Source organism: Melopsittacus undulatus, chromosome 3, assembly GCF_012275295.1.
Source record: "Melopsittacus undulatus isolate bMelUnd1 chromosome 3, bMelUnd1.mat.Z, whole genome shotgun sequence".
NCBI classification, from domain to species: domain Eukaryota; kingdom Metazoa; phylum Chordata; class Aves; order Psittaciformes; family Psittaculidae; genus Melopsittacus; species Melopsittacus undulatus.
The window spans coordinates 66128475-66200516 of NC_047529.1; the positions used below are offsets into that span (position 1 = coordinate 66128475).

The window sequence follows — 72042 nt, forward strand, 5'->3', positions numbered from 1 at the left end:
CGGGCCAACAGAAAAGGGGTAAATGCCAGCCATGGTGGAAGCCACCTGACACAGGAGGCATACAAAAAGTTCACAGCAACAAATAAACATCCAGCTAAAGGGAAGGAATACAAAAGACTTCTTTAAATGAGAAACTAACGAAACCGCAGCAACTACATGCAAACTACGAGCAGGCAGCGATAAGCTAACGTCCGTCAGGGCACAGAGAATAACTGAGGCCATCTTGGTTAAGGGTAATACCTTCCCACTCCCGGCAATAAAGGAGGCGGCCGGCCTCACGGGACTTCCGCCCTGAACCAACGTGTCTCCCTTCTTCCGCTTCTCTCGTTTCGTGGAGTAGGAATGTCTGTCACCGAGCTGTCGGCGCTTCACAGTACCGCTCACTGCCGTGAGTGCCGCGGGCGGGGAGCCTGGCCTCTGGTGATGGGTGCCCGCTCCCGTGAGGTGAGGGGAGCCCTGCCCGGCTGCGCCTCCCCGCCGCGTCCTGGCTGCCACCGCTCGGAGAGGGAGACCTGAGGCTTCGGCCTTTCCCTGGCCCGGGTTAAGCTGCTATTTATGCCGGCCTATGGGAAGTTAGTAACCTTTAGAGATGTGGGGTGTCTCAGCCAGGTGAGAGTTCGAAGTGTTCTGTAGAGACTCTGTTTGCCTCAGCTGAGCAGTAGCGTGCTGTGGCCTCGGTGCTGGTGACAAAGTCTTCCTCTGCCTTGTATCTAGATGGCTCATGGCTGCCCTAAGAGTGGTCCCAGGTGTTGCCTGGCTGAGTTGCTACGGATGGTGGAGTTTCCCCGTGGTTTAGGCATGTATGCAGGAGAGCATGGCAATAATCCTCAAACCAGCCTGCTGTGGGCACTAGGATGTGTCTTCCCAAATCAAGAGCACGCTACTGTTTAAAGGAAGGCTGTGCAAGAATACTGCAGTATTTAAAAACATCTGACTTCAGGTAACACTGGATTCTGTAAGTTCCTTTGTCTCACAATTAATTAACACTTAAAGGCATCAGAGACTGGTTATAACTGTCCCTAGCAATGACCTGGTCGTTCTGCCTGAGGCTCACAAAAACAACCTTTGAAAGATGTATGCTATCTTTTCTTGCCAGTTTTATTCTGTTCTTGAAAGAGCATTAAAAGAAAGGGATTACATTCATGAACATGAAAGCAAGACAGCTTTTCCTTGAGGGCGCTGCTTCCCTTTAGCTGAAACATCAGTTTAATAATGCCATACTGAGAACGTTTTTTGTTTGTCGGAGTGTATTGGTTTTTATTTTTCTTTTAATAAAATACCGTTCTCAAATGCCTTAAGTAGCAAAAGGCTCTGTGATTTCTTGCGTGATTTCTGTAGGCAAGATGAGGGAAGTGACTTTGGTTGTGGGGAGTTTGTTGTTTTCAGCTGTGCCTTGACAAATCAACCATAATCCAGACGTGGGTTTAAGAACTAGGGGCAAAATGCAGCAAATTGGTACTCATTTTAATACAGATCTTTGTGTGTTTCTCAATCTGTTGGGGTTTTGGGTGGTGGTTGTTTTTTGGGGTTTATTTTTGGTTGATTATTTTGTGTTGGGTTTTTGGTTTTTTTTTCGGGGGGGGTGTTTTTTTGTTTTGCTTTTTTGGGGGGGGTTGGGTTTGTTTTTGGTTGTTTTTTTCTTTTTCAGAACTTCGTTAAGGTTAACAGTATTCAAGGCTTTTGTGGCTGATTGCTTCTACTGGCAGTCATGCACAGCAGCTGATCTTTAAAGGTCCTATGCCTCTGTAAAGTCTGTTCAGTATGTGGGTGTCTTCACTCGTGTGACACCTGAAAAGGGATAGGATCCTCTGAATTTTCCACAGTTTAGGACCCTCATGGAAGCGAAAGTCACAGGTTATTTATAGCACTCACAGAAGGAATTCAGCAGCTCACTGCAGCAAAAGGGTAGTAGTTAGGTGGTCCCCGAAGTATGTGGATCAGAGTTCTTCTGGTCAGATGCTGCACATCCTGCTTGTAATACAGGTGGGTAGGTAAGGGAAACCAGGGGAAGGAGTTGTGGAAAAAGGGGAAGGAATCATGGAAAAGGGGACAGAGGAAAAGTGGAAATGTGCAGAGATGCGCTGTGTTGGAAACCTTGTTAAAGAAAGCAAAGCATGGATGGTGTTTGATCTGTTAAATGTGTGGGTTAGCTCACTTGAGATACGATGAAGAAGCTTTATATGCTTGTGAGCACAGTTCTTTTTGCAGCATGTATGATTCAGTGTACCAGAAGGGACAGCCTCAGCTGAGGGTCCCCTTGAGAAGGATTGTAGCCATCAAGAGAGGATGTGGGAATTCTGTTTACATATAGTCTTTGACTTACAGATTTGTATTATGTTTAGGCTGTTGAGTGAAAAACTGACAGTTGTGGCTGAAAACAACTTTTTACTCCATGTTTTTTGGCAAGAATGTCACAATTCTGATTCCAGAAACCACATCGTTTGATGGCAGAAGAATTGTGTAGGTTTAAATAATACTAACAGTTTTCCATTGAAATAAGTGAATTAAGGAATTTAAATTATGAAAAATTTGTAAAAAGAAAATAAATTGTTGTTCATTACTAAAATGCTGGAGTTGTGAAATCCTGAGTCAGTAAAAGCTTTTCAGCTTTTAAAATGTTGATTTTGTGACTTATTTTGTAAAAAATATATTTGGGCCCCTCTGTGCTTCTTTTAAATAAGTTGTCTGGTACAAGTTAGTGGTGTTTATAAGTTCTTGTCTGATGTGGTGTTGCAGTAGTTTCAGTGCAACATGTAAATATGCAGCTAATGACAAGTATATAACTTTATGATCTGTAGCAGACCCACTGGATAACTGTGAATCCTCTTTTAAAAGAGAGATGGTGAAGTTGCCATGAGTGTCCTTGTACTGATGACTCGCTGAATCTTCATTCTGTCACTCCTTTCTCTTTTATAAGTGTATTTTTTCTTTATTTGTAGTTTTGTGGTTGTGATGTGTGATGGTGGTGGTATGGTTTAGTTGGGTTTTTGGTGGTGGTTTTTGTTTTGTTTGTTTGGTTGGTTTTTTTAGAACAGCATCTCCCAAATGAGCTTCAGAACCCAGAGTTTACTTTCCCTTCCTATCTCTTCCCTCTTTGTGATGACAAGATCAGTTAAAGCTTTACCTCTTAACTTCTCAAGAACCTGCTTTGCTCCTCTTAGGGACACAACCAACCCCTGAGAGCAGTCTGACCTGCAGCCAGCTGCTGTTAATGAGCTGAGAAGGAGGCAGGTGAGTTGCAAGTAAAGTGGCTTGATGTATGTATGTGCAGGGTCTGCCAGCTGAGCAGGGAAGCAGGTCAGGGAGCTGATCCAGGTCTGTTATCACTCTTTGGCTGAGATATCTTTTTTGAGGTAAATATTCTGCTGTGAGAATATACTTAAAAAGGCAAAATAATAAAAAAGGTTAGTGATTGTAATATTTCTGTGAAGGCTTAAAATAATCAAACTGCATTGCCAAATCAAGATTATTTGTACTGGATTTTGTACAAAAGCCTTACTTGATATGCTTACGGACTTGGTTTATTCTGAAAATATATTAATCATGACTCTTGGCTATGTTACTAAGTTTAAAAAACAGGTCTTCAATTTTACGCACTCTTTATATATGTGACAGTTACTAGAACAGTTTAACAGGAGCCCTAGTATTTATTCTCTGACTCCCTTGCATCGGAGGGAATGTCACCAAAGCACTCAGGGCTTCTAGACTATCATTCTTAATTGGAGTGCTAAATCAAAGTGGAAGTAATCATCTAGAATTGGAGTATAATGTCAAGAAGATTGAAAGCACAGCCTAGTAATTTTAACCTCTACTTTGAAAAGGTGAGAATTAGTTTGCCTTTGTCTTAAGAAATTATGACCTGCCTCAAGAGAAATTTTTAGTGGGGAAGGGATGCCTTAATATCTTTGTAAGCCAAAGGACAGGAATGAATATTGACTGCAATTGCATTGAAAGACTATTGGTAATTCATATGTTTGTTTTTTTTTTTTTTTTACAAAGCTAAAATGTACAAGCCTAAACCTGGTCTTGTGATTCAAAAGGACTGAAAATAGAGGATGTTTCTTAAAATGTATCTCGGAGGCCCAAGTTGCTGGATTAGCAGTGTACCATTCTGGGCATTTGTAGTACTAGCTCAGCAATTTCCCTGGCAGGAAGAGCAACATCTTGTTCAGAAAGCTGTGTGAAGCTTTCTGGCAAATGCAGACCAAGAATGAAAATATGTAATTAGCTCAGTTTGGTAAATTACTTAGCATTATTTAACATTGGTATTTCAAATAATTTATATTAATGAGAAGTTACTAAACAGCTGTCCTACTTTGTTTTCCATATATGCTGGCCTTCACTTAGCTATTCCTTGGCTTCTTGATGGTCCTCTGAATTAGGGTTTTTTTGTTTTTTTCTGTGAAAAGATTAAGCGCATGCTTGCTGAAAGCTGGGATTTTTGAATTTATAAAAGTCTGTCCCCATTGTTGTCTCAGTTGTATTTCTACCAGATCTGCTGTCCTTGTATAATATCTGCTTGATTGTCTTGTCCAATGCAGTATCTTGGAGCATAGCTGCAGGGTATAATTAGAAGCAAAGGCAGGATTAATCTTTTAAGCTTCAAAGCCCAGTACTTAAAGCATGCATGGTTTGAATAGTACTTGCTTTGGTCTTAAGGCTTCAGTTTTGAACCTGCTAATCAGATGATTGTTCCTCTTATTTTTCTGCAGAAAAATACAGTGCTTCCTAACTTACAGTAGACCATCCTTTCTCTCTAATTTAATCATACAGTACAGGTTGCTTTGCATCTAAGCTCTGTCCTATCAATTCTCTGAATTTATTTTTATCTTGTTTTGTACCCTGGTGTTCCTTTTTCTTTTTTTTTAAAAAAAAAAAAAAAGATTATCACTTCATTTTATAATAATTCATTAGAGTTTCCTTCCACTTCAGTTTTCCTAGCTAGATTCTCCTTGCTGGTTGGAGTGAAATTTAGAAGCATCTCATAAATATGTAAGCTGCAAGTCAACCCAGCAAGACTGTTTGACTAACTCTTTATAGATACATTCCAAGAGCCTGCTGTGATTCTTTCTATTTTCTGAATAATCAGTCTGTCACATCCTAGTGGGAAAAAAAAAACACAAAACCCAGTAATTCTGTTCCAAATATTGTGACAAGTTTCATAAATATTTTTACTTATACTAAGAGCAATAAAGCTTTAGTCTTTGGATGTGGTTTTTTGCACCCAACTATTTCTGTTCTTTATTCTTACATTCATTTTAGCTTAACGTGAGAAAATAATCTTATGCATAGTAATTCAGTGGCAGCCATTAGAAACAGCTACAAAAAGTTTGAGATAAACTGAAAACATATTTTGTTCTTACTGAAAATTAAGATTTTTTTTTTTTTGGAGGAAAGAATGCATGTGCTTACATTAGCTAATATAAGCTCTTCTGATTTTGGCAGAGCACAACTGTCATATATTCCTCTTTCAAATACTTTGATAGCTTTCTCCTCTCACTGTTTTCTGCCCCAAAATAATATTGTATAAGTTTTCTTTGCTGTGAATGCTGTTCTTTTCAGTTCTAAGTTTGGTGGGTTTTTTGGCTGGGAAAGGGGCATGTAGGGGAGTTACCTTATAGGAATAGTGTTATTTAGCCTTATGCTGAGGAAGTTTTATGTATTGGATAGACTTCGTGTTTTTTAGTGGTTTCTCAGTGGCTATCAAGATGCAGTGCAGTTTACTTGAGCTATCTGGGCAGTATCAACATACAGAAGGTGAGAATACAGCACTGAGGTTTTTTTGGGGTCTGCTTTTGTGGGTACAGGTGGGGTGTTTGGTATTTTCACTCTGGGGTTTTGTCCAAACTCAGAAATCTCGGTTATCATTTAAACTCTGTGAATTTGTTAAAGACCTTTAAATTACAAAAGGAGTAGAATTTTTTCCCTTGTCTCTCCACCTTCCAGTTCAATTTTGGGGGCAAACTTCAGTCTGTTTGGGGTTTTTTGGGTGTTTGGGTATTTTTTTCCACTGAAGGTCATAACAACTTCATCCACATCCATGTCTGGTTTTGGCAGCAGAACTCACTGTTGTTCTTAACTGTGCTAAGTGTTTTGTTTTGCCTTTTTATTTGGACACAGAGATGCCACTTAAATTTTGTGGTTTGCATTTTCAATTACTTTCATAAAATTCTGCAATATGAGTTGGGCTTCACTAAGCAAGAACTATATGGTTCTGGTAAGCACCAGCATCCTTTCTGCAAAAAAAGGACAGGAAAAGTTGCTGTGACAGCTAAAAAGGAAAGTAACTCCAGTTTATAGTTCTAGGTAATAATATCCTGAGTTTGTTAATCTGTTTTAAATATAATAGTTCTACTTACTCATATCTCTCAGGTCACAGATACAGATGCATTCTACTCTTGGACTCTTGTAATATTTGCTTTGTAAGCTATGAAAGACCTTAATCAAACGTTGCCGGAGAGCATCAATTAGTATTGATACTATTAAGTTATCCTGGCTGCAGACAGTATGACTACAGCTTCTATGATCTTCAGTCATTTGCTCAGTGGTACAAGAAAACTTTTCATTGTGAACAGTCTAATACATGTTCTTCGGCTAAAAATGTCAAAAGACTCAAAGGCACAATCTGTATTGTCCCATAAGGCACAATTGTGTATGTTGCTGAAATGCTGGCAATTGAATGCTTAAACCATGATGCCTGCAAATCTAACATCTATATCTAAAGAGCTCTATAAGCAGCAGTCATTTTGGAATTGAAATATCGCATTTCAGTTAATGTGAACACTGGAAGTGTGCAAGCCTGCTTGTTCTGGTTCTTCAAATTCATTTTCCTTCTCCTATCACCTGACACAAGGGGACAGAGGGAGTTTTTTAGGTATCCTGGACAGAATGATGATGATGCTAAACTGTAGTTACAACTAAAACTTTATTTTCTTAACAGCATATATGCAGATAAGTGTAGCACAGAATTTACAGTTGGAATGGCACAGGATTTCTACAAGCAGAATCAATGTAGTACAATTTGTAAGTAATAACAGCATTTACAGTACAACTTAAGGTTTCTAATCGCCCGAGTCTTCTGCAGGTCGCATCAAATCTTAATACATGGTTTGCTGCATCAATGTAACAATCATAATCTACACTCAGTCAAAGAATAGGAGTCACTCCCTCATTCTTGGAAGGAAGCAGCTAACAGTGGAGGCACTGGGGCAAGGTCACAGGTCTCAGTGGCCAGCAGCAGTTTGGGTCCATGTTCCCCACTTAGAACCTGGTTGATTTTACAGGCAGTGCTCTGTGGGCTGTTGTGTGATGGGTTGTCAACAGCACCTGGCTGGCCGTGTGCCTGGGACCTTCAAGGCCAGCAAGAAAGGGAGTAATTGGTCTGATGCCCAGGAGCCTTGAGGAGAGCAGGGAGGGGAAGAAGAAATCTGTCTGGTTTGTCTGCTTGATTCACAGGACCTTCAGGGCTTGATAACAAGGGGAAGGGGAACAGATACATGACCTGTTTGATCACAGAGAATGGCCACTTGCCTTATGAAATGATGTTAGCTATGCTAACAACATTACCAGGAGCTGGTAGCCAGGGGTACCGGTCACATGTATATGCTTCTTTACTTTTCATCAACCTTTTGAGAATGTGAGATGCTAAATATGAGACCTTCTTAAGCAGTCTTTTTGTGTCTTTCTCACCACTTTTATTCAGCCTTCTACTTTAGTTGTTTTAGGAATCTTTACCTTGGATAGAAATAGGTAAGCATAATCCACAGGAGATCACCAAAGTGTTAGCATTTGTTCATCAGTTTGAGGGAAAACGGGCTTAATGGATTCCATTCTTCAATTATTAAAACGATGTGTTGAATCTGTCTAAAGCTGATACGTATCAAGACTGATCGTGTGTATTCTTTCTTGGTTTATGGATGGGAGGGTTTTTTTCTCTTCTGTACAACTATCCTCAACAGTCAAAAAAATCCTTCTTTGTTGGGGTACTATTGGGAAACAGTCATTTCACTTTTAATTCTGATCATGGAAAAGTGATATATTCCATTATAAAACTGTCAGTTGCTGTGGGGCCCTGGGATTATTATGGGATTGGACTGACCTGCCAACAAAATGTGGTAGCCAAAAGCCTGCCATGTACTGCATTTCACATGCTGGGCCACTTCATCTGTGTTCTGCAAAACAGTAATTTTTTCAAAAAATGTTGAAGAACATTCCCAAATAATGTCTTTAGGATCTCGGTACTTGCCAAATTATTAATAGTATTGTGTTCATGTATCTAGCAGGGTAGACAACTGAAGAAATAATATTGTCTGCTGAACTGAGGAATTCTAGTTTGAAAATTAGATCTTTTAAGGCACCTTCTTCTAGTATGAGATAAATTACCTCTTGAATGTGCATGTCTGGAGTCATTAGCTTAGAAAGCATATTTTTGATGCCTGACGGTGGCCGAAATGTAGTGTGCCTGGAGTGCCATATGCTTGTGGCAGTTACTCAGTTATGTCTGAAGTACAACTTTATGATGAGAATACATTTCTTAATTAATCCTGTATTTTAAATTACCTAATGTGTTCTTGTCCAACTTGAGGCTTTTCTGAGAGAACTGGTGGTGAAAGCCAAGGAGCCAGCTGAAGACTGGTACTTTACTAAGACCTTTTCAGGGCTTTTGAGCACTTTCTTGAAGACCTGACCTCTAAAGCTAATTCAGGAGGCTGTCAATGTTAGTAGCTTGGATGTACATAATCTCTGCTTCTCCAGGTGAAATAAGTCTCGTATGTTCAGGGCAGATTGTTGGCTAACTCTCTCTCCTGTGTTTCTTCTTTTTTTTTTTTTTTTTTGCTAAGGGAAACAGCTCTTGCAATACAGGAACTTCTTTTAATAAATACCAGTGTGATAATTAAGTTCTTCTCTGTTCCTAGGGACTGAATTTCCGCCAGCTGCCTTTCTCCATAGCTCAGTATTACAAACTTAGTAGGGTGCTGCTCCCTCAATCTATGAAGTTCCCTGAATATACTATCTCCCTGAATATGAGGGCTTTTTGCTTTTTTTGGCATAGCTTTTTTGCTGCTTATGACATTTAGATGAAATGCTGTAACAGTCTTGAGTGATTATGTATTATGGTGGTACATGACTCTTGCTAAACCAGTGTCCTGATTTTTCACTATCATCTCTTTGAAGAGACTGCCTGTGGTATATGTTAGATGAGGCTTGTGGAGGGAGGTAATTACCTTTTATTAGACTGGCTTATAATGGGGCAGAGTGCCACTCAAGCTTTTGGTCACACAGTGAGTGACCTCAGAGGGCTTATGTGCCCAGATGAACATCAGGTCCTGTTTCCATCATATTAGTCTAATAAAAGGTATTACCACTCCACAGAAACATTGCATGACTTGCAGCCTTCATGATCTAAGGACGCAGCAGCATGGCAGCCATTATTGAGGCTGACCAACATGCTTTTCTATGTGCTATTTGCAGTTTCCCCTCCTCCTGTTTGCCGTACGCACTTTTTCAGTCTAAGGTTTTATAATTAAGATGTGAAAGTCCCCCTTAGTGTAGTCTTTTAAGTAAATTGTGAAAAAATTTGTCTACTTTGAAATGGAAAATTTCACTTTGTAGTGCCTTTGGCATCTTTCAACATCACTTTAGTGTATGTTTTTTATAAATGAGGCCCAAGGTTGTAACTTCGGGAACCTAAAGGTCATGTTTCAGGTATAAGCATGTGTAATTTGTCACTATGTCATGTTGGTTTGCTTTAAAACTTAACTTGTGTTCATGAGCAATGCAATGCTTCATGGGATGACATTTATTGTTGCCCTTAAGTTACTAAGTGAAGGATACTAAAAACTTGGTTTCTGGTGGCTACTGTATGCAAAGTATACTTCCTGCTTGAGATAACTAAATTAAAAAGCAGTTTAATAAGGTGTCAGGATGTGTCAGCAATGATCTCTTCACTTGCATTGTTTTATCTCCTTAGATCTTCTCTATTTTCATGCATTTAGGTTTTACTTCATGATGAAGGAAGCATTTAATTGTTTTGAGGAGTTTACTGTTACTTACAAAATCCAAGTTTCCCTTCACCTTTTTTCTGTCAATTTTGAGTTTTAAGATCTACTGAAATATTTCCTTTAAATTTTTCAGGGAGTGGGAGCCTTCTGGAAGGACGTTATTGATCTTGGAAGTGACTAAGGCATCAACAGCTCTGTAATGCTAAAACATACAGCTTTAGATAGTTTAAAACTGACTGATTATGTCCAGCTTATATACCTTTGACACTGAGGAGTATACTGGTGTCTACCTGTAATTACCAGCTGAATGGACTTCAAAAACATATTTAGATTTAAATAGGAATTATCTAGTGGTGTTTTATGTTGATAATTCCTACTTATATCCAGTTATTTACTTATACCTGGTTATTTTGGGTGAAGTATTTAATGTCTTCTCTCATTAATGAGCATGTGTGATATTTCTATCATAAATAAATAAGTAAAATAGTATCAGTATGACCTGTCTGTTTAGACAGTGATCAGGAAGATGGAGCCAGCAAGGCTTGTTTGCCATGATGGCTTTTATACTGTTAAAAAGTCCTGTAGTACATCTGCTCCATTAGCAATAAAAAGTTGTGTGCTAGTACTGTAATGGCTAATGGCTTTCAAGTGTGCAAGTTCTTTTCTTTTTTTTTTTTTTTTTTTACTGCTGTCTAAGTAGTAACTGAGAAAACTTCTTGTTTAAGAGCAGAAAACATAGCCATAGTGCCTCAACATGTATAAACTTTCATAAACACTGTGAATTTACTCTTCTTCCAAAATGTGCAAACACTCCCCAAGTCTTCTAACAGTAATCTGAAGAAGCCAGATGTCAGTGTGCTTTCAATGTTATTGAAATTATGACACTTTAGTAACTAACAAAAAGTAGGGACGCATTTTATATCCCTCTAGCTTGTCCAAATACTGTGGGTTTTTTTTTATGGCTTTTGAAGATAAAGCATTAAATGAATTTTGGTCAGTTACCAACAGATTGTCTTCATGGGGCATCAGCACTCAAACTCTTCCTTCACCTCACAACTTCAAGGTATTTTTTGCTTTGAAAGTTACAGCATCCATAATTTTAGTAAAGAGGCATTTAATGTAATTAATGCCACATCATGGTTCTGAATTTTCTTATGATTAAAAAAATATCACTCTGATACATTGCTTGTTTTGATTATGACTTAACATCTAGAGTTAGGCTGATGTGGAAAGGTTTATTTTTTACTAACTATCAAGTGGTATGTGGTCTGTTCTCCATCCCTCCTTCCCCAAATATTGCATTACAGTCTTACAGTCAAACTCCAGGCCTGCTACAAAAGCAGTAAGTGAAACAGATGGTAAAAGTTCCTAAGTGTTCTTCTGCATTGATCTGTGTCATTAACATGGTATCTACTATAGGTTTCTCTTAGAATTTTATACTCTGTCAGATCCAGTCCAGGAAACACTCCCACCCTTGATATTGGAGTAATGTAAATGTGAGAGGAGTGGGTTTCATTCCCTTTGCAAAATACTCATATAAAATAATAATTATTTAAAGAAAAGGTCTTTTGACTACAAACCATGGATTTGCTCCATGGCTGTTTGAATGAATTAAATACTGCTATCAAAGTGCTTTAAATGAGGGAAAGCCCTTTCAGAAGCTTTTTTTAATACAGTAAACTTTGTAGTGCTTGAAGTCTCTTTAAATCTGTTTCAAGGCTCTTTCTGAATGGAACTTCTAGGAAATTTGTAATGGATGAGAACATACATGTACAGCATTTGCAGTGTTAGCAGATTTGGTCTTGCCAGTTGTCTTTCACAGGTCCCTCAAAAATAATTCACAATCCACACACTTGAGACAGTGGTTAAAAACAAATGGTCTCAAACACCTATAAAACTTCTCATGTTTTGTTTTGTTTGGTTGGTTCCCTTCTTCTCCTTTCCCCCAGTGTTCTTAGCCAGAAAGAAACCCCAAGAACTTGGCAGCACTATACTTCTTTAAAGTAACTGGTGCTGTTCAGCACACATTCAATCTGTCATGGCTGGAGCGACACTCAGTCTACACTTGAATTCATAGCTTATGGACAGATGTTACAATGAGTGTAGTAGCTAATTAGTATAATCAGTACTACTCAGTGCTTCCTAAGGGTGCAGAGAAAAAATTCCCTTCAGAGGTTTATCATTTTACCCTGAGCTCTAACTCCCTAGTTTTTTAGCTTGTTAATAATCATCATCACTTTTTGTGGTCTTAAAAAATGCTGCTTCAGGTAATAGTTTTTTACAGTGTGTGTGTGTTTTTTCTTATTACCAATGTGTGATGTAAATAATTTTATATGAAAGCAGTAAACAATGTATACAGCTGAAAAATACTAACTTTTGTGACTTTGCTGTAAGAGTGCTCTTGCTCCCTTGTACCAGTGTGGGTTTTGTGCATCTCAATGTTTTTTTGGATTTTTAACAATAATACTTAACTGCAGCAGTTCTATTGTGTTCTGATGTGTATATTTTCCAGGATCAGATCTTGAAAAAAAACATATTCTTCATGGCATTCTGAAATTATGCCTTAGTTACAGTAATTCTTATTAACAACCTATGGTAATTCTAAATTGCTGTACTTAATAGCATGTTTATTTTTAAGCATTTAAGTTAATATCATGCAGCATTTTAATGGCATTTGTTCAGTCTTGAGACAACCTAAAAATGGTAGAAAAATATTTTAGTAGTCTCACTATACTGTTAGCACAGTAATCTTAATACACAGAAATTGAGGAGTTAGCTTTTTTTATTAAACTCACTTGGAAAATATCAAAATGCTCACTTTCTGAAAGATACACTACATGAAGCATCAAGTACCATAGCAATACTTGATCTGAAATACTGAGAGAGAATGTTCTGTTACTTGAGTTTAGTCTTTTACATACTAGGTGTATGGGACTGTAACTTAGGAAGCAAGGGTAGAATGTACTTAAATGAAAATGCCATTTTATTTATTTTTATTCTTTGGATAGCTACCGGGGGTCATTCAGTTCCCTACTAAATTTTAAAGTGCCAGATCTGTGTTCTGAATTACTCTGAAAAGCTTTATTTATTGAAAACTCATGGTACAATTAAAGCATTGATTGAAATGGAGTTTGGAGCCTTCAGAGATGAGAGAGGTTTGAGTGACTAAATAAAAATAGTGTGCTTTGCTTAAAGAGTAGTAACATAACTTTGGCCTAGCATCCCATCCACCAGAGGACCATGTTCCTTTCCATGACAAATGCTAAACTGTTTCAATAATAACCTACAAAGGTTCCCATAAAAATACTAAACAACGAAGAGAACAAAACCAGTTGAGTTAAATAGAGTGATTATGGTCAAAATGTTAATGGAAAACTTTTCCTCTTGAAAAGGAATTTTGACAAATTCAGTGTATCAAATTTCTGAATGCAGAAATAAAAGTGCTAGAAAGCCTGTTCTTGATCCTTGTTGATGTGCTGTGGTATGGAATACCCCTTTGGCTAGTTTGGGTCAGGTGTCCTGTCTGCTTCCTTCCAGCTTCTTGTGCCCCTCCTCTCACAAGAGACTGAAAAGTCCTTGATCAGGGTAAGTGCTACTTAGCAACAACTAAAACATTGGTGTATTTTCAGCATTGTTCTCAGACTAAAGCCAAAACACAGCACTGCACCAGCTACTAGGAGGGAGAAAAATAACTGTTCCAGCTAACGCAGGACAGGCTGGAACTAGATGATCTTTAAGGCCTCTTCCAACCCAAACCATTTTATGATTCTAGGGCTGGCAGCAGTCCCTTATGATGACAGGAAGAAGGGTGAGAAAAGAGACCCTTTTTCTGTGTCTGTAGAGAATTCTTACATGTCTGCTGATTCTCAGCGTATTACTCCTTTTCACTTGGCAGGTTGAGTTGAAAAGTGAATCTTGAGGTTTTGGTGGTTTCTGTTTGTGTTGGAAGTGGAGTTTAAGCAGAAGCAGGCAGTGGTGAGAGGAAAGTGTTCAGTGAATGTAAGCTATTGTGGTCCAGCTGTTGCTCCAAATGAGTCATGAGACACATTCTAGTTCTTGCTGTTGAATATGAATGGAGTTCTGCCATGTACAAAAGTAAAGTCTTCGGAATGGCAGCTTGAGTTCAGTGTTGGTCTGAGGTGGGAATGTTGTTTTTTGTTTCAGCTCCATTTCTGATGCCAGTTCTTAGTGCAACTCCTCTCTTGCATGAAGCATAAATGTTCTAGTTAGATTTTTAAAAGGGGTTTTAGTATTCAGCATATGGATATACCAGAATGAACATATATTGTGGACTCTGAAACTTCCATCTGAGATGCTAATGAAATACATCTTCTGGAACAGAACAAAGACGTGATGTCAATAATGCTTTAAATCAACTGTAGTTCTTTTGGATGGTTCAGTAATACTTCAGACCTGTCAGGTAAAATCAAACAAACTTGAACCATGCACCTTTTGGTTTAAATGTGCCTTTCTAGAATATGCTTGCATGATTTAATCCCAGACATATGATTTTGCTGATGTCAGGTTACCCCACAGGCTCAACTGTAGAATGGTGATTTACTGAAGCTTTCTACTATGTATTAAGTTATTGTACTTTCTTCCACATTTTCTGATGTGCTGTAGTTAGGGCTACTGAGCAAAGCTGTCCTGTTTTGATTCCATGCTTTACCTACTTTGCTACAAAGCAAAAGACTGAAGAAGCCAATAGAAAGACCTCTGTGTTTTAACACCAAGAGAACAAAACAAAACCTTAAGAAAACATAGTGATCACCATCTGTATACTCCTGTAATTGGAGGTGGTTACATGGACAGTGTGATTGAGCACCTTAACAATGTTGAGATTGAGAAGCTTGATGCCAGTCCTGAAGAATTCAGAATGTAACTGATTTCACATCTCCACTGCAGGGTATGTGAAGCTACCACCATTTTATAAATTGAGTGAAAATTAGGTTAAGATTTGCACAGGGCAGTGGCATCATTAAATTATGAGGTTTTCACCCAGTTCCATGTTACAGCCAGTAGACATTGTTGTGTGACAGTGTGAAGTGTTTCTATTGTTTAAAAGAATTACCTCTCCTAAATCTCCTTAAACTTCTCCCCAATTGCAAGATTAACTGATTAACATTAACTGATGCTTTCTAAAAATAATCCAGTCCTGGCTGCTATCTTCAGTTTAAAGTTATGGAAAAAAAATTGCTTATTTGTTGACTATTCATATGGATGCACACAGGAGCACCCATGTTGTCTGTGGCTTCAAAAAATGCTGAAAAAGAACATTGCTTGGGTTGAAATTACATGATTTTGTGATAACAAAGAATCTTACTTTTGAGAATATAATTGGCTTTAGCAAAGACCTTCTCAGTTTTTTGATTGTTTTGCTCATACAGCTCAAGAGAGAATGTGCATCTGCATAGTACAAACACAGAGTTTCAAACAGAACTTACTCCATAGAAAGATACAACTGAAATGCAAAACAAGTCAGTCTTTTAAGAAAAAAATAGTCATAGGTGCCGCGGAATGGACTCAGAGATCAATATGATCAGACAAAAAGCCATTTATTGCAAAGCATTAACTCATTATATACTATTGCTTAAACACACCTACAGCAATTTGGCATATCATGATTGGATACTTGTCTTGAAGACCCTTAATGACTAACATATAATTGGTTAAGCACAGGTGTGAGAACTGGCAAGGCTTGCCAACAGTCCACAGTTCTCATAACTCAGTGAATTCCAGCTTCTTCTTATCTTGCTTGCTTAAGCTTCCTCGGGCCTCTCACGGCCTTGCTGTATCTTTCAGAGTTATTCAGAGCTCATGTACCAAATATCGATTCTCCTGTGAGAACACTGTCTCCACACATAGGCAGTGTACAAGACAATTTGTTTCACCACTTGCATTTCAGCTCCTGTCTGGCATAGTTAGTTCAACTGGGTGTATGTTATACTAAGGCTTACACTATACATTATTTCTAAAATGGAAGAAACAAAATTTTTTCAATAAAACTTGTGGGTTTTATGCAGTGAAGTACGTGGCTGACTTCAGTCACCTTCAGGAGGTTTTTTTAGTAGGTCTGAACTTTTGCTATCCTTAGCTTTTATTGGAATGATTCTAAATAACGGTATTTGCTGTGGCACAGCATATGGGGTGTGTTAATGCTTTATTTTTAGTATGCCTGTGTGTTCCTCCCTACAGCATGAGCTGGCTTTTCTTGTTCACATTCCTTGCAGTTCATCTGCCTATAAATGTTTGTAGAGTACATTGAATGATAATGCAAAGATACTGATGTGTTAAACCATTAACAATAAAAATCAAGCATAAAACTTTGTGGTGTATTTGGTTTGAACACATTCCACTACCACCCCAAATTCACCCTCTTGTTTTTTAACTAACATCGTATTTGGAAGTGTTTAATCTAAAGCCAGCATTTGTCACATTTGTTGAGAGCATCTTTGGGAGCAAGTCTGAAATTTTCCTGAAGAATGCCTAGTGTCTTGTGGAGAAGAAAGATCAAAAGATTACTTGTGATCTTTTGATGAGAGCAGGCACTGATAACTTTTTTCTGGGGAGAAATTGTGGAGTTTTTTCCAAGTCATTGTGAAATGAAGGAGCCTGAAAGAGGATATGTGCCTGTTAGACACAATTCAGCTAGTTATACTTTCTGAAAGGTGGGTGGTTTTCATCAGGTAAGCCTCATCCAAAACAAAACTATTATTTTGGGATGTTGTGGTATAAAACACTGTGTATTTGCAAAGCAGCAGAGGTTGCCACCTTTTCTTGCTTTACCTCAGTGGTTAACTGATGTAAAGGTGCTAACAAACGTAGTTACTTACAATTCACAAGCTGCATTTTTGTAGTGGGCTCCTCAGGATTATACAGCGTACTTTAGGAGTAATGCTTGCACTGGTCAAGCCTTGAACTTAAACTGCTGTTAAGCAGGATCTTGTGATCCCACACTGGAAAAAGGGAAAACAGGTGGTAGGGCTAGATATAATGGTTCTTTCCATTTTTACCAGTGCTTTGACAGCTTGCCCTAGGAAGCTTTCCCTTTAGAAAAGATATAGAATAACAAGTAGAACTGGCCAGGCATACACAATTTCTGTCAGCCTCTGACTCCTGCAGTATAAATCGTTGAGTTTAGGGGTTGGTCATTTACTCATTTATGCAGCAACAACAATTTTACTCTTCGTTTTTAAAAAAAAAAACCTTTTGTTGTCAGTATATGGCTTCATTCAGTAATACTGTAGTTAAATTAGGGGTGTCTGTTAAGGCCTATGAGTAACTTGGGAAAAAATAAAAAATCTTGAGTAAACAGTTGATTCATAGCAGTATCTCTGTATTCCTTGCCAGTTCCAGATCCCTATCTAAATAGTAGAGCAGCATACACCCATGGTTGTGTATGCAGCAATACTGTATTTAATGAACATTTTCTACCACAGTTCGCTTCCCCCAGAGTACAAAACATTTTGAGGTGAGACTTCTGTGCTGTGTTTGATTCAGTATAGTCAGCTTTGTACTTGTAAATGGACATACTGTTCTCATCTGCAGCTGCTTGGAGATGAGCAGAAACCACCGTATTACTAGTGCAAACTTAGATTACATGAAGAAAGAAGAAGTAGTTAGAACTGATGCTGCTTTATCTGGATGAGCAAGGCAGATACTAAGTCAGAACCCTTCAACACTCAAATAAGCATTGTACCCAGGTTTGGATTTTCTTTGGCAGAACAACTGGAAAAACGTGCCGCTTCTGGTATGTCAGTAGCCAAAATCTGGTAGGTTGATGAAGCTTTTTTTGTAAAAGTATTTTTACAAAATATTTTTTTTTAAAAAGGCTTTGTAAGAGTCTCTACCCTGCCCTTTACATAAATTTTGTCTATGATGCATTTTTTTCTTCAAACCCTCATGCTAGGAAGTATGGCAGTGTCTAGTTTATGTGAGTTATCTCAAATGGGTATTTAAAAGGGTGAGGCTCTGATTTAAAATCCCTCTGATCCTATACTTTAGGTAGTGAGGTGATTCAAAATGCCTTTGTCAGATGTCATTAACCTCTCCAGCTGTCCTGTCAGTGAAGATGAGTCAGAAGTTGGAGTCCTACAACTAATGCTCACTAAATCTGGAAGGCTCAAGTGTTAGCATGACTGATTTGGCAGATGGGGTAGGATGTGGACTGGTGCATTACTGAGGTGACAGCAGCATTTATGGAGTGCTACTGCATCTTTTGGAGAAGAGGGGGAAAAGTCATGGTCCTTTATTCTACACTGACAGTGAAAACAGTATTTTCTAGGAGAACTGAGTTGACTGTGGGCTAACAGAAACAGCTATAGGAACCCCTCCTCAGGTTTGTTGTATGGTGAACACATTCACTTCCTATGCAGAAGCAGCAAGTCTGGTGTTTGGGAGAAGGTGCAGAACATGCATGAGAGAAGGGGTGACTGGGCTGCAGTGCCCTGAGCCTGAAAGGAAATATGTGGCTGGCCCAGCCAGAAAGGTCTCCATTAAGACTTGAGCATCCCGTCTCTTCAGTAGAGGTAAACAGTATTTATGCAAACTGAGTGCATGTGTTCAGTGCTGAGGTACCCACACCTGTGTCCCCTGACACTAAGGGGACAGAGTGGGCTTTTTAGGTATCCTGGGCAGAATTTTGATGATGCTAAACTGTAGTTACAACTAAAGCTTTATTTTCTTAACAGCATATTATGATTGGTATACCACAGAATTTACAGTTAGAATGGCACAGGATTTCTACAAGCAGAATCAATGTAGTACAATTTGTAAGTAGTGTAATAACAGCATTTACAGTACAACTTAAGGTTTCTAATCGCCCGAGTCTTCTGCAGGTCGCATCAAATCTTAATACATGATTTGCTGCATCAATGTAACAATCATAATCTACACTCAGTCAAAGAATAGGAGTCACTCCCTCATTCTTGGAAGGAAGCAGCTAACAGTGGAGGCACTGGGGCAAGGTCACAGGTCTCAGTGGCCAGCAGCAGTTTGGGTCCATGTTCCCCACTTAGAACCTGGTTGATTTTACAGGCAGTGCTCTGTGGGCTGTTGTGTGATGGGTTGTCAACAGCACCTGGCTGGCTGTGTGCCTGGGACCTTCAAGGCCAGCAAGAAAGGGAGTAATTGGTCTGATGCCCAGGAGCCTTGAGGAGAGCAGGGAGGGGAAGAAGAAATCTGTCTGGTTTGTCTGCTTGGTCTATAGGGCTTGATAACAAGGGGAAAGTGAACAGATACATGACCTGCTTGGTCACAGAGAATAGCTGTTTGCTAAATTATGTTAGTTATGATAACCACATTACCAGGGGTTCAGAGCAGGGGTTACCAGCCACACACCTGATGCTGGGTTTGGTAAGGCTGTCCTATGGATGTTAAATAGAAAAACCTTCCTCACAATGGGGATGAAAAGAAAAAGGCTTGACAGAATGTCATCCTGTGGAAACCATGGCTAGGGCCCATATATCATATTTGTGTGTTCCCTGACTTTTTAAGCCTTTGAAAGGAGAGCTCTGTGCTTCATGGTCACCTGGCAACTGCGTACACAATAAGAGAGTGTTTTTTCTCTTTTCAAGTTACGTCATCTTGGTTTAGCCTTACAAACTGCTGTTGTCAGGGTATAGATGTGAGGGGTTTTTTTCCTTTTTCCAGAGAAACTCCATAGATCTAACAGCACGTTTTTGCAAGTCTTAAATGAAATGTCAATGGACATGTCATTTTAGGTCTATAGGCATAAAAAAATATCTTTTTTTTTCTGTATTTTGTCGATGGCTACCCGGGCTTTATGTTTGTGGTTTGGTTTTGCTTTTAGTAGAGTATTAAAACTTATTACACAACAATGCTTTTGTTTTACTTCCACAAGATCTCCTACAGGCTCCAATAGAAATGCATAGGGGAAACAAGGTTTACTCCTAGCTTTATAATGCTGTAATTTTTAAAGAGATTTCTTATACCCCCAGGCTGTATTGTTTCTAATACTTTCTTCTTGACACAGATTTTGGTTTGGCACTTGTCTCTGTTGATTAGGTAAATACTAAGCACTTGGAATATGGTTTAAGTTCTGCTTCATCCTATGATTTAAAGTGTTTAGAACACAATTGTCTTGCTTTTGTTGTATTTCATGTCTCTTCACAAATCCTTCAATGGGAGAAGAGAATCTTTCAGTATAATATGCTCTAACTAAAGCTTCCTAGCTCTTCACTTCCACTCCTAGAACATTTTCTACCTGGGATGATGCAACTGCTTTTCATCTGAATTGCCTGAACTGGATCATGGAACTGACACAGGTTAAAAGTTTACTGTCCTGTGGGTGTTACATAATTACATTTTTTGTGTGGATTTTTTAATCCAATATCTATAGTTACTGCAGTATAACACAGGAGGTAGCCCAGCAGGGAGAGAGTGGAAAGGATTGAATAATAAGGCATTGTAGGGAGATGTTGGGATGGGAAAACATTTTCGAACTACAGCCTTTTACATCCTGAGGTTGCTTGTGGCGTTCTCTGGTTTTGAAGGAGCAGCACCTAGCTGAAGAGAACTAGAGAACAGCAGCTTCTGAACATTAACATGGAGGAAAAACTTTGTTTCTTGTGGGTAGGGGGAGATTATTACGTTTATGGGCTTTTTCAGTAATATAATTATTAAATCTGCAAGTGGAATGTCCTAGTTGTCGTGTGTGTGTGTGAGTGGCTTGGTAAAACAAGAATTTATATACAGCTTTAGAGTACAGATTCTGGCTCAAAGCTTCACGATAAGGCACCAAACGTGCAAAGAACAGGCAGAATCTGTCAGAACTGTGAAGTTCAGATGCTCTGTCTGTATTTAGGTCTTGGATCTGAAAAATACAGATGACTACCACTTGTGGCTTTGTTTGGTTTTGGTTGTGGTTTTTTTTAACATACATTTTCAACATAATGGCCAATTTGTGTGAGGAAGAATAAATGGCCTAACAAGGAAAACAACATTGATGCAAATTAAAAAATAGCTTGATTACATTATACTATTAAACAAAGATGATGACAGCTGCAATTGCAGTTGCAGCATAGATAGCATTTCAGTCACCAGCTGTCAAGTGAACTGTGGTGTGTGGCTGCTAGAGCAGTGGTTTTAACCAGACTGGGAAGGTAATAGTAGAATCCTGTGAAAAGTATAGTAAATAATTTTTTACACTAGTTATCTTACAAATTTGGGTCATAGTTTTGGAAATGAAGTAATTATTTTTTTTCCTTTATAAAAACTTAAAGGAATCTGTGCAATGAAAACAGTGGATTTGACAGACACAGAAGATTACACTTCTGCCTTTTCTGATTCAGGTAAATTAGATTGAGATTAACCACTTAAGTTTGTTGTATTTTCAATTTTCAGTCTGAGAAACTTCTACTTTAAATGGGTTGAAGAGAATTGTTAAATGGCCATTAGTGTGGGGAGAGATTTGATGTGACAGACTCCACAATCATAGAGCAGATGGTTTTTGTCCATTCAAATAATACCTCTGAATGGCTTTAAGAAGCAGATTCATGAAATAGAACTTACTCTTGAAAATAAATTTAATTTTAAAGTTTCTTAAGAACACCATTAATTTTACATGTCTGTTTTTTTTAAAAGTTGCTCATTGGTACTTTGTGAAGAATATCTCCTGTGCTTTTGCACGGAGTAAACCAATGCAAGGGCTGATGATCTTTCAAGAAGGCTTTCCCATGCTTTGGAATTGTCCTCGCAGAACAGTTACTTTATGGAGGTCCTCATGTTTGGCATGTGAAATAGCATGAAATAGAGGCCTTTGAATAACTAAACCATGGATGTAGTATATGCTTGCTAAACTAGCTTCAGGTTAGATAAGAGCTTTTCATGCCTTACTCAGTTTGATTTATGAGCCCTTCATTGCCATAATGTTTGTAATTTCTGTTATGAAATCCTACTTGAAGAAACAATCTGGAGAAAATCGTGCAAACTCTTTGTTGTATCTGCTTTTCATTTTGGAATAAAACAGTGTTTGGATAACCATATATGCGTGTGTTTTGTTGTTGTTTTTGGGGGTTTGGTTGGGCTTTTTGGGGTTTTTTTGGGTTGTTTTTTTTGGGGGGGGGAGGGGAGAAGGTTATATTTTGGTTTATTTGGGTTTTTTGGTTTGTGGTTTGTTGTTTAGTTTTTTGTTTGTTTTTTTTTACCATAGAAACTATTTTTCCACAATTACCAACACACAGCCACAGCAAACCACTCTAAAACTTCTATAGAGTTTTCTGCCAGTCAGACTGCTCATGAAGCCTCTTTACATTTTTTCCTGAATCTACCATCCATCCAGAAGCTTCAGTAAAGATATTTAACTTTGCATAAAGCCCTGAAGGTCAGACAGTCTGGCCTGAATGTGAAACTCATACTTACCATGTTAAGAAGTGTGTTTAGACTCAGATTTTTGTTTCATTTTTGTTTCCTTTTTAAAGCGAGGGGGATGAGCACAGGAGATATGACTGGATTTTTTGAAGAAGTTTTAATTGCATTTAACTGCATTTAATTGAACGTTCTTTTAGCCTGTTTACAATATATCTTTTTCAAGTTTGCAACTCCTCCTCTTAGTAAAACAGTCTTTTAAGATACAGTAAAGCATTTTCATGGAGTATAGAAGATCTTGTCTAATTGGAAAAGGCCTAATTCCTCATACATAAGCTAAGAAAAAATGGGTACTACTTCTGTGCCGTTTCCATAGCAAGCTGTCTTGAAGGGTCAGTAGTAAATATGAATATAGATCTGAATTTTATTTTTAAGAAAAAAAGCCATTGATCATGAATACAACTGGGTTTCAGTTACCACTGGGAACAGTTATTATAACTTAATTTTAAAATCTGTTGCCAGTCTCATTGTATCAGTGTCTGTTACATATCCGGTGTGATGACTGTGCCATCTGCTCTTCCTGCAGGGCATGTGAGAAGAGAAGGAAAATAAATCAGTTAGCCATCAAAACCAGTGAGCAGTACTTGAATCAGGTGCACAAGGACAGCATAAAATTAACCAAAGGGTATCAGTTTTGGAAGAACAACCTCTTCTGAAGCTCTCAGAAATGCCATCTGTCTTGCCTGCTCTAGGCAATTTCATCATGAACACAGAAATCTCAAAGTCTGTCCCAGGTTCAAGGAGGATAGGATTAATTTAAAGCTAATTAATTAATCAATTTAATCCCTTTTAATTCAGAGAGATCCTACTGTGTGCAGAGTTGGCACTTCTGGGAACACTTTCAGTTGTTTTAAATGTGTAATACCTTTTTTAAAGGTGGAGGGCTTGCATCAAATTTGGCTGTGAAGTGCTGTGCACAGTGTTTGATACTATAGACATTCTGGGGTGGTTTCCCTGTGGCCTTCTGTGTTTTTTTCCGGGGCAAAATATGAGCAAGTTCGATGACTGATTTTTCTTTTGTTTTCATGGGGATCAATATAAATAAATCAATAAAGATTACTGGATCTCAAAACACAAATTGTAGTATGCCTGAGAGTTACAAGGCGACTGTGTTGTTCTTTACTACTTTATCATTGCCGGAATGTTCCAATGTTACGCACTTCGGTCAGGACAAAATAGTGGTAACAAGAAGGAGGAGATTATCACCTTGAAATATCTTTGGCTTCTGTGTCATTTTCAGTTGCTTGTTTTGCATTGTGCTGTTTGTCTTAAGGGAACTAGTATCCCTTGGGGAGTTGGCTTAGGCTTTACTCAAGGTCTGAAGTAACAGGAATTCACACAGATTGTACTTCAGACTTAGAAGAGCTATAGCAGTAGCCTGTAGGGAAAGCTTGGTGGTTGATCCTTGATGTATATTCCACTATGCTGGGAGAAAACAGCAAGTGAGAGAAGAACAGGTGAGGTTCATGTCAGACAAGTATTGTTACATGAGGTTTGTGCTGTGACCTCTTTGTAAGTATGCTGTAGAAAAAAGAATCCCCATCCCAAACTTTTTTTAAAACCATGTCAAAATGAGACTAGCAGTGGCCAAAGCTCCTTTAAGAGAGTATGAGACTGCTTGTGGGGCTTGCCTGCTGCTCTAGTGTGAGAAGACACGTGGTGGTTGTGATTTTAAGCATATGTGATGTCAAAATAAACAGGTCACTTTACTACTCTCTTGGCTTCCTGTCCAGATTTGAGGTTCTGCTCCCTATTTAATGTCTCTGTGAATGCTGTGAGAAAGAGCACTGGAAATTAGATGTTCCTCGTTGGAAGCGCTTTCTTATTCCCCAAGTGCCAAGTCTGAGTTGAAACTCCTGCATGTGGGAGGACTGTGGACCCTAGGGAAGGGGGCATGAGGCTGGAAAGGAACAGCATCTGTTGGTGCTCAAAGGACTAGTTGAGAGATATGGGAGGAGATCTTCCTGAATTTTCATAATTTCACAATATCCAAAAGGTTTTAGCGTGTTACATTTTTATGATGAGGGGAAGGCAAGAACTGTATTGTGAAAGATTTAAATAGCTTGACCTATCTCAGAGCTAACAATTCCTAGATTTCTGCAAGCTGAATGAAGGAAAACAGTACTGCAGAGCGGAAAATGATGACTCATAACTCAAAACACTGCTCATGAAGATACTGAGAAGTGAAACAGCCCTGGGTTAAAGGTGAGTTCTACAATTGCTGAGTTGTAAAATAACATGAACATGGGCAAGCAATTGCCTTGTACTCAGACATTGTAAGATAGTAAAAAACTAATGGAAAGAGTTATTTGAGTTGCACATCACTAACATTTTCTGCTAAGTTTGTAATTAATAACTCCCAGTTTTAAGCCTTAAGGTTTCACAGGGTTTGGTGTTTTTTTCCTAAACTGATGTTTAGCAAGAAAGCTCAAAAGACTTCACTCAACTGTAAGAGGTTGGAAATCAAGTTACACAATGGTCTTTTCTCACCAAGATAATGTTTAATCAACCAATGAAATGCAAAAAAACTCAGTGCATATTTCCACTTCTGTCTCAGCAAAAGATACCAATACAGAATTTTACCTTTTAAAATAATTTGACATCAAACACAATTTGAAATGTTGTCCAACAATTATGCAAATCAGCTTCTATTTTTAAATGTCTGTTATGAACAAAAAAGATGGAGAGCAATACTGTGTCCAGCTTAAATCACAACCATGTTTTCTCTGTTGAGCTAGCATTGCTAACTAGATAAATGGAACCTGGTAGAAGCTTGTTGCATGCATGTCAGGATGAAAAATGACTTGGACAATTACTGTAAACTTGTGCTTAAATCTAAAAGGCATTCTTTGAAGTTTTATCATTCCAAATGCTGACCCTGAAAAGCTAAGCCGTAAACTTAGGAACTGTGACTTAGGCTCTCAGGAATGATCTAATGAATGTCAAGTCAATGAGTTTGTTTGTGTAACAGGCTGATGTACTGGCGGGTTGGTGGGAGTGTGATACAGTGAATCTGCCAGGCCTCCCCATGTTTGTACTTCAGCCATCGTCCTCCATACCAAAGAGGCTTTAACCATTTGGCCTGCTTAATTGCAGCACATGTTTCACAGTCATGAATAACCTGGGCAATAGTGTCCATTGTTAAGTCCCCCCCTCAATCACAGGCCCATCTATATTGTTGCATCTCTGACCTGATGGCCTGAAGTGTCATGGGCCCACTGGGCCAAAATAATTCACGTTTATGTTTCCAATCTCAGTCCATCTGAGCCACTTCAATCTTAGCAGCTTTATCCACTTGTTGGTTGTTCTGGTGTTCCTCAGTGGCCCAACTCTTGGGTACACGGGCATCTAAATGGCGTACCCTCACCACCAGCTTCTGCACCCGGGCAGCGATATCTTGCCATAATGCAGCAGCCCAGATGGGTTTACCTCTGCATTGCCAGTTGCTCTGCTTCCATTGCTGCAACCACCCGCACAGGGCATTTGCCACCATCCATGAGTCAGTATAAAGTACTGGCCACTTTTCTTGTTCAGCAGTGTCCAGGGCCAGCTGGATGGCTTTCTCCTCAGCAAACTGACTCGATTCACCCTCTCCTTCAGCAGTTGCTGCAACTTGTTATTTATTGTGCTTCTCTAATTTCCACCAAGTAAATAATTGAGTCTTAGTTTTAATCTGAACATCATGACAAACGAACTTTCGTTTCTTAAAAGTAAGGAAAAAAGTGGTGTGATACACAGCGTGAAATGGGAGTATTTAAATAGTTTTCCTGCAGGGTTACCACACTTAAAGGTTCTCAGATCTTTTCCTGTGCCACTGCACTTTATTGTCACTGTGGATGAAACTGATCAAGCTGACCTTGATTCTTTTGAGACTTTCTGAGAACTCTCAGCAAAAGAGTATCAGCAACACTGTCAACTGATGAGGACTTTTTAAGATACTGGTTTCACACTCTAGAACAATTTCTCTTTCCAGAGTCCCTGTAGTCAATATGTCTGAAGTCAAAGCACAGCTTGCGTTTGAGAGACGTTAGTCTCCTTAGGAACTGCCTCGCTTCTAGCATTAGCTTGTGTAATGTGTGGGGTTTGTTCATCAAGAGGTTTAAAGGGAAATATTGCTTGCTATACTCAAACTCTCTGTAACTGTCACTGTGTGGAACCATATTCCTTTTTTTTGTAACTATTGTACTTCGTGAGTTATAAAGGGGAAGTCAGTTGTAAAGGGAAGTCAGTTGTATTATTAACACAAGATTATGAGAAGGAAAAAAAAAAGATGGGGTTTAGGTAGTTCGAAGTTGTATCTGCTGCAACATATAAGGGATGGAGGCTGCGATAATAATGAGTCTGGTAATGGATGCTTCTCAAAACCTCTGGGAACTTCTCGAAACTTCTGGAAGATGAGACCCCAGTAATAAAGAGAAGCAATGGAGAAGACCCACATCAACATCTGAGCGAAAAGAAACAGCAGGATTGGCTGAAGCCTGGAACCGAGAAGTATAAAGGACAACCTCCCAACGACCCCGTGTGCATCTTGGGTGGAGTGGAGACTCCTCGGAGCACCTAGTGCTGTTTTTTTTTTTTTTTTTTATCTGCTATCACTTGCTCGATTTAATAACATTTACGTCTTAAAACGAGATTGGCTCACTCGTTGATAACAGCTTGGATGTCCCTGTTGTGCATATGCTTACATGTAGTCTAAGGACAGATTTTATATATATATAGGGTATGTGCTACAGCTGCTGCAGCCCACTGCATGTCGTGGGTTTCACAGTGAGGTGCCACGCACGGTTGCCCGCTCTGCCCTGAGTACCTCCGTGCGGCCAGAGGCAAGCCCTTCCATGGAGGCTGGGAGCGGCGAGGGGGGGGAAGGAAGAGGAGACCCCCGTGGTGCCCCGCACCTCCTCCAGCCGCAAGCCTTCAGCGTACTGCCCGCCTTAGGCACGGTGCCCCGGCGGGCACACGCGGGAACACGCGCCCACCCCTGCTCCACCCCCGAGCCCCCTTATTGGCCCTTGGCCTCCTCACGTTTGCATGGGCGGGACCCCCTCCCTGTCCACGCGCCGGGTTCGCGCTGTTGTGACACGTGAGGGCGGCGCACGTGGGGCCGTTATGTAACGCGCAGGGGGGGACAGGGGCGGGGAGGTGGCTGGGCGGTGCGCAGGCGTGTGTGGTGCGCATGCGGAGCCCGCTGGTGTCGCGGGCGGAGCGCGGGGAAGGCCCGGCTGGTTCCCTCCTCTCTTCCCGCGGCGCCCCTCCCCCGGCCAGACGGCGGAGGATCCCGAGCGACAATGAAGCAGCAGCAGCAGCAGAACCCTCAGCCCCAGTCCCCTCAGGCGCAGTCGCTGCCCGTCACCGGCGGGGGGGTCCCGGCCTTCCTCAGCAAGCTGTGGGCGCTGGTGGGCGAGGCCCCCAGCAACCAGCTCATCACCTGGAGCCAGGTGCGGCACCCCGCCCGCGTGAGCGGGGAGGGGGGGAGGGTGCCCCTCCGTCAGCTCGTGTGTGTGTGTATATATATGTATGTATACGTGTATGTATGTGTGTATATATATATGTCGTCCCTTCCCGCCTTTCTCCGGCGACCGGCACATGGGGCGTGCTGGGTGGGTGAGGCAGGAGGGCCTTCCGCGGGGCCCGGTCCTCGGCGGGCGGAAGAACCGGGTACGCCCGCTTGGGTTGGTTGGGCTCCCCTCAGCCGGCCTGGGGGAGAGGCCCCACCTCCCCCGGCCTCTCTGGGCCATCGCGGGTTCCCTAGGCCGGGAGGGGCAGTCAGAGAAGACCGGTTTGCCGCTAACGCTGTCTTGTAGCTGGGGGTAACGGAGCAGTGAGCGCCAGTCCCGACTGAGCAGGCCGGCTTCCCGGGGAGGCGGGTGCCTCTGAGCTTGAGGGGTTGGGGGATTAGGGCATGGATCCGAGAGCGATCGGGCTTTGCGGAGCGCTCACACGCAGTTTTTATTAAGCCGTGGTACGAGAAGCGCAGGGCCGCGGTGGGGTTTCCAGGACGGGTTGGCGAGTTCGGGGTGAAGCCGGGGGGGGGGGGGGGGGTGGGGAACGCTGCGTGACAGCGCCCTGGCCCGGCTGGAGGGAGCCGGCGCTGGTTCCCTCGCGTGGCACCCGAGACCGCCCGCTCACCGTGGGGAGCGGCCCGCCCCCATTGTTGGCCACGTGGGGCCACGGCTGCAGGGCGCTTGCCCACCTGGCTGCGGCGGGCGCTTCACCACCACCTCTCGCCCATCACAGCCACTGCTGGAGGAGGGCAGGGTGGGCACCGCCGCTGGCGACTGCCGGCCAAGTGTCGGTCTGCCTATTGCGCCCCTGGCCTGCGGGCTGCAGGTTAGGCGTGCACGGTGCCTGTGGAGATGGGTGTCTAAATGGAAGGCCTGAGATGGATGCCCTCTCATCTTGGATCCTGTATATTCGGATGTAGAAATAATAAATAAACATTATCTGAGCACAAGAGTTACAAGTGTAAAACATTGCAAAGCAGGAAGTAACCACTTGGCAGGTTTGCTGTAGTAAGCATCCTTAACTCTTCTGATGAATGCCAAGCAGATTATTTATTTAAGTTTTCTATATTTTAGGTGTTTCAAAAATAATTATTAAATAATAAGTAATAAAATAATTATTAAAATATTGAAAACAATTCAGTCCTCCAACTGCATCAGCAGCTTCAAGTGGTGTTGAGATGGCAGCTGTTGTCTGATTTTAAATGCTTAAGCAATGATAAAATGCTTTTCTCAAACATTTTACTGGTAATGCATTACCAGTAACTTCAGCCAGAACTTTCTGAAGAAGGAAAGATGTATACTCAGTAGTTTTTTTTTGTTTTGTTTTGTTTTTGTTTTTTTTGTTTTTTTTTGTTTTTTTTTTCCTGGGTGAGAAATGCGAAAGGCTATATAAAGATTGAGGTGTTGTCTAGCTTAAGAGGTGCTGGGTTTGCCACTTTGCACTTTCAGTAGAGGCTTTCCAAATTAATTGCTTAGCCTTATCTCAGGTAAGCACACCACAGGTTTTGGTATCCTTGTAGTATTTTCTAGTTAGAAATAAAGACTAATTGTTTGGGTTTCTGCAAGGTTGTTTGTGGGAGGAAGCTAGACTAATCACAGTTGATATTACTGGTAGTTTGTGTATGGGGAAGGTATTGGGATCACTTGGTGCACAAGTGATGACAACTTTTGAAAATAGGCTGTGTCAATATTATGGGTACAGAAAGTGTACCAGTTTCACAGGAAAGGAAGAGTACAACTACTATAGTATTTCATTTGCCATCTATGCCAATCCATAAGTTCACACTAAATGGATAAATGCCATCTGCAACCAAACAGCTGAATTCTGTCACCCAGCAAACGTATCTACATGAGGCTGTGGTACGTATTGTCCATGGAAACATATATGAGGAGTACCAAAGTGCTTGGAAGGTTGCTGAATCCTGCAGCCAGTAACACTAGCAGTTGACAACTGTATTTAGCTGTGTAGTAATGCTTCAATGAGTTTAAGTCAGGCTTTAATGTCTGTACAGCTTTGGTGTAAACAGCTGCCAGGGCAACAAGAACTACTAGATGTGTTTCCCAGATTCTTGTGCAGTAGGCCTGAACAATGTCAACGTGATGGTGAAGTGAGGTACTGCAGATCACTGTAGTACACTTGTTTGAGTATCTTCAGATGGTGGGTTTCAATAATGCATAGGCTAAAATGGCCTGTGCCTGCAATTTCTTTTGCTTCCCATTTTTCTCTTCCATTGACATGCTCAGCAAGAGGTAGGTGGGCAGGCTTTACTGGGAAGTTTTTGTCTTCCTACCCTCTTCTCAGTCTTGAGCTCCTAACTCATGCAGTGGCGAGCCATTTATAAATCCTGTTGCTAAGGATCCTTGTTGGTTTGTCAGAAACAAAACTCCTGGGCAAGGATCATCACATAGTCTTCTGGTTAAGGATCATCACATAGTCTTCTGGTTGGTTCTTTAAGTTTGGTATCATAGAACTGCTGCTGTTTGGGAGTAAGAAACAAATGTGATTCGTTTAACTACAGAGGGCTTCTAGGAAGATGCAACATCAGTGCAGATATCTGTCAAAGATGGTAGGTTTCTCATTAAATACAGGATGAGGGTACTGTGGAGGTACAGACAGAACTGAAATGATTTTGAAGTGGCTGGTTTGGATTCTGCCAAATAGTCCTTTGGTTAACAGAGCACAGTCACTGAAGAACAAAGAGCTGAGGCTTCTATTTTAGTCTAGACCTGTGGATGAAATAAAAGATAAGTTCTCCCTCACAACTAGCATCCCAGGAGGAGAGGGATGTAGCCTTGGCTGGTTACCTTTTTGGTGATTCCAAAACCCAGCAGACACTCTCAGCTCTTTGACAGCTCCATCCAGTCTACAATTCATTTTAAACTAAACATGCGTTTATACGGGGAAGCAGAGGATATCTTAGGTGGTTGCTAGTGTTTTTCCTTGCACAGTCTCTTTGTTAGATTACTTCCCAAGTCTTTGAAGCTATGTGCAAAATTTATAGTATTGTCCTCTAGTGAAATTATGGTAATTGTTGGTAAACAATTAATTTCTTGAGGAAGCCATGAGTAACAATAGAGATGTTCCCTTTCATACATAGATGGGGATTGTAAATTGATAATACTCGTTGCTTTCCAGCTGCAGGCTTTGTATGCTTTTTGTTTTGAAAATAGTAGGCAAGCAGATTGGTTACGTATCCCATGCACAAAGGAAACATTCCTATCTGATTATTAATTCTGAAAGCCCAGCATGTTTTCTCCAATGGTCTTTTAAGTATCTTAATGTGTCTCTCTCATTTTAGAATGGCCAGAGTTTCTTGGTATTGGATGAACAGAGATTTGCAAAAGAGATTCTTCCCAAGTACTTCAAGCACAACAACATGGCAAGCTTTGTCAGACAGTTAAACATGTGTAAGTTCTTGGCTTTTTGCTTTCTAGCATAGTTCTGGATCCTGTACATGTTCAGTTACAGACTGTACCCTTTGACCAGTGGCCCTGTGTTCTCTGCAACTAGGTTACTGTCTTAGCCTCAAAACTGGTAACAGGATAGTTGGAACACCGTAGTTTGAATTTCTTAATGTGGGCTTTGAGAGTTACTTGGTTTTTTTTTCTTTTTTTCTTTAAAGATGGTTTCCGTAAAGTTGTTCATGTTGATTCTGGTATTGTCAAACTGGAGCGAGATGGTCCAGTAGAGTTTCAGCACCCATATTTTAAGCAGGGCCGGGAGGACTTGTTGGAACACATTAAAAGGAAGGTTAGTGAAAATTCAGAGGAAAGCTTGTAAGTATTGAATGAATAGCAAAATTAATGTCAGCTTTAACAGCAGGATTGTGAATGCAAGTAAGGTTGGAGTTGAGGAAGCAGTCTGCCCCTCTCTTATGTGTATCTTGACTTATTTAAAGATATTTTGGACAACTTGACTGACCTCCTTTAACCTTTGCTGTCATTATAGGAAGTTTCAGAGGTGGCAAAAATAAGCTAGTTCTGCAAGTACAGCGTTTTACAAATTGGTATTAGAGGGCGTGCAGAGCATGCTTTGACTTTACCATCAGTAATATAACAATCTGCTTGTTTACATAGCTTGTTTCAGCACAAAGCTACTGTAAGCATTAAACTTTGCACCACATTGGACAGGGGGCAAACTTATAAAAGTTTGTTGTGCTGCCAGATGTGATTCTGAAATGTGTTCTGCCATTACTGTGAGTCAGGTAGAGATAATGAATAGAAATGCAGCATTTAAACTGGTGAGGGGCATACTTGTTAATGTTGGATTATTGGGAAGGATTTAGGAGAATGCCTGACAAATCTGAATGTGCACAAATGTTTGTAACAACTAAAGCTAATGTGGTGGTAGCTATAAAAAGAAATTTCTGTGTGTTTCTTTTTGGTTTTATTTTTTTTTTATTTGATGCTTGGTATATTATTAACTTAAATGCATAGTTTGTCAGCACTAAAGGAAAATATACTTGATCACTAAAAGAAAATAGTTAACAATAAGTCAAGGAAAGCATTGTTTCTGAATTCCAATCTTTTAAAGGTTTCTTCTTCAAGACCCGAAGAAAACAAGATACGTCAGGAAGATCTCTCCAAAATAATAAGTAATGCTCAAAAGGTGCAGATTAAACAAGAGACCATTGAATCTCAGTTGTCTGCGTTGAAGAGGTAATTTGCTCCATCAACAACAAATCCTTAAAACTGAGTAATTCTGATAATAGGTACCAGCCAAAGACCTAATTTTTAGGTGTCTTCTTGATATTTTTTATTTCCTAACTTTAAATAATGCTTTATAAAAATAAATTTGAATAAAAGCATTGCATTAAAAAATGAATATTCTGCTATGGCTAAAAGTAGTAGGCAGTGCTGGTGTTTGGAGAACTGTGGGCAATGAAATAACACCTTTAATATAGCTCCATAATGGTACTGTGGCTGAATATTCAAGTTGGCTCTTAGCATAAAGTATGCTGGTTTATGTCTTCAAGTTTGAAGTAGTTGTTATGTTTAGTTTGAGGCAGTTTGGTTTGTGCAAATTACTTATGATACTTTCTTACTACAATTAATGTTTTTACTCATTGCTTTTTGTTGTTGTCTTCATTCCCCCACTGATAATAGAGGCAGCATAGGATGCATGCATGACTTGAGAGCTTGTTCTGTAAAGATGCTTTCAAGGGGGATGTACAGTTGCTCATAGGTAGCTTGCCATCTAGCAAGAGGTATCTGAGGGAGGGCAAGCAGGTTTGATGAAGAGCTTGAAGAACAAGCAGTGTTGTTGTTTAGTGGTGAAAGGGAGCTGCATTCTTGTGCTCTTTGGTCCCTTGCTACAGGTAGGAACCAGTTTTTATGCTTTTTTTTATTATTGGTATTATTATTTAATCACTAGAAGGAAGAAGAGAAGTTAACTTTGTTACAGGAAAGTAAACAAATGCTGACTGTATGTGTAATAAGAATTGCCAAATTTGGAAATTAATTGTTATTTTTAAGGGGTTGGAAATTCTCTGCAGGCTTTTTATTGTTTGGGTCTCCATTTTGTAAACATTTGCCAAGGTTGCTTACTGTGTGCCTCGTTTTCTTTTTTTTTTCCTACACACAACCTAAAAAGACATTTCAAAGAGCTTTAATGAAGCCAGCTAATCTTAACAAAAATTATTAATGTAAATATTCTAAAACTTTTAAATCATTATTTTCAAACAGAGAGAATGAATCTCTTTGGAGGGAAGTAGCAGAACTGCGAGCAAAACACTTGCAACAGCAGCAAGTTATTCGGAAGGTAAGGCTCCATTGAGGCACTATATGTGAATGTGTGAGTGAGTGTTTCTGAGGCAGGAATAATGTGCCACATGTTACCTTGCTTCTCCCTGACCTTTTTTTTTCTTTCTGTAGCTTGTGAAATGTGTTTTTATTAGAAAAAAAACTCAGGTGAACAAATCTTTGTGAAACAAACATTCATAAGCAGAAAATAAGGCCACACTCTTGTAAACCTTTTCAAAGGTTCAGGAGTATTGTACATCGTTCATTAAGGTGCCCTTAAAATGATCCATCCACTTTGGTAGTTCAGAAGTCTAATGACTTAATGTTTTGTGTTGGATGATCATTGAGAGGAACCCACTTAATTTGACAGATTTATGATCTGCCAAAACTGATGTAAATGCAAAGAGTTTCATACTTTTTTTTTTTTTTTTTTACATATCAGAAATAACCACTGAAAGCAGCCTCATAGGAGAGACTCTCACTGATTACTTTTTTCAGTTTATTCAAGCCAGGTACATGCATTTAATCCTTAAAACATAAGGGAAGAAAGTCAACATTTCAAAAGGCAAGGCAGTTGATCTTGATAATCTGAGAGAAACAAATACAGGGTAGAGTGACTAACAGTAGTGGTTTTTATCTTACAGATTGTACAATTTATTGTTACCTTGGTGCAGAATAACCAACTAGTGAGCCTGAAACGCAAGAGGTAAATATGGTCTTAAAAACTCGCTGTCCAGTTGATACACTGACATGTTTTGTGGACTAATACCAAAGACTTAGTTTTGAGGTGGCTTTCTTCCTATACTCTTCTGATTTAGGCCTCTACTTCTGAACACTAATGGACCTACAAAGTCGAGTGTATTTCAACAAATTGTGAAAGAACCAGCTGACAGTAACCATCATGTAAGTTTTCTTTTATGCATACTGTTTGTTAAGATGAAGGAACTAGTGGAGGGGCAGACTGATCAAGCAGCTTGTTTTATGGGGAATAAAACATAGCTTTGTACTGAGAGCTGTCAAATTCTCCAAGTGGTACACTGTGTTGTGTTTCCTTTAGAAGCCAAGTGTGTTGAAAGTCACCATTCACTTTTCAATATAAGCATGTATAAGCTGCATTAAATGCAGCTTGATGTGATCCTACTGAAAGCAGTCTGCTTTTAGTAATAGAGTTATTAGAAATAACATATGTATGTTGCATTTGTATTTCTGGAAGTTAAGCACCACTAGCCCTATGCAGGGACAAGGATCCAGCATGCTGCTCTGCAAGGCAGCATCCAACCCAGCAAAATCATGTCGAGTCCCTGTACCATTTGAATGTATCATGCCACTGAAAGTTATTTTCTGCTGTCCAAATAATGGTTGGTGGGGAAATTCTTAAAATGAGGGTTGGAGCATAAAACTAGAATTAATAGCTCAAACCAAAGTATTATTTAAACAGCAGCCACTGTTTTAATATTTTTTTGGTTTTGCGTAGTCCTGTTGTCACAGCTTTTTTTGTTGCTTTTGCTGACAGTGCTAGGATATTTTTGTTTCTATGGCTGCAGTATTTGTGAAACATTATTTTCCTGTAGCTGCTGTATTTCATCTTGTTCATTTTTTTGTATGGTTTCTTGATTAAATGTAGATCTGTACAAACAGCTTATAATCTTTGAGGTGTGGGAAAGCTTATACAATTTAAAATTGAGGCATTGTAAGATACAATGGGAACTCTCAGAATGCTGAAGCTCTTTGTCTTTCTATCTGCTGACTCTCTTTAAAATAATTCTCAGGTACCTCTCAACAGAAATGAGGGCTTAAAACAAAGGGAACAGATTTCAGATGACATCATTATATATGATGTCACTGAGGATGTGGGAGATGAAGAAACTCCTGTGGGTGATGAAGAAAATCCCATGGCTGATGAAGAACATCTTCCCATTGCACCAGAAGCAAATGAAGATTCCACTTCTGATTCTTCAAAGTAAGAAGTCTCTAGAAGTATATATAGGCTTTCAGTGTTGTGGAATATGGAATAATTCAGATGTCTTAGGTAATTGTTTTTTAAGTAATAGTCAGAATTATTCAACACTCCTGCACATATGGAAGCTTAATCTATGAATTCACACTAGGTTCTGATCTACTGACCTCTGGCTTTGTTCGAAATAGTTAATTGGCTGTTGGAGTTTTAATGTGCAAAGGGTAGAAACTAGTGAGAAGCAGTCTGTATTATTGTACTCTGTTGTTAAATATAATACTTCTCCAAAGACAGAGTAAGTGGTCTCTTCATACTTTTGGTTATGAATACAGGCAGGAATGACTTCCCTGGGTTTTACAGCATGTGCTGTTTGTCAAATGTTGCTGTGGTGTTTGAACTTTATTAAGCCAGTTAATTTCAGGTTTTTTTTCTAGGATTCCTAGATGACTGGGATTTCCTGTTTGAGCTCGCTGTAAAATTAGTCAGTCCCAAGTATTTTGTGACTTATGTTCCTTCCTGTCTGTAGTTAGTACTATAGTTCCTCAACTTAGTACTACAGAAATAATTTATCTTTCAATTCTGAGCAGTTGAATCTTGGTCCAGGGATTGGGATGCAGCTCTCTTCCTGAGTTGCATGGTATTGATAGCACCTGTTTTATGCCTTAAGGAATAAAACTTGGATATTTGGACAGGTTGGAGCACCTCCCGTATGAACACAGGCTGAGAAAGTTGGGCCTGTTCAGCCTGGAGAAGAGAAGGCTGCAGGGGGACCTCATAGTAGCCTTCCAGTATCTGAAGGGGGCCTATGAGGATGCTGGGGAGGGTCTCTGCATTAGGGACTGTAGTGATAGGACAAGGGGTAATGAGTTAAAACTTAAACAGGGGAAGTTTAGGTTAGATATTCTAATCTAAGTTCTCTGCTGTAAGGGTGGTGAGGCGCTAGAACTGTTTGTCTAGAGAAGTCGTGAATGCTCCATCCCTGGTGGTGTTCAAGGCCAGGTTGGACAGAGCCTTGGGTGACATGGTTTAGTGTGAGGTGTCCCTGCCCATGGCAGGGGACTTGAACTAGATGATCTTAAGGTCCTTTCCAACCCTAACTATTCTATGATTCTATGGTTCTATATTGCCATCTTACAGTATCACAGAATATATGAGCTACACTTGAACTAGTACCATTGGTTCTGTTCAGCTGATATCTGGGAATGCATTCCCTAATAGAAAAGTTCTGTGAAGATAAGGCTCTGGTATAGAAGACAGCACAACTAACAGCTATTTAAGGGTTAAGAAAAACAGAACATGGATTAAAGCAAATTACTTGAGACACTGTCTTAGTTTTTAGGTTGCCTTCCTGGTGTACATAGGAAGGTTAATTAACTACAACACTGTTGACTGATGCTCCAGAGTTGATTCCGTACAGAAGGAAAAATACATTGAATGCCTTGTCTGTCTAGTTTGTGGCCTAATATGCTTGGGTCCACTCCATACTTACTTTATATGGAAGCTTATAGTTCTAATGTGAAAAATACCAGTGTTCTTCTATCTTTTTAGTAGTTGTTAGTGTGGTTTAACACAACAGTGTCTGCTAGCTGAGCTGCATTAACAGTGTTGAGTAGTACAGCACCATATCAATGGAAAATAGATGTATCTTGCTATGTTCTGTATTAAAAAGTAGTAGGAAGGTTTATTTTCTTATAGTGGTTTGATTAAAGTGGGAAGTAACTAAACCTGTAGAATACTCCCAGTTTAATGAGTGTATGAAAGGCTTTAATTAATTTGTCTCACATTACAGCTGTAGTCATTCTCCTGATATTGTAATTGTGGAAGATGATAATGAAGAAGAATATGCTCCTGTAATTCAGGGGGATAAAAGCACAGAATCAGTTGCTGTCCCAGCTAATGATCCACTCAGCCCTGTCAGTGACAGCACAAGCCCACTCATGTCAAGTGCTGTACAGCTGAATAACCAGTCAACTTTAACTGCAGAAGATTCTGTCTCAATGATGGATTCCATACTCAATGAGAATGGAGTCATTTCACAGAATATAAATCTCCTTGGAAAGTGAGTAGCCTGGTCTTTTGTTTGAGTTTTTTTTTTTCCAAGTATTGGAAATGATTGTTTGACTGAAATAAGAAGATCTGAGTAGTAGATTCTGTTGATAACTTCTGTTTATAGGTCACCTTTATCCAGCTTATCTTTGTACTTTAAGGTGAGACCTCTAATTTTCATTGTGAAGTGAGGGAGTTGGGGCACATAATCTGACAGTGTAATGTTGTGAATGTCATTGGTTAGCTGTCAGCGTTTGTGTAACTCTTGCAGGCAGTGAGACTCATTAGGGCTGCTTGGATGCAAGAATCACGTCTCTGCTAATGTCATGGCATAGTGTTATGGTGATGTGATACCTGTTTTGGAGCACCTGTCTGCTTTTCTTGGGTTGAAGAGGCTAAAAGTTTTCCTTTTCTTCCCAAAGATTGTTTCTAATGAAAGACTTGGTTCATTCTAGTTCTGGTGAAGATTTTTAGATGCACGTAGTACATCTGTGTAAAGCGTAAGTGTGGATTTATCTCCCTTTTATTAAGCGATATGGAATAAAATATAATTTGCCTTCTAGGGTTGAACTTCTGGATTATCTTGACAGCATCGACTGCAGTTTAGAGGACTTCCAAGCTATGTTATCAGGACGACAGTTCAGCATAGATCCAGATCTCCTGGTTGAGGTAATCTTCACTGTTTAAGTATTTTGGTGATACACTACAGAAAATGTTTGTGTGGGTTGTTACTGTTTAAAATGGTTTTAAACCAACAGATTTTCCTTTCTTCCCTTTAAAAAAAGAAATAAGTGTTTGTGAGCATTTTTCTGGGGCACTGGTATAATTCTCAGTGCCGCACTACTGGTCAAGTGAATCCTTAAGGTTTTGATTGAAGAATGGCTTTCTTAATGAATGAATGTTTATATTTCTTGCTACATGAACTCAGACACCAATTAGATAAATACTCTTGCTTTGAAATAACCCAGCACATCATCTGTGGGCTTCTCAAGGAGCTGGTGTTAAAAAGGCTCTTGGCATTTATTTTACAAGTTTGTTTGCCATTTCAGATTATTTCTTAGGAGCATGTTCTCAGTTTCTCTTCAGATTTATGTCTAGTAGAATGGTCTAGGTTGGAAGGGACATGTGCATGTCATGTAGGCCAGCCCCCTTGATCAGAGCAGGGTCACCTTGAAAGTTGGGTAATATTCCTCAGGACCTTGTTGTCTCAAATTCTGAAATCTCCAAAGATGGGAGATTCTTGGGTGCCTGTTCGAGTGCGTGACTCTTCTTTGTGAAGGATTTCCTGAAGTCAGTCACAATTTTCCCTGCTGCAGCTTGTAGCTCTTGCCTTTTGTCCTTCTTCCACCTCTGTGGAGTTTGTCTTCTCAATAACACCTATTCGGAGGTAGTGGAAGAGTGCAGTTACTCTTCTCTGTCTGCCTTCCTCAGAGAAGATGAGCCAAGCTCCCTCAGCCTCTTGGATGTCAGATGGCACTCTGGACTCCCTCTAGTTTGAAAACTCTTGTACTGAGAGGCCAAAACCTCGGCACTGTTCCACAGGTAGCCTCATGTGCTTAGCAGAGGGAAATGGTAATTTGGCCCTCCTGACTGTGGTTTGCCTGTAGCAGAGCATGTCTCACTGTAGCAAGGCCATGCTGCTGGCTCATGGTGGGGTCTTGCCTACTGTGTCTCCCTGCTACCCTCTCCGAGGAGTTGCTCCCTCTGTGTTCCCTAACTTGGTGCACAAGGTTATGGTGTCCTAAATGCGCTTGGCTGTTGAACCTTATGGCCCTTCTCCTGCTTTGCTGAGATCCCTCTTGACAGCAGCTCTACTCTCCCACATATTGATGACTCTGTCCCTTTTGATTTCACTTGCAAACTTGATCAGGGTATATTCTTCCTTATACACAGAGTTCTCTGAGCAGGAGAGGATGTGGTATTTTAAGACTGCAGCAAACCATGTTAGACTAAGTAGACATAATGTGGTTGTTTCCTTTGTGGCTGAGGTTCATGTAACTCCAAAGCATTGCACGCCAAAGCAAGGTTTTTTCTACAAATGTGGTAACTGCCTTTAAATAAACTTTAATCCTGATGGAGAGTAAAAAGAGCAAGTACAGGGATTATTCTCACACATTGCCAACACGATGTTCATGTATTTTTAATAGCAACACTGAGATACCTAAAACTTGATGTGTTTTGTCTTATTCAGCTTTTCACAAGCTCCGTGCAGATGAATCCCACAGATCATATCAATAATATCAAAGTAAGTCTGAAATCCATTGCTTGATGTGCACAGCAACGAGTGATACAAACTTCATTCATCCTTTACTGTTTTCTTTACTGGTATAACAGTACCTTTTTCATGATCTGGCTTTGGAGGCTTCCATGAGAATAGGAAGGCTGCAGCTGAATTCATCCTGTTAGGTTTTGAACAGAAAAGGGAAAAGTACACCCATAAATAACATCCTTCAGAACTTGATGACCTTGAGGCCAAATGCCCATTTGTTGTACCAGTCTCTTGATTTCTGTATCCTGTAAGAGTTTAGTACTTGCAAACATAGTACACGCTTTGTCAGAATGTTTTCATCTGTATTGTCTGGTGGGAAAAGAAATGAGCAAGCAGTGGATCGAAGATCTTGCTCTGTGAATTTGCCCTGTTTGTTTATGAGCATTACTCTTGGCTCTTCATTGAGTAAGCCAGTGCTTCCATTTCATATTTTCTCAGTCTGTGAGTATGGGTAACTGATACCAATGCATCCCTTTGTGAATAAAAATGTTTTGTAAGAACTGGTCAGCTATGTGTCCTAGTGGCATTGGAACAGGTTTTGGCATGTGTTTAAAATTTTGCTCTGGTTTCCAGATGGAGACAAAGGGAATAGAAACTACCAAGAATAATGCTGGTCCTGAGGCTTCACATGAGACGCAAGTTTCTAAGCCCAAATCAGGTCAGTTGTAGTGCTGTGTTAAAACAGTTTAATGGTTGAACAAGCATTGTTCTAAAAACCATCTCAGTCATTTGCTCTTTGTCTGGTTTTGTGGCATACCGATAGGCAAATACCCAAAACAAAATACCTACCATGTTTGGGTCTGGGGTTTTTTTTTGGCACTGCACCAGGTGCAGAGAACCTGAGGATTTTACAGAAGAATGAACAAATAATGTTGTGCAGGAACAGAATCCTTTAATTGCTCATTTAAAACTAACACAGTGTTTTTTATTAATTATTCTTCAGATCAGTCCTGTGGGTAGGGTTTTGTTTGTCTGCACACAGACAGGCCCATAACTGATGATGCTTTGGGATTTTTTCTCCATAGATAAGCAGCTCATACAGTACACAGCGTTTCCACTCCTTGCATTCCTTGATGGGAACCCAGGCTCCACCATTGAGAGCGGGAGCTCTGCTATGGAAACTCCTTCCTGTGTTGACAAACCCCTTGAAGTGGATGAGCTGCTGGAAAGCAGCCTTGATCCTCAGCCCACCCAGAGCAAACTGGTGCGGCTGGAGCCGTTGACAGAGGCAGAAGCGAGCGAAGCCACGCTGTTCTATCTGTGCGAACTTGCCCCGGCACCCATGGACACAGACATGCCCTTCTTGGATAACTGATGTGACGGGGACTCTGTATATAGCCATGAACTATTTATTTAGAATATTGTTTGGTATATGAGTTTTTTGTAAATCACTGTTTTATGTAACCAGGTAACATGGAATCTGAAATACTTTTCCTATGTTACTTCCTACAAGCAACTGTTTAACTATGTGGTTAGAACAGCTGTGAGGCACGGTTGGCAATACCAAGTTAAGACTGTTACTGTACTGCTGTGAAGTACTTGGTATTATGCATATTGCTAGGTATCTCGGGTAACTGAAAACTTGTTGATAGTAAGCTTTGATTTATGATTTCTTATACTTCTGGTCTTACATATGATGATGTAAACTAGTAGTGTATGGTTAGAGAACACTGACTATGTATCTTGTTTTTTTCTATTTTTTACAACATTTTAACAAACATACAGCTTTTTTGGGGTGGGGGGGACCAGGACCTGATGTAGGCTTTTTTTTTCCCTGCTTGAACTGGGAACAAAGTGCCTGTACCTTGCAAAATCTTGGTTCTGCCTTACTTTCACTTCAGCAGAAGTGCTCACACATAGCACAAACCGGGGAAAAGTTCTTCATAGCCACCAGGCCCCTTGACTGCATGAGTACTTTTATCTTGGACCATCTATGCTGGTAAAATAAATGTTACTTAAGTAAGTAAGTAATTAGTGTGACACTTGTTACGAGTTGTCTGTTACTCCATGTACCAGATAGATCTAACAGCCCTTGTTCTTCCTGCCGAGGTAGCTATGCAGTGAGGTCTGCTTCCATAGATGTTTATTGGAAAATAATTTCATTATCTCCAGCCTTCAGGGTTTATTTATATGCCTCAAAAACAAGTGGCTAATGTGGCAAACTGGTTTTGTGTGATAGTACACAAAAGGTCGTTCTCTCCTTTGTTTTCTCACTGAGAGCCACAGCTTTCCTTCCAGCTGAAGAGCTCAGGAGCAGGAGTGTTTCTGTCAGTGACTGAAGTCTTACACCTTTGTTCAGAGGCAGGTGCTGGAGCTGCATTACACGGCTGTGTGCCAGAGGAGTCACTAATGACTGGTGAAAGTGCTGCGAACATGCTTACCCTAAGCCTTGTCACCCTGAGTGCCTGATTCAGTGTAGGAAGTTAAACTACTTGTGAAGATAAAACTTTCCTTCCTTCTCTGCCCTCAAAGCTATAGCTAGGGAGGTCTGAGGAGCTAGAGTGTGCAAGATACTCCAGAGAAGGGAGAAACTGGATTTAGTAACTTAACACACACACAACAGGATATATTCCACAATTCTGGCACCATAGCCAAGATTTCCAGTTTTTATATGCCCCCTTCCCACGGAAGCTGAAGCTATAGGCCCAGCCATCTGCTGATCTTCCCAGTTAACAGCCTTGTTAATTACTATCAGATTCAAGAACTGCTGTGGTAGAACCAGTGTTCAGCAGTGTCACCCACACTTAACACACCCAGCACATCTGCAATACCAGAGGTAGCAGGTGAAGTAGTTAACAAACGTTCCATGTTCATGTTTTTGAAGAGATGGCAGCAATAGGGCCCAGAGGGAGGAACTGGCAGAGAACTTGGCACTGGGGTTTGATGTGACCTCCCCAAGAGCTCAGCAGTACCTGCCCTGTAGGCAGGTGTATGCTGTAGTGCTACTGCTGTTACATCTGGGATGATAAGTGCCATAAAACACTGCCTGGGAACAGAAGATGAGAATACAGCACAAAACCACAACACAGTTCACATCCGGCAGTAATACGAGACATCAAGACACTGGACATCATCCAAATTTATTTATTAATAAGGTAACAACATATTCCAAATTATTACAAGCCTTTACTTAATCCTTCCATTACCATCTCAAGTTTGTCTGAGATGTCAGACTCCTGCTGTAACTGTCAGTGTTCAGGTGCAGAATTAAAAGCTTAGAGAATAATTGGCAACAGGAAGTAGAGTATAAACACCACAGTAACATGATGCCTGCTGAAAGCTCCAGATCACCCCCAGCCAGGCTGCTCCAGCCTCAAGTTGCAGCAAGTAACAGATACTGAGAAATGCTTCAGTTACAAAGCAGCAAGCACAAAAGCATTTAAAGTTTTGTAACTGCACAGGAACTATACAGTATTTTAATCAAATGGATTAATAGCTGATGCCTAGATCTAGACTGCCTATGCTCAAGTCTGTCTCTGGCAACAAACAACAAGCAAAATACCTAATACATTAAAAGATTTCAAAATTTAGAGCTGCAAATACATTAAGGGACACTGAAGCCTCAGTTAATACAAGCCTCCTTCAGCTATGCAATTTCAGCACTCCTTTTCCCCTGCTTCTTTTTTACTTGAACCACAATACTCAAAAATGCCTCTAAAGGGCTTACACAGTTTTCACCACTCTCCTCCTTGCAAACTCTTGTGATTGTAGCGTAGCCAAGAAAGCGGCACACAAAACAGCAATAAATTACAGCACAGCTATCCCATTTAAATTACTTTAGAAAATAGTAATAATACACACATGCACATTGTAAACAGGTGCCTTAAAAATGTGCTTCTAAGCATGTGATGCCAGGACCCTTCTTGCCAGGGCATCTGCTCTCCTCTCTGCAAGGGTCCACATCAGACCCAGCAGCATGCAGGAGGGGAGGACAGCAGCTCTGCTGTAGCTTCAAGCACAAGTTTCTTCATTTACCATCTGTGCTAAAGGTACTGCTGCCCTTGAGACAGACAAGGGTCAGGCTGCCAATGCCAAAATGCTGCTGCAGGATGCCCAAGAACCCCCAACATGCACCACTTTAACAATGCTTACTCAAGACTTGCTTTGGAATCAAGGCAATAGGGATGATCAAAGGCAGCCTCTCCTTTGCTGCCACAGCCTGATCTAACACTGGTTTGTTACCCTAATTAACAACACTTGTACATTTTTTTCCTACAACTACTTAATGCAATTGAGATGGACAAAAAAACCCCCCAACACCCTACTTTCAAAGGGTCTTGATCTTACATCTAATGCTCCCAAAGCACTTGATCTAGGAGTAATCCTATGAAAACCATCATGACACCAATTGTCACTGAGCTCAGCTAGAAAAAGTCACCTAGTGAAATGACAAAAGATGTGATTCAAGGTACTCATGCAGAATAAAGCAGGGTATCCTACACGGACGGCACACACGTGCACACACACATATTTACAACTGCACTACTATCTGGAATACTGTTTGTCTCAAAGACACTGTGAATGAAGCTAACAGAGTCTCCCTAGAGAGCAGCGTGGCTTAGTCAAAGTCACGGTTTGTGAGGACCAGCGGAGCAACCAGAGTCCACACATACAGCATGATGCCGATCCAGCTGGAAGATATCTTCACCCAGACAGATGGCCATTTGCTGGTCATGGTTTCGTAAGAAGAATCCGGACTGTGAAAGAAGGAAAAGTGAAGATTTGCAACCTGTGTCTGAACAAATACTTATGTAGTATACCACTCTTCAACCCTGTTTGCACAGTAGGTCATTTCCACTTAAGCTCCACACCTCCAAGGACACTTCTACCCTTCTTCTGGGCAGTTCCCACCAACGTGTACAAGAATGCCAAGAGTATGTTGGTGTCACTGGAAAGTGGAAAGCAACAGTACCCCAAAAAATAGTAAGAGAAGCTGTCAAGCAGTAGAAATAATTGCATGGAATCTCTGAGGAAGTCTGTGGAAAGGAAGGGAATGGGTAACATTTACAGATACAAATAATGCATTTCACCTTGTCAAAAGACAACACCTAGAAGAATTACTACTCTTGATGTCACATTGATCCACACAAGGCACAGCAGGACTGTCTAGTAAGAGTCACTTTTAAGAGAACACCTTTCTAGTGTTGCTATTTTGATACAAATGTCCTTTAAGATGATAAAAACTGTAATTTGTATTTTCTGAACTCTGAAGAGAATCTGTTCAAGCTGTTAACATTAAACAATTCCCACTCAGGAGGACTGTTCTATTGTGAGAATTTTTTCAGGAGCAGACAACCATATTTCCTTCCACCAGACTCTACCACAGAATGGCTGAAGTTGGAAGGGACCTGTGGAGGTCACCCAACAACCCTGCCCAAGCAGGGCCACCTACATCCCGCAAACCAGAACTGTGCCCAGATGGATTTTCAACATCTCCAAGCATGGAAGCTCCACAACCTCCCTGGGCAGCCTGTGCCCTCACCCTCTCAGTGATAAAGTGCTTCCTGATGTTCAGAGGGAACCTCCTGTGTTTCAGTTTCTGTCCCATACCTCTGAGCACCCCTGAAAAGAGCCTGTCTCTGTCCTCTTTGCACCCTCCCTTCAGCACTTATATACAGGGATAATATCCCCTGAGCCTTCTCCAGGCTGAACAGTCCCAGCTCCCTCAGCCCCTCATTGTATAAGAGATGCTCCTATCCCATCATCATCCTGGCGCCCTTTGCTGGACTCTCTCCAGTATGCCCATGCTTCTGCTGTAGAGGGGAGCCCAGAACTGGTCCCAGGACTGCAGGAGTGGCCTCACCATTGCTGAGCAGAGGGAAGGATCACCTCTCCCTCAACCTGCTGATATAACATGTCCCATCTCTCCTTTCTCCAGCTCTCTGTACCAGACATGGGCCTGGTGGTTACTTATCTGTAGTTGTTACAGAATTTAAGACTCTATTCGGGTCATTTCAGCAGGAAGTATTTCAGCAGTCCAATAAATCATAACGATTACTCCAGAAAATACAACAAAGCACTTGCGAACAAGGCTGGCTACTCCCAGTCTTCAAATACAACTCATTTAATATAGATCAAACAGTATACTTCCCTTGGGAAGTCCCATTCCAGACCTACATTCCTCACAGCACACAACTTACCTCCTTGTCCAGCAAGAGATGGCATATGTTGTGAATTAAGTTTAGTTATCTGAACTCCTTTAACTGAGTTCTTTTGAATGGGTGCTTTTGCTTACCATTAGTAGTTCCTTAGCACGGGAAGCTGAAGTTACTAGAGCCTTAGGCCACAAGAACATAACTCCTACCTAGATAAAGCTGAACTTAATTTACAACCTGCACTTGTTTAGTTATGTAAACAAAGGCCACGAGACCCTTACACATTGGAAGATAAAGGAATCTGTTAGCAAAGAATGACAACTGGAGAGATAAGAAAAGGATAAGAAGAGGCTCAGAAAGAACCCAATAACTGACAGAAGAACCCAGACCAAAATTTGCCATTGGACCAAGAAGCATGGGCAAGGAACATGCTTGGCTTGAACAACGTGATGGTCTGGTGCATAGAATGCAAGAGTACAAAACCCCAAGAATCTCTGTTCTTGGGTCCCTCATTGGAGGCACACAGCTCGAGCTGCTCCTACTCCTGTACCATTCAGTTACATTATTTATCTAAGAATCAGATGAGAGATTCTGTTGTGGGAAACCTGAGGTGGAGAATTTTCTTAAACAGTATCTTGTATGCTTATTATTAGAAAAACATGTTATCAAATGTAAATACCTGTACCAGTTGGTAAGTGTCATCATGATATACAGTGATGCCAGGAAAAGCATGAAATGAAAGAAGGAGTAACTGTAAGTAACTCCATCCCTCTCATTATCTATGGCTCTGTGAACATCATCTCCATCATCAAGCGAGCCGTCACTCCTGGGCATTCCATCCTCTATCAGTGTTGATTCATCACTGGTCAGCATCAGCTTATTCACTTGGCTGTTGTTGGATGTTCGGATGCTGCATTTGACATGAAAGGACACAGTACAGTTACCCAAATACAATTCAGTATCTGGCAATGAGAAGTATTACAAGTTAATAGGACTTTTTTTTTAAAAAAAAAAAGCTTACCTTGAATAGAGAACACAGAGCAAAAACAAAACCAGTCCTACAATTCCTTGTGCATCCCACCACTGAACTACCTGACCTTCAGCTGGAATGGTGGTGCTGTTGTAACCAATGATGCTCAGCAAACTTGGGTTACAGCGCCTGTCTGTGGGAGATACTATGTTAGGACTTCAGTACATTTCCACATCGAATGCATGGTAATAGAAAGGAACTGTGACAGTCTTGAGGTAAAAAACAACCTTTAAACCTGATTTTAGCCTACTGAGTCTCTCTAAAGCAGGCAAATGAAAGTATGTGACATAAAAATCTGTCCAAGCCGATAAAAGGATTTTAAACTTCTATAAGATATGCATTAACTGCATTACTGTTTCATCTTATAGACAGATACCACAACATAAAAACACTCTGCATATTGAGCTTTACAAATTCTACCATTAGAAAACAAGTTTGACCACAATATACTCTGTAGATGGGGTACCAGAGTCATCTCAGAGTTGGAAAATAACACTACAAAGTCAGATTCATATTACCAACAGCTCCCAGTCCACCGCCTCCACAGATAACATAGATGAAACAGCTGAGAACAGCAGACCATCCTATTTCCCCATAATTACTGCAGGAATTAGATATGACTCATATGTACTATTTACACAAAAGCACAGAAGACTGTCCATCATTAAAGATGAAAGGGCCAGAGACCAAGTTAAAAACACCAAAAAAAAAAAAAAAATCAATATTTGACAGCTTAATGACCAGAATTTCTGCATTTTTTTAATCTTTTTTTTTAGAGATGCTCTGCTGTTTTCAGACACAAGCAGCATTTAAAACATTTATTAATACATTCTTTAAAATCCTCTGTTTGGAAAAATACAATCAGTAGCATCTCAGTCACCAGTAAGAAACATGAAACTCAGTGGGGAGATGAACCTTCCAGACACCTGGGAAGAGCTGTGGGAACTTGCACCATCTAACCTTCAGAATACTGTCCTGCCAGTAAGAGATCAAAATTTTTCCCTATGATAAACACAACAGCGAGTGAAAAACACATTATCTGTGGAAGAACTATTTCTTCAGTATGATCACAGAAAACTGGGGAGGGGGAAGAGAACACTAACTAATGAGTCCTGCCTCTATCTTACACACATTGTGGTAGCCCATTCAAATACTGCCCTGCAAAACTATAAAAATACAATCTACTGCCAAACTGGTTACCCAAAAAAAACATACATTGCTCCTGTACTTACCTGGTTCATTGGTCATAGCTGACCAAGTCAAATACATGGTATAAACTGTGATCACAGAAGATTGCAGCAAACCAGATCTTGGCTGAGATTCCTATGCAAAGTAGTCAAGGAACAGCAAAGTTAGTCAATTACAATTCTCAGGCACAATTATATATTTTATTATATATAATAGACTATATATAATAGGTTCCTAAAACTGATAATAAAAAAAAACAAACTAAACAAAAAACAAACAAAATCCCCCAAAAAAACCCTAACCAAACAACAACAACAAAAAAAAAACAAAACAAAAGGCAAAAAAAACCCCAAGCAAATCTAGAAGATAAAAGAATTAAAACTATACCTGAATCTTCGGCAGAATTGACATGACAGAAGCACCAATACACAGCAGCATATTAACACTGATGAATGTCTTGTTTTCAGAACAGCCTTCCGGATGAGTGTAATAAACATAAAACAAGACAATAGCTACCAGAGACAGCAGGTAATTGACAGCTGTAGCTGACAGCAGTGCTGTGAAGAGACACAAAAAGAGTTAAGCTGCTTAATAATGGAAAGTATTAGAATTGAAATAGTATTACATGGCTCTCAGGTTTTGGATATGGTATATAATTACAACTAGCAACTCTGCGCACTGAACACAAAGGAAGTAAGTTTTCAATATTCTGATGTGTTAAAAAGAAAGAACACAATAAATGGGAAGCCTGAAGCCATACTAGATTCTATGGTGCTCAAAGAGCAACCAGCGCAGCAGGTGTGAAAGAACAGAGTTATACTACACACACTCTTAAAAAAGAAACTGAAGAACTACTTCTCTAATAGAAGGAAAACCAAATGTTATTTCCAAATTCCATCTTGCTAAAAACATTAAAGAGCAAAACAGCCATTGCACGAAGATAGGCCGTGCTGTCTTTTAAAATACCTAAATTATCACATCTGAAATGATTTATTAAAATTAACATGTATTTCCTTTACTATATCAGCCTTTCACTCAGCATGTACATTTGAAGAATGACCGACTGGCAGACAGAAAGTAAAACACAATTATTTGAGATATTTATGCTCCACATGAAGCAGGAAGAGGCTAGTTTGGTTTTAATCAGTGATAAGGTGTAACACAATTTATGGCTGAAAAAGAAAAAAACAAAAGACAACACCTACAAATGTCACTTCTTTGCTACCACAGACAAACCCTGCTCCCAGAAATTTGATCTTATTGCTGAGAGATTGCTGCCCCTCTCCCTTGCCCCCCTTATTTGACATCAAAAGGACAGCACAACAAAGTAGAACTACACCATCTGAGAAAGTGATACTTATGCATGAAGTAGCCCTTCTGCACTTTTGTATAATGCACTGCTTGGTGAATGATTTAATATAATGCACAACTAAATCTAAAACTTGCTTGTGGCCCAGTCATTTACCTGCATACCAGCATCTTGAGTTCCCTTCCTCCATTTTTTCAACCCAAGATTCATTCCAGGAGTGAGCAAAGTCAATAAGCAAGACCAGTTGAATAAGAATAAAGCAGAATGCTCCAGCCATACCTACATAAAACCACACTAGAAGAGAAAGAAAACAAGAAGTTAAGAACCACAGATATGTCTCTAAACAAAGAAAAGTGCTGAAGTTAAGACAGCTACAATTAAAGTTCTAAGACATCAGCATGCACTTAGTTTAACTTTAAAACCATTTATGATGGCACCATGATACAGCAAAAGGACGTATTCTCTTACCAGTTGTAAATGGTCCCTCAGGTATGAAGAAAGCTCCAACACTAATTGCAAGTGCTGTTGCAAATTTGAAGAACCAGAATCTAAAGGGAAATTAAAAAAAGTCAGGCCACTGCTGAAGTCTGATCTAATTCACCAAACTTGAAAGTAACAAATTACACCACCTTTAAGAATGAGTGAATTAAAGACCCCAACTCTTAAGTCTTTTGGTTAAAAATTCTTTTCTTACCTGCCCAAGATTTTTGTTCTTATTATGCTTAAACTGTCCTAGACTGACACACGATTTGGCACATTTCCCAGGGATATCTCACTCACATATTATGAACTAAGCCAGGGTGAAGATAATTGAGAGGATTTATGTTTGCTTGGGTTTTTTTTTTAAGGAAGTTTTTACCTAGCACACTGACATTACTGAGCTGCTTGCATATGAGAAAAACAGGTTAAAAATCCCTACCTGTTTTTAACATAAAACCAAAAAGTCAGAAGATCTGTTTGGTTCCCACAATGACAGACAACAGTATGCTGGAGCTCCCTGCCAGTCTTAATTCACTTCCTACACGGAAGAGATGTACAAAAGCCTGGATTCAGACTTTTTAGGCCTACACCTGCTGAGGATTTATCTTTCACAGAATGGATACAAAGAAACTTTAAGTCCCTGTTCCAGGGCAGTAGCATTGGACTTTATGTGTTTCCAGTAGAAGACAGAGTCTTGGATAAACAAAACAGATCAGATGCTTCCTAGAAAACAGACAAGGAAATATATTCCACTAAAGATTTACTAAATTCTCTCCAAATACAGAATGTGTACAAATATACCCTGCATAGTAAACTTCAAATAAGAAAGTTACACCAACAAAACTATAAGAAGCTGAAGATGCTTTTTTCTGATCACAGTGGCAGGCAGCTCCAAATAGAGGCACAGTATCATCTACATGTACTTCAAAGCTGAATATAACACAAAAGACAGGTACCACACTCCACAATGTCAGACTCTTGGATGGTTTTCCAGTTTTCTATCCCTGCCCATCTTTCATCATACTTTGAGCAAGTGGAATCTGTCCTTCTGGCTGTTACAATCAGGGGATGGTGATCAGAGAAATACATTCCAGTTGTGGGGAGAGGAACTACATGAGATGACTGAGTGAAGAATATAGGGGAAAATGGACTAATTCACTGGGACACAGAGAAGTGACTAAACCCACTTTGAAAGCTGAATTAACAACATTCATGGTATAATAGAAGCCTCATTAAAATTAGGTTTTGAATCCATATATTTTTTTAAATCATCATTCTCAATTTTAGAAACCAGAACATGTTCACGTTTGATTAAATCTAATCTCTAATGTCCAAACTCTTTAAAGTGATCTTAACACTCTACCCATATGATGTGCAACAGCTGAAAGCACTTCTCATCTGAAACACCACCTACATTCTGTATGAATTCTGTGCAAGCCAGCAACAATCCTGTGAATACATTATAACTGATTTTTTCTATTAACCCAAGGCTGGAAACCATTTTGAATACTGCCATTAAAGCCAAGGCAGCAAGCACTGGCACCAGACCACATAACTAGGCTTAACTGGCACATGAGTATAGAAAAGTTAGTACATATCTATGGGAAAACCCAATATTCTTAACATTTCAAATCACTGGCAGAAAGATGACATCATGAAGTATTACAGAAGATACATACAATTCCGAAAATCAAAAGCCCTGGTTTTCATCAAGCTACCTGTATTGGAACAACCAGTAATTACAGAAGTGTTGGAAGTAACATTATTAAGTATTGTACCAGTAATAAGTATTGTTTTTCCCTCTACCCTGGTGCTGACACTAGACCGGCTAAGAGTAAACTGCTACAGGTTGCATAAAAAGTACCAACATTTGTACTGGAGAGCACAACCCCAGAGAAGGACATCAAGAAAATCCCGAACACTTAATAAGCAGTTTCAGGTTTAAAAACCAAACCAAACCAAACCCACCAAAAACCACAAAACAAGCAAAAAAAAACCCCACCCCACCCCAAAGTGCTGCTATAGAATGTATCTGGACTATTTTCTTCATGCATGTACCAAGTATGCCCTTCTGAACAAAGCAGGGTGGAGAGAAAGGCTGATCTGAGTTACTGCTGCTAATGCATCTTAATATTGTACCCAGCCTCTTTTTTAAGACCAAAACAAACAGAAGAAGCAAACAAAGCAATACTCTGCTCAATCTTAATTATTTTCCTTTCCCCTACAGCAATCATGTGAAGATTTTTCTCATTTCATGCTAGAAATGTTTAATCTTATTACACTGATTTTCATTTTTATGGCTTAGCTGTTCATAGCTTCCATTAAGTATAATCAGTTTGAAAAAGTAGTCTAAGCAATCACTGTGACCACCAAGACTAGGCACTATAAATAATTTTATGCTTTTTAGTGCTATTCCCTATTACAGTTATTTAAATCTCCTTGGTTCAAGAAGCTATGTTACACATAAGCTGAGCTTGGATGAAAACTACCGCCTATGTCAATTTCACTCATCTTCCATCTGATAATTCTAACTATAATGCAATACAAAAGAATAATGTCTGAGCTTCCCAGTAAATTTAATAGATAACTCATACTTCTTTATGAGGTGGGAAGAATGAAGAAAAGATAACAGCAGGAGAAGAGATATGTATCTATACAGACACATATATAAATTGTAAGTTTCAAAATAAAACTGTTCAGAAAAGTGCAAGCCTTTACAAACATCAAAGCTAGGAGTGTAAATCCTCTTACAGATGGACAGATGAGGCTTTTTAATCTTTCAATTTGTTGAAAAAATCTCAGTGGAATGAATCTTAGTACCATGTCTAAATTTTGTCATGTTTGGACAAAAGCAGAACATCTGACCTTGGAAAACCTCTGGACAGATTATCCATCGTCAAAATGGATCTTTTCCTCTTACAAAAATTAATCTGCCATGTCTAAGAACTTTGAGTGCCCTCTACTGCAACATTACTCCTCTAGCAACTATGCAATTCTGTTTGTGGAACAGTAAACATGACCAGTGTGCTTGGCCGCAGGCTTTATTTCCACAGTAGCTTTACCTCATATGCATTTACTGCTTGTGTCTGTATCTTACCCATTGTGCACCGCTGCTCTTGGGTCATTGCTGCTCTTCACTTTGATCATCAATAAGGAGAAGAGGAGGAAGAACATGGCCATACCAAAGCACACACGGTACACAGCTTTGTAACCAACCAGTACATCGCAATTCACGTGGCCGTACACACCAGGAATAGTTGTTCCCATACCTCCATCACAAAATCCAGGGATCTGTGATAAATACAAGACACTTCAGTGATCTGTAAAAGGCCTCCTGTGAGTAAATATGTATTAATGATTTATGAATATTTTAACGTTAAGCAACTATTACCAGTTAGAAAATACAATCCTGAAGGGCTGTACTGTTATTTACATGATAACTAGAATATTAAAAACATTTAAGGAAAAAAAAAATCCCACATAGGCAAATTCTAAACAAAACCAAATCTTATTAATGGGGTGTGTGTGTGTGTGTGTGTGTGTGTGTGTGTTGATATTAGCAATTTCGGAACTTCTCATGGAAATGCAGTTTACACTTGCTGCTCTGAATCAGGAGATAAATAAAAGATCTGGAATTTAATAAATTTGATTTGTCAGCTGCTATCAGGTAGTTAGGAGAAGGCAGCCTGCTTACCTCTCTTTAAAATAGAAACAGCCTCCCCATCAAAAAATCAACATCAATTAGAAGTATCTGTAACCTCCATACGAAACAGCTAAGAATATCCTTTCCAGTCACTACCAGGACATGAACAACAACTTTCTAAAGTCAAATCATATTCCAGAAGGATGTAATTTTCTTTCCTAGGCGACTAACATGGTTCTCACAGAAACTCTAATGTAGTTATTACACCACACCAAAATAACTATTTACAGATTAATCATTTGGGGGGAATAAAATCAAAAGCACACCTAACAGAAGTTTGTATCACCTAGAAACAAAATAAAAACAGCAAATCAATCACTAACAGAACCAAGGCACATGCATTCCAAGCTCAGTGAACCTATATGCACTGCCATAACTCAAATTATCACTCAGTAATTTTACATGCACTATCGTGTCTGCATATAACTACTAAATTGTAAAATCCTACAAGCACTTCCTCATTTCCTTAGAGAAAAATATGCTACTATTGTTAGTGAAAAATATTTTTGTTATGCATTTGCACACTCTAAAATACAATTTTAACCAGTATAGCAGAATGAAACTACTGTGGTTATTTTTTTATTTTATTAACAGGAACCAAAACCAATCAAGTGTCACAAATACAAGCATCTAGATAATGTATAATTTTCTTGTTTGATACAAAATCTTGTTTTTTTCTCCTTTGAGCTGTTCAGGAAGAGGTGCAACTTTTATCTCTAAATAGTACTTCTCATCCATGCAGTGATGGTCCCATGAGTTCTTTGTTTATAGGATCTACAATCAAATTAATGGTGACCGTGAAGCACAGGAGGCAGCGCAATGACCTATTTCCAAATAAAGCCCGTACTTTCAAGATGTCATTTACTATTGTCTATGACATTTGTTCTACCACACATGTTAGCAAAGAAGTAACCTGACCTTCTTCAGCTGCTCTTCCATGCCTGGTATTAGCATCACACAGGCAACACTCACACCGAGAAGTAAAAAGAATGCATATATGAGCCGAGTTATGGTGGAGTTGTTTCCGCTGGGGCAGCATCGGCAGAGCAGGCATGGCGCACTTCCACATAAGCATGGTATCTGACAGAAACAGAACATACAACAGACTCTTTAAAAACTTTTGTACTGCTAGATTTCAGTATTTAATCAGGCTGTGCAGATCATCAGAAGATACAATGGAAAATTACTCATCCTGTGCATTCCATTACTAGTGCAGGGTAAGTCACTATAACATATTTACAGAACCCCCTCACAATCTTGGCAGTGCTTCCTAATGCACCACCATACAATGAAATTAGTGCTATGTCAAAAGTAATCATTTATCCATTCACATGAAATAAAGACTGGATTCTGGCTCATTTGTTCTCTTGAATTTTATTTAATTTCAGCTAAATGAGATGCAAGGATTGCTTTTAGTTAACAAGTCCATCCTCCCTTCCACAGCTGCAGAGATTAAACAAATACTGCAGAGAAAAAAAATATTTGAGCACAACTGCCACCTACAAACACGTCCAGTATCTGGCAGAGCTGGGCCACAATCCTCACTGGTGAGGATTCATAAACATCACCCTGACATAGATACCAGACAGCAGAACCCAGCTTCTGCCCCAGCTCACCCACAGGACACCTCCACCATGTGACAAAAGCTATGGCTGTTAATCACAGCAGTGAAGACACCCAGTCAGTCACATCAAAACATGACTAGTTATACAGCCACATGACCAGTGCACGTCAATCATGCAGCATGACTGGCATGTGTCAGAACAAGTTCTTAAAGATTTAATCACATGACAGTTAAAAACGCCAGCAGCGTGCCACTACCAGGAAGGGCCCAGAGCTTGCATGAAGAGCAGACAGACTGCCACAACACTCCCAGCAGCCTCTGGAGAAGCCCTCAGGAAAAGGCACAGATGATGTGTTCTTACAGGTTCAACCAGACCCACACACTTGGTCTTTTAAATAATTTCCTTGTATTCTTTTTGTACTTGTGTTCCTTTCTGAGGATGGAGGAGCCAAGAATCTTCACTCACTTTGCTACAGAATCATTTTTAAATAAGCAAACTTCAGTACAGATTTGTCTTGCTAAAAAAAGTGAAACAAGGTAGATTCTCATTATAACTATTTCAATATGTAAAAGATATTATGTTGACATTTTTTTACTTCCTCCTCCACTCAGTATCATTATAGCACAAAGAGTATGAACATGCTGATTCCAGGAGAGGGATTTTACAGTGCAACAACTTCCTCAAGGAGGTGGAAGAGTTCATCACAAGGTTTTCAAGATGTGATTGAACAGGGTGCTTGCTCATCTTACCAAGGCTCCCTTTCCCACAGAAGGTTGGACCAGATGATCCTTTGAGGCTGTTCTGTGACTGCAAGCAACTACATTAGGGCACCTATGTTTAGTATGCAAGAAATGTACTGCAAATATTGGCTTAGGATGCATCAGGATTTTATAGTACTGTACGTATTCCAATAGTTCCTCAACACACACAAAGAACCTTTCTAATGAAGAGTATTTCTATTCTATATTCAAAAACTTACTTTCTTGAAATAACTCTTTCTACATTAATATCATTAAAGATCCTGCCAAATAAAAGGCTGAGTTTGGTGGAAAAGAATATAAACTTTAGGGTCATCTGCTGCAGAAAACTTGATGCAAGGACCCACTGGTATACAAGTCACTTCCCTTCTGAATCCCAGTGGTAAACTGTTTGCTAAGTGTCTAAATAATTCAAGCAGCTTCCTCCCAAGCCCACACAGAGGAACATGTGTTTTGAGAGACATGGGAGGTTTGCAGTAGATGAAATAAAGATGACTGTCTCCACCTCAATAGGCGACAACATGCCTCATAAGAGGCAATAAAACTCATGTAAGTGTCTCAGCTCCAACAGCTTCCAAAACATTCTGCCACCAAGAAGCTCATCCTTACAAGCTGAGACCATGCACATGTCTGAACAAGAGACACCTATTGATTACTGATACTACTTATACAAGTTGGCCACTTCTACAAGGAAATACAGTATAGTCCAAGTCCCTCTTTCTTTTGGCAAGAAAGAACAAAATACATACCATTCCAATCAAATGTCATCATACTACTGGCAAAACCACTTCTAACAAGTAACAGACTTCCAAAAGAACAGAAAGCAAAGAATATTCAGGCCATAGAAGTGAGTTTATCAGCAGAGAGGACAAGAACAGGTTGTGATGCTTTCTTCCTAAATTCAACACCTCCTAACAAGAATCCTACAGTACAAACAGTAAGATACTACCACAGAAATCAAAGCTTAACTCCCCAGGTGAGACTCAGCTTAATCATAGGTGCACACAAAGAGTTACCCCGCAATTAGTTTTGAGACTGTTTTGTAAGGAAGTTCAGACAACAGTTACTAAGTCACAACCACCGGCCAGTAACATCTGTACCTACCACCTCATTTTTCACCAAAACACAAAGGGATACAAGGAGCTCAGTGGTGTTTGCTAGGGCAAAAATAATAAAAAATGACCCACACACCTATTCTGGGAGCAGCCAGCTGGGCAGACAAGTTAATTCATGCCTGCTAAACTAGTCACTTCATTCTCTCTGGGAATTGCAGGAGGAAGATATAACAAAATGAATACTGCAGTAGAAAGAGAGAAAAGCCAACAAAACCACTGAAAATCAAGTGTTACTGCCTCGATGTATATAGAACAAGGTTTTAGTATCAAATATAATCCTCTTACTGGGGTAATGACTAAATGATTATATACTGAATTAAGTATTCACAAAAACACTAAGCCCTCCCCTGCTGGGCCTAGTCAGGTTTTAGCTACATCATCCCTACAATGTGCTTAAAAGAACCAATTTAATCAAGATCTTTGCTTTGCTAGAGAATATTAAAGTGAGCAGAACAGCAGCTGAGCTATTCCATAGAGCAAGAGAGGGAAGACCCAGCAGCGTGAAAATGGCATTGTCTGACCAATCAGGATCAAAGTCATCAGGATCATAAGACTTCTAGTGAAATGACAGTGCTCTTAAGGCCTTTCCTCCACCCCACTACCCATCTCTGGCATGCTCATATGTGCTCTTAAAAGCAGTGAACTGAAGCACTGCCTGCTCAGCACAGAGCAGGGTAGAGCTATAACCAGCACTAACACCACACACACACAAAAAAAAAACAGAATAAAAGGTATAAGACCAGATTGCCAAGGTCAGGTACCTAGAGCAGCTCTGCAGTGGCCTTGCAAAAGCTACACAGCTGAAGCAACAGCAACAGCAGCATCTTCTCAGACAAAAGCAGAGCAGTTCTCCTCACCATGGACAGTCCACACTAGCACAAGCTCTGCTCCTTCTAGTTCCCCTGTTGCTTCACTCTCACGCTTTGCTTTCTGGGTCCCAAATGGCATTTATACTGACAAAGCCTTAGAGACCAGTGCAAACAGACTTCTCCTGTAAAAACTATCATACACAAGCTTTATGTACTGATTAGCTGTGGTATTAACTGTGGAAAGAAAATCAACACGTTAAAGCCATAGGGAAGAGGAGGAAGGAGAAAGAATTAAAAAAAAAAAAAACCAAAAAACCCCACACCATCCCAATTTGCTTGAGCACTTTAAAAGAAGGTATTACCCACTGTAAATCTTGACTTAAGATTACATACTCATGTAAATCATTCTGGTTAAAAGACTATTACATGTATTTCTCTGTACAGAAACAAACACTAAAAATTAAGACCAAGTAAACAGATATTCTTCATGCACTACGAACACCAGCCAGTTTATCAGAAATGGCTGTTTATGGACTTGAAAATGCAGCATATATTAACTCAAGTATGTGAATTAAAACCTATAGTCATACTGTCACTTTGTATTTGACAATAATTAAAAATGCTAATGTTAACTATATTCAGCTAGTAATTAAAGCCTAACTGGCTAATCCATTAAGTAGCATTTTAAAAATTAAAGCAAAATGAACACTGCCAGTACTTCCTTAACCAGGTATTATCAGTGTTCTAGTCACTCATTGCATACATATCAGCCAGGAAACTTAGCTCATACAAATTTACCCATCTTTTCACAGAATTCAGACAGGAGACTAAGGAGTTAAGTATCATCTCTGTAATTAAATATCACTCTGTACTACAGGAACCAAAATCCATATATTTTGGCAGCACAAATACTGAGGTTTCAATAAATGAGGCTTTCTTAGACCAGCATGTATGAACTGTTTGAATACACATAATTTCATTTAATCCAGGTATAGTACAATAATTTGGGGTTGGTAAATTCAGGTTTTCACAATCACACTGACATTTTTAAGACAGAACTCTAAAGATTCATAATCCACCTGATTGCATCTATTTGCACAGGCAGTCGAGTTGGAATGACCTGTCACCACTTAAGCACCAGATAGACACGCCTCAAGTGAGGACTGCCATACAGGCTCTCTTTCAACTTCTGTGCTCTTCTGCACAGTGCAAACAAGTTAAAACCACATCGAACTACTGTTTCCCATGAAGAAAAATCACCTGACGATGTTCAGCATGGTGGCGACACACTACCATAGACAGATACAGAGCGCTGCGAAAACGATGGCTCAGTGAGACAAAGATGCTATGAAGGGTGGAGCTGCTCAAGACAAAGCCGTAAGAAAGAGGCATTAAATGCAATCAGCAGGATGAAGAAAACATACGTGGTTTATTTTTCCGGAAAGAAGCACTAAATTCCTAAGCATTTAATTAGATTTTTACTCCTTTACAGATTTGGTGCGGGGGAACTCAGTGGACACAGACACCTCCCACACGGTGAGGCGAAACAAGCAGCGACCAGCAGCGCTGCAAGCCGGCCTGTCTGGTGAAGTACCAAGCTCCTCACCCGGCTTCGACGGATTCCTGAAAAAGCCCAACGGCGGAAGAAACTACCGCGGTCTTGTCAGTCAGTCCGTCCGTCCGTCCCCGTTCCCCCCCACATTCTTTGGGCCTGCCTCTCCCAGCCTGCGCTAAACGAGGCCTGTCCCAGCGGAGCAGCTGCCTCTCAGGACGGGACGGGGGAGAGGGCGCACGGCCCACGCTGGAGGAGGTGGGAAGGCAGCGCCACAGACGCGCCCACCCCAGGGCCGGTGAGGCGACGGGCGAGGCACGGGGAGAGGTGGGGGAGAAGGGGAAAGGGAGCAGCACCGACCGCCTGCTTGGGGCCTGCAATGGGCAAGGAGAGGCAGGGAACCGCCGCACCGCCCGCCAGCCCCCGCCTTACCCAGCTCGCCATGGAGCAGAGGCCCAGGACGCCCCCCATGGTGGCGGCGGGCTCAAGCCCCTCAAAGATGGAAGCGCGACTCCAGCGGCCTCTCCAAGGGGTTGTTTACCGCTCCCTACAGTGTTTCCGGCTGCGTTGACGCAGCACCTAACGTCACTTCCGGGAGAGGCAGGGGAGGTGGGGCGGGGCCTGAGTGGCTCCGTGGGGTCACACAGCCGGAGCGCCCCCCACAGGCGGGCACACGGCTCCTGGCGTGGCCATCGCACAGCGGCTGCCCTCGCTGCGCTTCGGCCACCGGTGGTGGAGGTGAGGTGGTTGCGGCGCTCCCGTGCTTTCCACGAGTACCCAAAGCAGGCCCTTCCCAGCACCTCCCGAAGTCGGCTGATGGGCTGGAGATAGGTGGGGGCTGTGGTTTTCCCTGCCTGAGCGGTGCTCACGGGTATGAAGGACTGCATCCCATATAAAACCATGCAGGAGTGTGGTGGTGCGATATAGAAGGTGAACACAGCCTAAAAAGAAAATAGAAAAAAAAAAAAAGTGTACCTCAAAGATCTTTAAAAAATAATTAGTAATCATGGAACAGAAAATGTACACTTTATATAATTATATACTTTATATGTTTATATTATAGATCTGGTAATACCAAGGGTACTGTCTCAGCTGAAAAACAAAACTATTTCCTATGTCAAATGTATTTTAAAACCCCAAAAGCAAGCACCTGAGAAAGACAAATAATTGAGGTTTTAAATAAAATACTTAGAAGTATGAGACGGATCATTTCACATGGAGTTCTATAGTACCATTTTACAAATTAAGAAACATCTTTGACTCACGAGTTTCTCTCCTTGCTAACATATGCAGTGATTGCAGTACTACATACTGAGCTGCTGCTCAGATTGGACTTGTCTATGAATATAGATAAATCTATCATTTGTAATTGATTTAAAGGGCAATCCTGTTTCCAAAATCAAACATGAAAAGATAAAAGCTAAGGAACTTTTGCAGGCTGAAGGTTTAAGGTTTAGACTCTTATCCAGTGATAAAAAAGGGAATGGGAATAATTAACAAGAGCAATAGTTATTAGCTTGAAAGGTAAGTGCACAGAATTAGGGGGCACTGAATGCTGAACTAGAATAAAAAGGCAGTGTGCCTGTCCTTACCAAAACATTAAGAAAGCTTTGGAAAGTCCCTATAAAAACATTGCTGAAATGGAAGTCCTCGAGCATGGGAGATGGGACCAACTGTTATGTAGGATGCATCTGCTTCTTGGATAAATAGTCTGCTCACCAGTGGCACTGGCTATTGCTGATAAGCATCGATCTGTCATGCACTGAGACAGCAGTTGAGGTGCAGACTAGCTATGATCGGAGCATGAGGCCTGAGCCTAAGCCTGAGCCATCTTCCCTTACAAGACTCACTGTAGGGGCATCTTACCTTCCCCCCTGTCAGGCAGGATAAGAGAGGTGGATTTGCACCTGCTGCAAGGAGGAGAAAAGACAGGGAGAGGAAGGCAGCAGGTACTACTCTGTCCTGCAGTGCAAGGCTGGGTTTGGTGGTGAGCAAGAATTTAAACCTTCTCTATGTGTACTGTGTCTCCTTAGAAGGACAATGGGAGGGCAGGGCGGGAGAAAATGTGGGAGTCCCTTTAGTTTGGCCAGTAGATCCACAATAGTAGTTCTTAATGATCACTTTTGTTTGTGCCCTAAGTTAAGCTAATAAAGGGTGTTGTGTTCATCTTCTACACAGCATCACCTGATAGCCAGAAGGTCCTGGAGGCTCAATGTCGGCTCACAGCTAATACTGTGACTCGCTTTGTGTGATGAATTCATAGTCTCTCAAAACAGGAGTCTGCTGCCTCTCCTTTTGAAGCCCTTTATCTTTTCTAAATAAAGATTTTAATTGGTTACTGATCTGCTCTGCTTCTGTATTCCCACAATCTTCAGTGTGCTCTTTTTCCTTACAAGAGCTTCTGATAGCCAAGGCAGATTATTTCTGTCCAGACCAACCTGATCTCTTTTCTTTCCAAATATCAAATCACATCACTGTTCTCTGATATTTCTTTATTTCTGCTGTCATATTTGGAGCATTTACTGTGGAAAGATACTGAATCATTACATACACTTCACTGAACCAAGTCCTCCTCCTTCATCACACATCTTTTCTAAGAAGTTGTAAGAGAGAAAAGATCTGCTACAGGTATTTTGTTTCTGGAATTCTGTTTCACTTTCAACTCACACAGCTTGCTCGACAGTTTTAAATCATATTGTGAAATCTCAGTTTTGTAGAAACTAGCAGTTTCTCAATGTTGTTCTTTGAGAATTTGGAAGTCTGTTTTGGCTGTTCTTCTGCTGCTATGGAAATGCTTAGGACTTTGCTTACCTTCAGCCATGATGGTACATACCTTGCTGTACACCAGAGTTTCTTTTAGCTAGATGCTGTCAGTCCACTTGCCACTAGAAAAGCCTCTTGCAGCATTGCTAGGTTTGGGTGCTTTCTCACTGTGGTACTTCAGTTTTATTCAGTTTAAAGGGGCGGGGAGGAATCCTTCATACCCAGATATGTGTCTCAGACAGCTTCCCCAGTGTGATCTCCTGCTTCCCTGTAAGCCTCTTGAGTTTGTATGGATATGAGAACCAGAGACATCCATTTTTTGAGTAGCATTCTGAATTTTCATTTTTAGAAAATAACATAAATAGCTCAAGTAACTTTTTTTTTTCACCTTGTTTATGCTAGGGAGCTTTTTACTAAAAACTATATTTCTGTCAAATGCTTATTGGAAAATGAGGATTTTTCCAGAGTGGAGACCACTGTCAGTTCCATGGTCTGCACAAGCAACTTCCATCAGCCTCTGCAGCAAACACTGGATCTGCAAAGCCCAGACGTACTTCATGGGGGATTCCACACCATCCAGCCAACATGGCTATACTCATTTAAACCTCCATCAGTAAAGCCCTGGTGACCATTTTGTCTCCTTAAGTTGTTTCTACTGAGAGGAAGGGTGAGCTAGGCAGAACAAGATACACCAAACAGGCTTATGCCTTAGGCAAGGATTTTCTGAATCCATACTTTTCTGTTAGTGATTCAAGACCTGGTAAACAGCGTGAGAGAAAGAATCATGAAAATTGCTGTGGACAGGAGGTGGACAGGTTGCCTGGTGCCTGCCTCATGCTGAGGGAGCCTGCCCCTTGTGCTGTGAATTCCTGTCCTCAGTAACCGAGTTACCATTCATTGCATTTGCTGTTTGAAGGAACAAACAAGTAGGAGGCTGGGAACACAATGTAAATACTACACTGCCTGGTGTACACAGAATAAACCCTACAGCTTGCAGGAGACACCAGGTATTTGTACGGTGACCACGTCCGTAATGTGTGCATCATAAGCCCAGCAGTTCTGCATATAGTCAGGCAGTGCCCATGTATGTGTTAGGAGCATGCACTGTGTAAGCAGAAGTTAAAACATTTTGGGAAAAGTGTTGACCCTGACGTGTTTTCTGCCCATCTCCAGTTGTTCAGAGACCATGAGCATGTTTCTTCGGGACCTAAGGCACTGCTTCATGAAGCACTCAGCACTACGGTACAGCAGTATCAGACCTTTCACTATGGATAAACTACAAATCTCAGAAAAATATAAAAGCATCTCCAGACCTTCCCAGACAAGACTTTCCAAGCGCACAAACACGGATGAGAAAATGCATAAAGGAATAAAAGGACAAATAAAAGGTGTCTGTAATGGGACTTTCTCTCATCTTTGTGCTACAATGCCAAAATCATGCCAAGCATTATCATGAAATTCGAAGGAAACAAAATGTTCAGCCTTCAAAACCGAGGAAGGCTTTTGTTCTGTCTACATGGATGTGGAGCTGTATCTGAAAATCATCTCCCACAGAGGGCAGTGCAACTTAAAGAATGGAAATGTCTCGCTGGCGGTGTTTAAATGGAAATCGGCAATTTGAAGATGTATTTTTATCTCAACAATGTTAACAGAAAAATAGTCTACAGAGATGTGTTTTCTGGAATAATTCTGTGTACACAGTATGACTCTATATTTCACTTGCTTTAAGTCATATGTAAGTGAAATCTACAAAAATCCCTTGTTTCTCCCTTGATCCTCTAAATGAAAAGTAATATTGAAATCATGTCTGTGATAAAAGATTATGATATCCATAGTTATATCTCTATTGTGAGAGAAAAGTGGAGCACAAGAGACTCAAATTTTTGTTCCTGATGGACTGTGCAAAGACTCAAAGATAGGTGAAATTAAATGGAATTCAGAAGCCATCTTTTTTAAGGACTGACCTAGATGTAAATCTAATACTGAGTCAAATAAATAGATAGGACTATAGAATAAATGTTTATCTTTATCTTAGTCTTATAAGGTGTTTTTTTTTTTATTCCAGCAATACCCATTTATGTAGATCAAAATCAAGTGATGCAATGGATTTAAATGGTAAAGCATTAATATGTATGTTTATAAAATTATATTTTGTCATCTCAAAAAATTACATTACCGAGTATAACTTGATTAACAACATGCATTTTTTTTATAAATATATATGGATTTAAGCTTTTTTTTATAAAAGTGTGAATAATCTGGAACTGCTTTTTACAGGTACGGTCGTGAAGCAAAGAACAAAATCATGAGATTGTACATATTTCTGTGCTCCATTCATGACATCAGAAGATTAGGTACAGATTGTTATTAGGATTACTATTAAGCCCCATCACAATCATTGCAAGTGAGAGAGAAAAACTAATTTCTACTTCTGTTACTGTTATTGTTTGCTTGGAAAGATTCTCATCAAGCGTAAATTAACAAGACAGTTCCACATCACTAAGTAATGCTTCTTAACAGGAAAAGACACAAATACTTGTAATAAAATCAACTCCCTTCAATTTGTGTAGCAGAGTATGGTTCCCTGTTTCTAAATAATTGGCCTTTTGGAGACTGCTGCCAGCATTATAGCAGTGTGAATTGGGTGCCATTAAAGCACAATACTGACAACTTTCAGTCTATTTCCATCTTACCACGTGGTCCATCCATGAGAAGCTTTGTGTCTGTATTATTTGTCCTGGGGATAAGTCTAAAGAAACTTGTGGAATCCATCAATTAATTATTCTACACCATATTAATTACACAATAATTAATTATTCCCAACCCCTCACACCCCCCTTTTTTTTTTTCATCAGACAATGAGATTTAGGTTAGATATAAGGAAGAAATTCTTTGCTGTGAGGGTGGTGAGGCCCTGGCACAGATTGCCCAGAGAAGTTGTGGCTGCCCCATCCATGGCAGTGTTCAAGGCCAGGCTGGATGGCACTTTGAACCATCTGGTCTGAGGTGTCCCTGCCCATGGCAGGGGGATTAGAACTAAATGATCTTTAAGGTCCTTTCCAACCCAGACCATTCTGTGACTCTATGATCTTAGAAGACCATCTGTGTTCTTCAAAGTCATTCTGTCTTGTGTATAGGAGGCCTCATTCGGGTGTCTGAAAGGATCTGAGGACACACCGCTGGCAATGCACTAGGTGGCCTCCAGCCTTAAGCCTCAGTGAGCAGAGACCTGATGGCAGTGGCTTTGCTGAAGGCAGCTTTCAAGCACAGGTTCAGAGAGAGACTTGTGCTCAAGGTTCCCTGGGTACACACTGTTGGGCTGTGACTGCCACCCTGTTCCCCTGCCCATGAAAAGACTGATCAACAGCCTCACATGAAGAGAGAGAAAATGCTGTGAAAGCTGCCGCTGCACATCTTTGATGCATGTTCAGGATTAAATGGTAACCTGTCCTCTCTTCACTAGGTTGTTTGTTTGTTTGTTTTTTGTAGACAGGCCTGGTTTCCTTGGCTTTTACTCTGTGCAGATTTAAGAAAAACTAGTTCAGAATGGAAAGCTATGCTATCACCATCTCTTTATGTATGTATAAGCTAACCTCACAGATACAGACACACAGAGTATTTATTCTTTCTCATTTTTCATGTAGATCTGTGTATATAGATAAATATGTGTGTGTAATTATATATCTGCATGTTGCACACTGATGTACATATATGTGTACACAAACACAGAATCATAGAATCATAGAATAGTTAGGATTGGAAAGGACCTCAAGATCATCTAGTTCCAACCCCCCTGCCATGGGCGGGGACACCTCACACTAAACCATGTCACCCAAGGCTTCATCCAACCTGGTCTTGAACACTGCCAGGGATGGAGCATTCACTACCTCCCTGGGCAACCCATTCCAGTGTCTCACCACCCTCACAGTAAAGAATTTCTTCCTTATATCCAATCTAAACCTCTGCCGTTTAAGTTTCAACCCCTTGTCCTATCACTACAGTCCTTAATGAATAGTCCCTCACCAGCAACCCTATAGGCCCCCTTCAGATACTGGAAGGCTGCTATGAGGTCTCCACGCAGCCTTCTCTTCTCCAGGCTGAACAGCCTCAACTTTCTGAGCCTGTCTTCATATGGGAGGTGCTCCAGTCCCCTGATCATCCTTGTGGCCCTCCTCTGGACTTGTTCTAACAGTACCATGTCCTTTTTATGTTGAGGACACCAGAACTGTGTACATGTATGAATTAATGTCACTTGAAATTAACTGTCATGGATCTTTATGCTGTACCAACACTTCCAGTGAATTTGTTGTCACTTCCCTCTTCATTTCAACATCATAGATACACAGCCATTTGGTTTTTACTTATTTATTTTTGTTAATAAGGGCTAATTTGGAGCCAAATCCTTTCCTGAATTTTTATAAATGCCTCTTCTGTGAAAGCTGCCTCTGGGCCAGAACCTTAAGTAGCACAGCATCACCTCCCTCCACTGAATTTGCTGGAGGTGTATGTGCCCCAACATTAGCTAAAAAGACAATTATTTTTATAGGTATGGAGTAGGCAGCACATATAATTATATAAAGTGTAACATTTTTGCTAATTGCACTTCTTTTGACAAATACATATATCTACTGTCTAAAAAAATAGACTGAGAAACTTAGATATTTTTATCTGAGGATTAATAGGCAAATTTTAGATGAGACACCTTAATTCTAAATGGCCTCAGAGTTTTGTACCTCACAGTTATAGCATTGATTAGAAGAAGATAGTGGTCTAGACAGTATCTCCTCAATCTCTTCTGGATAGGACCATCTGGAGCTAGTTGATTATTTAAATAAGTTATTTTTAATAACCATTAAAATACATACACACAGACAAAAATCAAAACCTACAGAAAGCTGGTCAATTTTGAGTGGTTTTTTTTTGTTGTTGTTTTTTTTTGTATCTGTAGGGATGTTATTTGTCTGTATTATTAATGACCTTCCCTTCTTTTCAAAGGCAAAGAGAACATATTTCCCTCAATTATGAGTTTTGGCTAAGCATAAAGTTTGCCAGTCAGGAGTGGCAATACAGGGGTTCTAATCTTAAAATATAATCATCAGGAAGTAAGGCTGTAGGATTTTAGTATTTGCACCACTAAAATATCTTTTGAAGGAACAAGAAAGCAACAGCTAGGGACCATTTTGCTGTTAGGACTGGTATTTTGGGCACTGTGGCTAATTTCAAAGAAATTAATAACATTGATGGAATCAGATGCCGTTCACTGGCTATTTTAAACAAATTAAAATATGAAATTGCTGAACCACTAGCTGTTACTTAACTGGCTCTGGCCGTTGTCCCAGAAGACAGGGGGCAACAGATGCGATTCCATTTTTCCCAGTGGCTGCAGGAGCACCTGCACAGCTTATCTTCCCGGGAACACATGCTTCACAAACCTAATACCGTTCTTTTAAAAAGTTAGTGAGCATGTGAATAAGGGTGATTTAGCTTCTGCAGTGTACCTGGATTTCTAAGAACCCTTACACAAGGCCCTCAGTAACAGCTTTCAAAGCAACTAATCAGTCATGAAATGACAAAAGAGGCTTCCTTTCCGATTAATAGCTATTAGGAAGATCCATCAAGGGCTATTCAACATAATTGTCCAGTTGCAACCTCTATTCAGGAAATCCTTAAAATGGTAATTGCTGGAACCAGGATGGCAAAGCTACCACCACCTGCCTGTCCTTCACTTACACCCTTTCGTGAAGCATTTGCTGTTGGCCTCTGCCAGGAAAGTAATTCTGGGAAAGAAGGCTTTTATCCTGACCTAGTTTTTACCTGACCCTTTCTAATATTCTTAGCTAAGTGTCATATTATGCACTGAATAATAACAGCTATCTATGTTTTCCTCTTTATAATGCTAAAAGGACTCTTTCTTACCTAACTTATTAATTTTATTTTAAAATAGAGCAATAATTTCCACATCAATAGCTTCTTCTATGGAAGAGAGTAAACTTTCAAAATTTGAGCCATTGTCCATTTTTTTAATTGCTGCATTACAGTGTAGCAGAAATCTGTCATTTCTCTTGTTTTTAGAAGACTTTGGAGAAAAGAACAAGGTTCCTGCAGTTTGATTAGTCGTAATGAGAGATAGCCTCTGCAGAGCCTTTGGAGACCAGCAGGGACATGAGCTGGACACAAGCTGGTCATAATCCTTCAACCTGAGAGCTGCACTTGTGCTGGGAAATCAAAGATGAAATTTGCATGTATGTGCTTTAGTAACTCGTACATCCACAAGCAGTGAAGTACTGAACAGGAGGAAAGTTCAGACTACATCATGAACTCTGCATCTGTATAAACTCACGTGAGACAGAGCAACACTATTCAAGTCAACTTTTGTAAATGTCAGCATTCTCCCTCACTACAACTACTTTCCCAGCATGAACATATATATATTAGTGGCAGTTTCAGGTGCAAAAGCAAGCAGCGCTGTCCCTCAAACAAAGCTGTTAGGAGAAAGATTTATGTCTGTGTACTAAATGAGCAAATTGCTCTCTCAGTCTGTTAAGCCGTCGATACGATCTCTTGGCAAGCTAGAATGGCTCATTGCTATTTTCTGGAGTGGAACAAATTGCCTGTGTGCAAGTATAACCCAATAGTAAAAGACATCGTAGATACACTGATCAGTGCATTCAAAGAAATAAATCAGTGTTTATTTCCAGAATCAATTGACTTCATATGGAACCAGTTTTTAAATAGAGAGAAAAAGAATCAAGGTTTTCAGAGATTAATGCCTAAATTAATATGTAAATAATCCCTCTTCAGTCCCATTAACTTTAGCTGAACTTGCTGATTCATTGGACCTCCAGCCAGCAGAACATTCAGGCCACCCAGAAATCATGCCTAATTTTAAGTCCTTTTTTACAAAAAAAAAGAACTCCAAAAAAAAACCCCAACCTTAAGAGGATTCTTAGAGCCAGAATTAATTTTTAACAATTGCTTATTTGTGATGACAGCCAATTTATTTTGTGGAAAACAAAGTTAAACTGATTTAACACCATGAAAGAAAAAACTGCTGAACTACAGAAACATACTTCTGCTGGTTTTCTTCTCTGGCTTATTAGACTGGTTTGAAGAACAGTGTGTATTCACTGCTGAATTTGAGTTTCATCTTTCATGGTATTCTGCACTGGAGTAATGGTATCAGAGCAGCTGCTTTACAATAGTGATGGAAGAGCCATGGGCTAGAGGAAGCATTCAGGAGTACTGGTATTTCTGAGACTGCTTTGGAATGCGTTCACCACTGATTTCCTCTTTTTGTGCATGAAATTACCCAAGAACAGCAAGTCTTCATTGCATACATCTGGTTCGGTATGCTGCATGTGGAAGTTTGTTATCATGAAAAACACATGAACCTACATAATTTTCTTTATTTGTTTAGCAAAGACTTTCTAGCAAAAGTCACAGTTTATTTCAAAGTGTTTAAGTGCTGCTGAAGGACCAAAGCAGAACCCTTTTTGGTTTGCAGACAACGAATGCCCAGTGGATGGTGGGTGGGACTGACAGACAACCTGACTGCTCTGTGGGGCTGGATCTTGACAACATGCTCCACTGCCACACATCTGACCAGCAAGCTCATGAGGATTATGGCATCTTGGGTACTAAATCATGACTTAAAACCACCTTTGATGGTCAAGCATTGACCCACGAGTCATTATCAAGAAAGATGAAGTACTAGCAGGTATTAAAAGTAGAGGTATTTGAGGTATTTACTGCAATAAAAATGAACTGTATTTCTTGGCTGAGGTCAACTCGAGAGTATTCTGGACAATCTATAGGGCTTCACAGATAAAACTTAGCAACAAGGAGACTTTTGTTTGGGGGCATTAACACTTCCCTTCCCCATTTTTTAACTTTAGTCTGTCAGTTTCATAGAATCATAGAATCATAGAATAGTTAGGATTGGAAAGGACCTCAAGATCATCTAGTTCCAACCCCCCTGCCATGGGCGGGGACACCTCACACTAAACCATGTCACCCAAGGCTTCATCCAACCTGGTCTTGAACACTGCCAGGGATGGAGCATTCACTACCTCCCTGGGCAACCCATTCCAGTGCCTCACCACCCTAACAGTAAACAATTTCTTCCTTATATCAAGTCTAAACCTCTGCTGTTTAAGTTTCAACCCGTTACCCCTTGTCCTATCACTACAGTCCCTAATGAAGGCTCCCTCCCCAGCAGCCTTATAGGCCCCCTTCAGATACTGGAAGGCTGCTATGAGGTCTCCACGCAGCCTTCTCTTCTCCAGGCTGAACAGCCTCAACTTTCTGAGCCTGTCTTCATATGGGAGGTGCTCCAGTCCCTTGATCATCCTTGTGGCCCTCCTCTGGACTTGTTCCAACAGTTCCATGTCCTTTTTATGTTGAGGACACCAGATCTGCACACAATACTCCAAGTGAGGTCTCACAAGAGCAGAGTAGAGGGGCAGAATCACCTCCTTGGTCCTGCTGGTCACGCTCCTTTTGATGCAGCCCAGGATATGGTTGTCTTTCTGGGCTGTGAGTGCACACTGCTGGCTCATGTTCATTTTCTCATTGACCAACACCCCCAAGTCCTTCTCCGCAGGACTGCCATGAATTTCCTTTTTGCCCAACCTGTAGCTGTGCCTGGGATTGCTCCGACCCAGGTGTAGGACCTTGCACTTGGCATGGTTAAACTTCATGAGGTTGGCATCAGCCCACCTCACAAGTGTGTCAAGGGCCCTCTGAATGGCATTCCTTCCCTCTAGTGTATCAACAGAAGCACACAGCTTGGTGTCATCGGCAAACTTGCTGAGGGCACACTCAATTCCATTGTCCATGTCAACGACAAAGGTATTAAACAAGACCGGTCCCAACTCTGATCCCTGAGGGACACCACTCGTTACTGATCTCCAGCCGGACATTGAACCATTGACCACAACTCTTTGAGTGCGACCATCCAGCCAGTTCTTTATCCACCGAGTGGTCCACCTATCAAACTGATGACACTCCAATTTAGAGACAAGGATGTCATGTGGGACCGTGTCGAATGCTTTGCACAAGTCCAGGTAGATGATGTCAACTGCTCCACCCCTGTCCATCACTTTTGTAGCCCCGTCATAGAAGGCCACCAAATTGGTCAGGCAGGATTTTCCCCTAGTAAAGCCATGTTGGCTGTCACCAAGCACATTTCTCTTTTTCATGTGCCCTAGCATGCCTTCCAAAAGAATCTGCTCCCAGATTTTGCCAGGCACAGAGGTGAGACTGACTGGTCTGTAATTCCCCGGGTCATCCATTTTCCCCTTCTTGAAAATGGGGGTTATATTTCCCTTTTTCCAGTCATCAGGAACTTCACCTGACTGCCATGATTTTTCAAATATGATGGCCAGTGGCTTTGCAACTTCATTTGCCAGCTCCTTCAGGACCCGGGAATGGATTTCATCAGGTCCCATTGACTTGTGTACATTCAGGTTCTTAAGATGGTCTCGAACCAGATCCTCTCCTACAGTGGGCCCAAGGTCTAGGTTTTCACAGTTCCTGTGTCCGCCTTCCAAGACTCGGGTGCTGTGGTCAGAGCCTTTGCCAGTGAAGACCGTGGCAAAGAACCCATTCAGAACCTCAGCCTTCTCCAAGTCCTGTGTAGCCAGTTCTCCTGAAAGTTTCTAGAGGGGGCCTACATTGTCCTTAGTCTGTTTTTTAGCCGCTACATACCTATAAAATCCCTTTCTATTATCTTTAACATCCCTTGCCAAGTTTAGCTCCAGTTGGGCCTTAGCTT

At 40.4% G+C, this 72042-nt stretch overlaps 2 protein-coding genes across 2 annotated transcripts; one reads left to right on the plus strand and one right to left on the minus strand.

Annotated features, from left to right (window-relative positions):
• Positions 1–27602: 27602 nt before the first annotated feature.
• On the plus strand, positions 27603–41871 carry HSF2 (heat shock transcription factor 2). The gene is made up of 13 exons (XM_034060957.1): positions 27603–27823; positions 31189–31297; positions 31513–31640; positions 32424–32548; positions 33575–33650; positions 34276–34337; positions 34450–34534; positions 35401–35591; positions 37375–37644; positions 38195–38300; positions 39823–39876; positions 40474–40558; positions 40926–41871. The coding sequence occupies exons 1-13, from the start codon at positions 27674–27676 to the stop codon at positions 41213–41215; spliced, it is 1731 nt and encodes a 576-aa protein (XP_033916848.1). The 5' UTR covers positions 27603–27673; the 3' UTR covers positions 41216–41871.
• A 1090-nt stretch (positions 41872–42961) lies between these two features.
• SERINC1 (serine incorporator 1) lies at positions 42962–60071 on the minus strand. The gene is made up of 10 exons (XM_005154717.4): positions 59937–60071; positions 54624–54785; positions 53100–53293; positions 49991–50070; positions 49679–49816; positions 48601–48770; positions 48258–48348; positions 47017–47158; positions 46675–46905; positions 42962–44597 (listed from the first exon to the last, which is right to left on the minus strand). The coding sequence occupies exons 1-10, from the start codon at positions 59973–59975 to the stop codon at positions 44459–44461; spliced, it is 1386 nt and encodes a 461-aa protein (XP_005154774.1). The 5' UTR covers positions 59976–60071; the 3' UTR covers positions 42962–44458.
• Between the last annotated feature and the right edge of the window lie 11971 nt (positions 60072–72042).

Coding starts and splice junctions, on each gene's coding strand:
- HSF2 (XM_034060957.1), top strand. CDS start 27,674: ATGAAGCAGCAGCAGCAGCAGAACCCTCAGCCCCAGTCCCCTCAGGCG. Junction 31,298..31,512: donor TGTCAGACAGTTAAACATGT/GTAAGTTCTTGG, acceptor TTTTCTTTAAAG/ATGGTTTCCGTAAAGTTGTT. Junction 32,549..33,574: donor CAGTTGTCTGCGTTGAAGAG/GTAATTTGCTCC, acceptor ATTTTCAAACAG/AGAGAATGAATCTCTTTGGA.
- SERINC1 (XM_005154717.4), bottom strand. CDS start 59,975: ATGGGGGGCGTCCTGGGCCTCTGCTCCATGGCGAGCTGG. Junction 47,159..48,257: donor AGCTATGACCAATGAACCAG/GTAAGTACAGGA, acceptor TATCTCCCACAG/ACAGGCGCTGTAACCCAAGT. Junction 46,906..47,016: donor CTCTGTGTTCTCTATTCAAG/GTAAGCTTTTTT, acceptor TGTCAAATGCAG/CATCCGAACATCCAACAACA.